This window comes from Benincasa hispida, chromosome 1, assembly GCF_027475165.1.
Source record: "Benincasa hispida cultivar pf3 chromosome 1, pf3_genome.v1.1, whole genome shotgun sequence".
Taxonomy (NCBI): Eukaryota; Viridiplantae; Streptophyta; class Magnoliopsida; order Cucurbitales; family Cucurbitaceae; genus Benincasa; species Benincasa hispida.
In genome coordinates, this window is record NC_143478.1 from 24941634 (window position 1) to 25013722 (window position 72089).

Genomic DNA, 72089 nt, shown 5'->3' on the forward strand with positions numbered 1-72089 from the left:
TGATCAATGTAAGGGGCAATTGTTTGGGCATTTTATTTTTGCAATAGAGTATGTAATTTTGGGTAGTTTGGGTAAGAAACGAAGCTATCCGTAGTCCAGTTTTTCAGAGAAAAACAGAGGATTTGCTTCTGTCTCTCGGTTCTGGTGTCTTAGCATGTGATGATGGCTTACTATGAGATGGCATGCGAACATGGCTTGCGGTGAGATGACATGCGATGATGGCTTGCGGAATGACGCATTACATGTGATGGGGTAATGGCCTTGCAAAGCATAAGAGCTTGAACGTAAGCGCATCAACGCATACCATGCGTCGACACTTACAAGGTTGAATGCAAACTCATGCAGCAGGTAGGATACCTTTGTGACGAGTTGATGCCCATGCGGTGAAGGGACTTAGGCGCAATGGATGCAATGCTCAAAGTCGCATGCGGAGGGACGATGCCCATGCGTTGAGCTTCATTATCCAACGCATGCGATACTCGAAAGGCATGTCTTGAACGAGGCACCATGCGTTGTGCACTTCGTCTGCCATGTGTGGAGTTCAACGAAAATCCCTTGTTCGTCTTGGTCTGTGCATCATGGAAGGTACCTGGCAGATAGCTGATCACAAGAGTCTCTTCCAACACAAGGATGTCAGCTTTCTTTTGTAATTTTAATTTTGTTGAAATTAGGGTGCCAATATTTTGTCTATCATAGCTTTTATATAGTTTTATATGCATGTGATGTATTATTTAATTGTATGTTTTATATGTTGCAGAATGTATGTCATATAGTTTTAAAATCCTACCTTAGGATAAACATGATCATACATCATATAAATGTTGCATGGTTACATGATTAATATAAACATGCTTATGCATTATAATACAATTGTTATATTATTTGCATGCATGTTTTGTGTAAGCATAATTCATGCATCATAAATATTATAATGTATGATGTAGAGAAATGAATATGTATGTTTATTTTTCATGAATGATAATTATAAGCATTATAATTAGATGAAAAATGAACTTTGCATTGAGCATGACATTACTTAGATCAATATAAACGTTTTATTTAATCAAAGTCGCCACAATGCAAATGGAAAATGATTTTGACAAATTCATTATTTTATAAAGGTTATAAGTTCAATGAAATTATAATTAAAATATATAATTAAGAGTTACATTCAAATATAAGTCAAAAATTAATTTTAAATGTTTTAAAATTAATTCACCTAGATTTATGTTAAACACGTTTCTAATAAGATCATAAATAAGTTAATCTTTTAATTCGTTTTAATAGGATCAACTCAAGTGAATTAGATTCACAAATAACTAATTAGTAGAGATATATTGCACATGTACATACCATGTTTATGATAATTAAATATATATTCATAAATTTTATTTAATGTACAAATAATTATTTAATTAATATGAAAATTAAATTAAATAAGTGTTATTTGATTGTGCTAATTAATTAAATAAATGTTATTTAATTAGTTGGACTAATTATTAAATAAGTATTAATTAATCAATTAATTGTAGAAAAGAGAAATAGTAGAATGATTAAGAAAAGGGTTTGGCCCTTCTCTATATAAAGACCTCCTTATGACCTCTTTGGAAAAACAAAAACTGACAATACACAACACACAAGTGTTATTGCGCAAAATTTTCCCTAAGCCACAAAGAAAATTCTCTCTACTCTCCAGAAGTCTTTTCTCCTCTCATTCTCCCAATAGTTGGATACCACCTATCCCTCTATTGGAATCCTAGAGAATAACGAGGTTACTCTCGTGGTAGTGTTCAAGATTGTTCAAGAAATCGTCATGATCAAGATCGCTGGAGGAGCTGTTCGGTGGAACTTCAAGAGGATTGTTCATGAAGTTTGGGAATCTACAAAAGTAAAAATGGTTCTAATCTTTTTCCAAAGCATGTTATTTTACATGTTTACATTCTATTTTAGTATAATGCATTTGTTTATGTAAAATTCAAATTGCGGGATGCAAGGTGTTCACAACGCTTCCACTGCGTGGTTCGATCCCTTCAAACATAAGTCTGACACACTTGAAAAGTTCAAAGAGTATAAGGCTAAAGTTGAAATTTTTTAGGTAAAAAGATTGAAACACTTCGATCAGATCGAGGTAGAGAATACATAGATATTGAATTTCAGAACTATATGATAGAACATGGAATCACATCTCAACTCTCAACACTTGGTACACCTTAACAAAACAATGTATCAGAAAGGAGAAATAGAATCTTGTTGGACATGATTCACTCTATGATGAGTTATGCTTCTATACTGTCTCGTTCTAGGGTTATACAGTGGAGACTGCAACTTACCTTTTAAACCAGGTTTCATCAAAGAGTATTACTAGAATACCTTTTGAATTGTGGAGATGTCGTAAAAGTAGTTTACGACGGCTCATAATTTGGGGATGTCCAGCACATGTGCTTGTGAAAAATCTAAAGAAATTTGAACCATGCTCAAGATTATGCCTATTTATAGGTTATTCCAAAGAAACGAGAGGTGGTTTGTTCTTCGATCTAAAATAAGATTAAGTATTTGTATCAACAAATGCTACTTTCTTAGAAGAAAACCACATTAGAAAACATAAGCCATTGAGCCAAATCGTATTAAATAAAATTTCTAGAGAAACTACTGAAACTTCAATAAGAGTTATTGAAGGGGCGAGCACTTCAACAAGAGTTGTTGATGTTGCTTCATCTAGTCAAACACATCCTTCTTAAGTGTTGAGAGAGCCTCGACGTAGAACACATCCTTCTCAAGTGTTGAGAGAGTCTCGATGTAGTAGGAGGATTGTAACTCAACCTACTCGTTATTTGGGTTTAACAGAAACTCAAACCGTCATATTAGATGATAAGGTCGGGGATCCATCATCTTACAAGAAGGCAATGGTTGATGTTGACAAAGATGAATGGATCAAAGCCATGAATCAAGAAATGAAGTCTATGCACTCTAATTCTGTATGGAAACTTGTAGATCAACCTGATGGAGTTAAACTCGTAGGTTGCAAATGGATCTACAAAAGGAAACTAGGTGCAGATGAAAAGGTGCAAACATTTAAGGCTAGACTAGTAGCAAAGGGTTATATCAAGGTTGAGGAAGTGGACTATGAATAAACTTTCTCACCTGTTGCTATGATTAAGTTTATCTGGATTCTCTTATCTATTGTCACATAGTATGACTATGAGATATAGAAAATGAATGTCAAGACTGCCTTTGTGAATGGTAATCTTGACGAAACCATCTACATGACCCAACCAGAGAAATTCATTGAACAAGGTCAAGAGTAAAAGGTTTGCAAGCGTAATCGATCCATTTATGGATTGAAACAAGTATCTCGATTTTAGAATATAAGGTTTGATGTTGCAGTCAAATCTTATAACTTTGGTCAAAATGTTGATGATCCTTGTGTCTACAAGAAGATCATCAACATTTCAGTAGCTTTTCTTGTATTGTATATGGATGATATCCTACTCATTGGGAATGATGTAGGTTACATGAATACCATTAAAGAATGACTAGCTGCTCAATTTCAAATGAAAGATTTGAGTAAAGCACAATTTATTATAGGGATCCAAATTATAAGGAATCAAAAGAATAAATCACTAGCCTTGTTTCAGGCATCATATATATACAAAGTGCTTGTCAGATGTTCGATGCAATATTCAAAAAAGGGTTTGTTACTTTCAGACATGGAATTATCTTGTCTAAGGAACAATGTCCTAAGACACCACAAGAGGTTAGGGAGATGAGACGAATTCCCTATGCATCTGCAGTGGGTAGCCTAATGTAACCCATGTTGTGTACTAGACCTGACATCTTGTCATGCAGTGGGAGTAGTCAGTAGATATCAATCCAATCTAGGAAATGATCACTGGACATCAGTTAAAGCTATTCTCAAGTATCTTAGAAGAATGAGGAACTTTATGCTTGTGTATGGGGCTAAGGATTTGATCCTTATAGGATACACTGACTATGATTTTCAGACTGATAAGGGTTAAAAAAAATCTACATCAGGATCAATGTTCACTCTGAATGGAAGAGCTGTAGTATGACGTAATATTAAGCAAGGTTATATTGTGGATTCCACCATGGAGACTGAGTATGCAGCTGCCTGTGAAGTTGCTAAGGAAGTCGTTTGACTCATAAAATTTCTCACAGATTTGGAAGTTGTTCCAAATATGTCCTTGCCCATCACACTTTATTTTAATAACAGTGGTGCTGCTGCAAACTCCAAAGAATCTCGTAGCCACGGACGTGGAAAGCATATAGAGCGCAAGTATCATCTTATCAGAGAGATTGTGCATCGAGGAGATGTAATCGTCACAAATATTGCCTCAGAGCACAATATTGCTGATCCATTTACAAAGGCTCTCATGGCTAAAGTTTTTTAGGGTCACTTGGAGGCTCTGGGTCTACGAGATATGAGTCATCTAAGCTAGGGAAAGTGGGAGATTTTATTGGTTGTATTATATGCCCTAGTTTATTGTATTGTATATTGATACTTTATCTTACTTTGTATTGATACTTTAATTTTTCACTCGTCTTTTATTGTATTTTGATACACTTCATTAGCTTTGGATAAGTGGGAGATTATTGGAATTGATGTCCTAAATCTAGTATATCTCTTAGGTTGTAGTTTTGTTAACACAAATTATTTATCTAATAAAATCAAAGTTATTTTATTTCACATTTGGACATCATTAGTTAAATCCAAAAATTAAGATCCAAGATTATATGATGTCACTTGAACAGTATATAAGTGGTTCATGTTCAAATAATAACCTAAAGGTCTACAATAAATAAATGAAGGTTGGGTGTCTTATCTTGGTAACACTGTAAATACGACCCACTTTGTAATTGTTACATGAGATATAAGTGTTACAAACAATATGAATCATATTGTTCATGTAAAGACATGTGAGTGGGGACATCTTGTATAAATGAGTTTATACATAGACTGGACCACGAAATAATTAGTTTCTCTTTATAACACCGTTACTTGAAGAAGCCAATATTTCACTAGGATAACCATAGGAGCTTGACCTTAATCCCGAGTGAGTTGTGAACTCCTATTTATGATGACAGTTCTTTGATCTGTATGGATGAGAGTGATCATGATAGCCGACTCAATAAGCCTACCATTTTGGGGATTTGTCTGATTAGGGAGCTGGGAACACAATTACCCAAGATAGAATTCACTTCTTCCCATTCCTTGGGAAAGTAGATAAATTGCTCCTCTAATAGTTATTTTCAGGTCATGAACAATGGAGTCCCAACCTCTTATTGACCCAAGAGGTGTTAGTTGATAGTTGCAATATAAACTATTTGTTCATTAGAGGAATTAGTGATACTTAAGGAGTTAGATGTAACTTCACAGGTAAAATGGTATTTTGACCCAACTATAGTTATGAGCATTTGTGAAGGGTCATCGCTCTGTTGATTGGTTATATCCATGGACACATAAATATATCTACAATGCGAAGAATGCAGCTATCGGTCTTTAGTGGAGTGATCGTTAGTTAACAAGTATTGATTAATTGGATTAAAAGAGTTTAATCAATTAATCTCATATCATTGTAGCTTCTAATATGTAGGGTCCATAAGGTCCCTTTGTTAGCTCATTAAAAGGATAATAATTAGAAATTATTTAAATTGTTCAAATCAAATGAGAAAATTTTATATTGATGAGATTAATATATAATGGTTAATTGTAGATATGATGTATAATCCAAATTATATAAGAGAGAGATATATGAATAAGATTCAAATATTAGATTCATATGAATTGGATTCATAAAGAGATGTATACATATAAATATGTGATATTTATATGTTAATTAACTCCATAATAAATATGATTTAATATAGTTATTAATTGATTGATTAAGAAATAATAATGGAGAGTGGATGTTAGTATAAATATATGATATTTATGATAATTAATTAAATGTATATTAAATGAAATTAAGTATATGATTATTTAATTAATGTGTCAATTAATTAAATAAGGATTAAGAAAAAAAATACCTTTTTGGTCCCCAAATTTTGAGGAATAGGTGCGTTTAGTCCCTCAAGTTTTAAACTGACCAATTTAGTCCGTGAGTTTTCAAGTATAGGTTTAAAAAGTCCCTCTATTAAAAAAAAATCATTAAATTTGAACACAAAATTGGTTAAATGCCGACGTGGTAAGATGAGTTGAAAAAAGATGGTTTTTTAATCTTTCTCTCTCCCTCTCTTAGTCCTCGCTCTTTCTCTCTCTCATTCTCTCCCCTCCCTCTCCTTTACTAAATTTTCATTAAAAAAAAATCTTTCATTCTCTCCTCTCTCATTTTCTCTTTTCTCCCTCACCATGTCCAACTCCTAAAAAAACTGGAAAAAGATGGTCGTCTCTCTCTCTCTCTCTCTCTCTCTCTCTCTCATTCCTAATGGTTTGAATGCTACAAACCCATTAGTTCCCTTCCCTTTCCACAGCTCCAAATGTGGTCGTCTTTTCCAACTGAATACTCATAGTTCTCAGTCAAATTTCACGTCAATGAGCGACTAATGTTGTGAGAAAATTGGTGGGAGAAAAGCGATCGTTAGAGCAAGTAGTTTGGGTGTTGGACTTTTTAAGAGGCTTTTAGTTTGGGTGCTAAATATCTCACTGAAATCTTTGAAGGGGAAAAAATCTTCCTTTTGCAAAGCATGTGAAGCAGTGGGTGAGTGAAACTTCAGGCAAAGCTAAAGAAAGAATAAGAGTTTCAAGCTTGGGCTTCTTTTCCCGATTCTCCATTTCAATCTCGTCCTCAACCTCCCATTTTGATTGATTTCCCTACAGCGAGAGATGAGAGAGTATATGTGAGAGAACGAATGGAAAGATTTTCTTCTTTCTTTTTTTAGTTTTCTATTTTCAGAGAGGGAGGAGAGAGAATAAAGAGAAGAGAATGAGAGAGAGAAAGAGAGTGGGGACGAAGAGGGGGAGAGAGAAAGATTAAAAAATAATTTTTTTTTAATCATCTTGCCATATCAATATTTAATCAACTTTTTGTTTAAATTTAATGGTTTTTTTTTTAATAGATGGACTTTTTAAACCTATTCTTGAAAACTTGAAAGATTAACCCACTTATTCTTTCAAACTCAAGGATCAAAAAAGTATTTTTTTTTCCTAAGGTTTAGTTAATTAGCACCAAGGATATAAAGAAAAATTCTTGGATAAAGAGTTAACCCTTCTTCATATAAATATATTATGGCCCAATTTAGGCACGAATTTTTTATTACACAAAACCTAGCCTCCAAGCCTCCACATTCTCTCTAACTTCTCCCTAAAAAATTCTCTATCATTTTTCTCTTTAACGGTCAAGATCGTCGATAACGATGGAAGAGGTAACTAGAATAATCAACAAAAATGAGTTTTGATTTCTTCTCTTCTTCCTCTTTTCTAACACGCTTATAATTTTCTTTGAATGTTCATCCTACAAATTCATGTTTTATTTTACTATTTTTGTTTCTATAAAAATCGAATATCTAAATGCAAGACGTTCACACGCTTCCGTAGGAATTCGATTCGTTCATCTCTATCGTTAGAGATGAAACTCTAATACCAAGTTAAAAATAAGAAAGAAACTCATGGAGAAGAAGTTAAAAATAAGAGATAAATTCATGGAGAAGATGAACCATCGGAGTGCAAGAGAAAACCTTAAATTTATTATTTAGTATGAGAGATCAACATCCCTGTAAGGGAAGCAGTAATGAAAAACTCTTGCAAAAAAGAAAAAAAATTCACTCATACATACTGGAATATTAAACTATGGCAACGGGAATATAGGATTTCTAGAAGAAGAATATTCAATCAAAAAATACATGAAAGAAAGCCCTTTTTTATTTGGGCTTTGAGCCTTTACAATGGAAAAGAAATTTTCACTTAATGGGTTGCCTTAACAAACTTAACTTCTTCTTATCCCCCACTTTAAGACAATTGAAATCCAATCCCAACAAGAAACTATCCCAAGACATTAAGAGTGAAAAGGATTTGTGAAATACAAGGTTGTAACAAGATTTACCAAGTGAGAAATTGGGAAATCGACAGCTATAAAGCAAAAACAACAGTAAAATTTGATAGCAGAATTTTAATCGTAATGCAGACTTGTGACACCAAGATATTTCAATATTGTTTTCATGCTTTTGTTGCTACCTTGAGTTATTTTTTAGCGTAACAATGTCCACATGTTGAATCAACAAATTCTCTCAATGAATTGGTAAATCTCAACCCCATATTAGCCCAAAAACAGTAATTATATGTCCCTTGTTAAAAAAAAAACATCAAATAAATCTCTACACTGTTTTCCCAATTCCTTTGAGCAATTTTGATCTTATTTGCAGCCAAACCATGCCCATTTCTTCCAACTTACCAAGACGAATCTCGAGTTTATTCCGCTTAAAAGCATCAACCAATTTTCTTCAAAATACAAAAATCCAGCTACTATCATCGTCAATTTCCCCAAATTCAAGCTGCTGTCAAAATTTCCAACTCCTATCGTGCCTCATTTCCTACTGAATTTCCTCACTCTTAACCCTCTCCTACAACTGTTATGATCATAAAAATAGAGGTAACTTAAAGAAATTTAGTCCATTCCTTAATTCCAAGACAGAAACTTGAGAGAAACTCACCAAATAGCAAGAACTTCTCAAAATTTTGGAATTTCTGTTGTCATCCCCTTTTTCTTCTTCCTTTCGCTCACACAAAATGTTTTAGTTCTTCTCCTTCAGCTTCTTCTTTTTTTTCCGATCTACAGCTCCCTCTCGTTGAGACTCCCTTTTTTCCTCTGTTTTTTTTCTTTCTTTCACCGACCCAACCACCTCTTGGCATAAGTATATATATAAAAGAAAAACATTGTTTCCACCGCCTCCAACTCCAACTCCTGCTTGTTACCAACCAAATATCTTCTTCTTTTCTTTTCTTTTTTTTTTTTTTTTTAAAAAAAAAAAAAAAAAAAAAAACTTCCCTTCCTTATCCCATAATATTTGTGGCTGCTACTTATTTCCTATTCGTTAATATTATTTTTCTTTACAATTTTTCATTCAAACTTGTCTTCCACAAAAATATTTCAAAACCAAGTAACCAATATGCCAATTGTAATCAAATGATAAAAAGTTGAAAAGTAGGTCTTACAACTAAGACTCCATTTTATGCTAGTCGACTACAACTTATTCGTTATGTTATTAAAGCTTTTGAGTTTATGGAGTCACTGTGTCTGTTTTGCCTATTAAAGTTGTTCAGGACTTTGATTGCTTACTTCGCTCCTATATTTGGTGAGAGGAGTTGGAAAGTGTTGGTGGGGCTAGGGCTGCTTAATCCGATGTTGAGCTTGTGTAATGAAAGTGGTCTTGGCATCCGTCATATTCTTTCTCGGGATGTTATTGTTGTCATTAAGCTATTGTGGCTTGTTTTGGTTCGCTATGGGTCCTTGTGGCTAGTATTGGTAAAGGCGTATAGCTTGTGGGGTCAAAGTTTTAGGATAGTCAGTGCATCTAAGTTTTTTGCTTGGTATTGGTGGCTATCCTCCGCATTAGGAATAGTTTGAAGTCCATAGTGTTGGATTCGGGAAGTAAGCAGCGGAAGCAAAAACAGGATCGTAAGCATTCTAATTCATTAATTTTGGCTCCAAAACAATATGCTCATAAAATAAAAGGAGGGTTTCTATTGGAATTGGTGTCTTAATTCTCCCGGAGTCTCGTAGTTTGTAATTTATACACATTGTTATGAATAAAATAAGATTTATTTTATCTAGCATTTACTCATATCGAATAAACAAAGCTCCATGGTTATCATATGTAAACTTAAGCATGTATATGAGATATACAAGTGGATCATGCCTTAAGTGATAACCTAAATAGGCTTGTAGTATAAGGATTAAGGATACCTGATCCTTGTGACACTACGAATACGACTGACTTTGTAGAGGTTTGCAAGTGTTGTGAACTACTATAGATGGTAGATCCTGACCATTCATGTGGTGACATGCTAGCGGAGGTGTCCTATACAAAGAGTTTGTATAAGACCAGACCACGAGATGATTCGTCTCTGTATATAACACCGTTGATACTAGAGACTTACATCTCACCTAAACGACCATAGGTGACATGACCTCAATCCTGAGTGTTTTGGGAACTCTTGCCTTTGAGAGCAGTCCTTTGATTAGTGTGCGGATACGAATATGTATGTTTTTGTTATGCTGTGTATGTTTTGTATCGCTTATGCACACTACTGACAGATGAATCATACAAGCTCATGTTGCCATAAACTTGTAACGAAAAAAAAATTGTTATTCTTTATCTTTATGGATATGGACAATGATGAATATGAATGTAATGCAAGTTCATACCCCCAACTATTGCGCTAATGAATGAATGAAAATGCTCTATATGCGCTCAAGTGCTTTGCGATAAAGATATTATGCGATACTACATTCTAAGTGTATGTGTTGATAGTGATATGCTCGTAGTATGCAATGAAGTAGTGCGTGTCACAAGTTTCCTTGCGCTGAAACCAAGTATAATTCCAGTGCAAGTTTCTCAGAATGATCCGAGGTCGAACACGGGGATTGTTGTCGTTAAATGCGATACTAATGTGATATATGCGACAAGTTATAATAAAGAATAAAGAATTTTGGTTTTGCATAAATATAAATTGCGCTGAAAGTAAAATGCGTTGATAAAGTAAATTCCTAAACTACTATGATACAATGGGTCGAGGACCAGCTGTGAAGTTGTACAAAAGAATCTATGAATGCGATGGAAAGTCTTATGAATGAGGCAGAAAGAGAATGAGTAAAGAGTAAAAATATCGCAAGTTCATCAATTGCGTTAAGGACGCAACTAAGGTTTCACTTTCCCTTGGCATACACCTTTCAGTGATCGGCCGCGTTCCCATACGTCTATGGTGAAACAGAGACGAACGTAATGAACGCAAAGTTGTTTCCATCTATGAAAATACTTCTCGCTTTAGTTAACGCATTCTTCCAACCTTCTCTCGATAGGCAGAATAACATCTTCACTTCTGCTCTCACAGGTGAAGATGTCGTCGAGCATGCTTTAGCTAAACTTAATTGATTACCTTAACACAGATTAACTCACTTGCTTAATTCTCCCTTTTTACCCAAGGGATTAAGAACACATCATGGAGAAAATGGACGATAAATGTATGAAAAGGGACAAAGAGATGATAATGATGACGATGATAACATTTAATTCTAAATATAAGCGTTTGATACATGATTGTGAATGAGGGATTAAAGAAGATGAACACAAAAGATGAATTAAAGAATAGAAACAAATACGGAAAGAGTGTCAACGTCTCGACACATATCCCAATCGGAGACTTGTGCTTGCCGGCGTATGGATGTAGTGGAAAGGAAAGCTTCCCTCTCAGGCTTGCTTTCTCGGTAGAATTGACCTTTTGCACAAAGCTTCAGCTTTGGGAATCGGAAGAATTCCTTGCTCGGAGGCTCACTTTTCAGCCTTGTCTCGCAGTTCTCCTGGATTTACTCTATAAAGTCTCTTCAGACCAGCCTCTGGACACCGATCCCGTATTCAAGGAAGCTATTTATAGACAAGACCTTGGCTCTTTGAATTTGGTCCCACTGTATAATTCTGATAATTCCTGCTATGGCATAATGGAAAATTCCTCTCTGCTCCACGATCAATCTGTCAGAATTGCACAACGGAAAGTTGTACACTTGTCAGAATCGTCCGCGAATACGTTACTCTTCACATCTTCGATCGATCGCCGCATGCGGTGTTGTTTTTTGATTACCGCATGCGGTTGAAATGTGTTGATCTCTAGAGTCCATGATCAATCGTCGCATGCGCCGTCATTGCATTGATCATTTCTTCGTTCTTGATCGATTGGCGCATGCGATGTAGATACGTTGTACATTTTATCTTCGAGCCATTAACACATATGGTGACTTATTTCCTGCAAAATAGAGACTGATACATTCTATTTCGTCATCGCAATGGGGTTAATGGATGCGTTTACGACATTTCATAATTTTCATATTTCTCAGCCAATTCTTATACTATCGACGCAACTTTCCTCTTTTTTTGTCGCAATATCTAAATAAAACAGCACAAATAACTTGTATTTCTACAAGTTATCACACCCCCAAATTTAGATATATGCTTGTCCTTAAGCATATCTTCAACTAAGGCAATTTCGCTCAATTCCTATCCTAACTTTGCGTCGATTGGCTGCTCTGAATGATCCACCTCTACAACATTACTTAACAATGCAATTTCCTTCTATCCTTTAAAAATTCATCAACATGCTCTACTTTATTCTTTTCTACAACAAATCTCTACCCAAAGATTCTCTTCTTGTTTTGAGAAAAGTGTGTTCTTCTTGTAAAAACAACTAGGTGTGTGTTTATGTGGTGACCTGGTTTGCGTCATTTTATTAGAGACTGTTGATCATGGTTACACCCTTCGGTTTGGCTTGCTCCCACAGGTGTCATACGAGCATCCAACTACGGTTGTGTACCAATCTCAACTTCAACTCTTGATTTTCAACCAAGTTTTACTTTTGCTGGTCAAAGGAGTTGTCTCTTCTATTCTTATTTTCTCTTTTCATATTACGTCGATCCTGCAAACCTACCTTCGTTTTGACTTGCTCCCATGGGTGACATGCGAATATCCAACTACGAACAAGTTTCTTTCACGACTTAACTCTTATCAGGTTGGGATTTTTCCTTGCGCTGACATTTGAGTTTTTATGATTTTTTTTTTGTTGATATAATGAACGCATTTTCCTAATAATGACCGCATTTGCTCAGACCTTCCCCACCCCTAAATTTAGAGATGCGCAAGGTCCTCATTGCGTTGTTTTGGACAGAAAAGACAAAACACTTAGTCAAAATTTTGAAAAGAAGGTTTGAGCAGAGTCTTAAAATAGAAAAGGTAAAGCAGTGCTATTGTTATAAATTATCTAAGTGTTAGTCAGAAAGTGCAAAGTATAAGAAATATTGCTAAGGGTATGCATATTACTCATCATGGCAGCCCAATTAATAACGCAAAATAAAAGACAAGGAATATCGCAATATTTGACAAAGGATGATAAGTAAAGAGGTTAACGCATATGGAAAGAATAGTACTCAATTGTATTAAAATTAACTAAGTATACAAAGAAGTATAATCATCGCAACACAAAATTTAAGCATGTATAAAAAATCAAGGTATAGCTTCTAAACATAAAAAAAATATTGAATGAATAAAAGAATGGCCGCAAACGAAAAATTGCAGATTTTTTTAGAAGGTGGCACACCCCCAAATTTAGAGTTGCGACGGGGGCTCTAGAGGAGGATTTTGTGGAGGAACTCGAGGAGCTTCTTCAAAATGCAGAGGTTGCTGTAAATGGGAGGCACCATGGGACCATGTAAATAGGCTGTCAAAAAGTTAAAGTATTCATGGTTGTGCTCCGCCATTTGTCTCTGGTTCAAGTGGATAGTGAAAATATTGCATTGAATATTGATCAACACCTGGCGCTTCATCGCAATACTGCATTGCACCTTTGCATGGCTCTCTTGTAACTTCGTTATTCTTTGGTAGAAGAAATCTTGTTGATGAGAGAGAAGAGAACGCATCTCTGCTAGGTCAGCAGCAAGGGTTGCGGTGGTGGGATGCACCTGCGATGTTTCACCATCAACGGTTTGAGGTTGAGCGGAAGTGCCTTCACTCAAACCGTGTGGGTCGTCAACATGCAGCGATGGAGGTGAAAAATGCGGTGGAGATGGATGGGGGGAAGATGCTGCTGGGGATGTGTTGGTTGAATCGGGAGCGAAGAGAAGATTGGTAAAGTGTCCCAGAAGTGGGGAAAGGGGTTCCATAGGTGGGCTTGGAGGGCGAATAATGAAAGGTAAGGGGTTCAAGGGTAATTGGTCTTGCGTAGATTGCTCTTGGACTTTTTCCTTGCCTTTGTCATCTTTGCACTGCTTCTTTGGCTTGGGCTGTTGCGACGCATTCAGATTGATAAGGGGTCGTTTGAGTGGAAGCTCCGGGTAGTGAAGAGAGTCCTTGAGAAGCATTCTCAAGATCTTTGTGTTGATGAGACCGTGGACTTCTGGCATTGACTCCTCTTCAATACCTACACCCATAGAGAGGTATAAGCTTGAAATCATCCAAGGAAAGAAATACTGGCCTCTCACACGCCCTACAAAACCTCGAATTTTCTTTGCAATCAGTTGGCCCACGTCAATCGGAATACCGTGCGCTATGCAATATGCGGCCAGTACTCGATCCTTTGAAACTGTTTTGTCATGCGATATAGGGATGAGTCACCTTTTCACAAGTAAACCCAAAGACGTGCTTCAGGAAGCAGTTTGTTGAACGCAAGGGACTTAATGCCTTTCAAAGATACCGACCACTGAGTGCCCGGTTGCGTTAATGTTCTCAGCGCATCCTCTATTTGTTCTTCTTCGGGATCATCAATAATTTTGTTACCCGACGCATCCGGGATGTCCTTCATTTTATATAATTCGTTGATGTCCCTTCCGCTGAATGGCACTGTCCACCCTTTCACGATCACCGCATCTTTAGTGCCATGAAGCCGTCCATTCTAAAAACCTCTCACTACCATTGGAATTATGACGGATGGGCATTGGCAGAATGTCTCCCAACCTTGCTCCAGTACAACACTTGTAATTAAATCAGGTAGTGGCATTGACGTGGGAAAGAACCCCATCTCCATCATCATGTCATCATTTTCCTTCTTCGTTGATGGACGTCTTTTGGTCAACGCAGGCTCACTGCTTCCAACTTTTGCTTTGCCCTTATCTTGAGCCAACACAAGGTGGGACTTTTGTATCTGTTTGCATTCCCGTTCCTTGCATTGATCTTCTTCTTCCTTTTTCCACTCCACAACTTTTTTTCTTTTAGTCTCTCTAATACGCTGCACATTTGCTTTTTCAAATTGCTCTGAGGCCAGCAATATGCACTGCTCATCCTCGAGCCTTTTTCTTTCTTCTTCTGCTGAAATTTCGTTGTTACGGCGTACTTCCTCATCGTGGAGTTTTCTTGCCAAATCGCCAGATGCGATGATTTGGCGCGCACGTAACATCTTTTCTTGTTTTTGCTCTTCTTCTTTTTTTCTCATTTTCTTATCTTCTGCTAGACTTTGCCAAAATTGTGGGCACTTGTTGACCCTTGTGACGCCGTATTAGAGGGGTAATGTCTGAATCCTCTCGGTCTTCAGTCGCAACCGTTCTGATATACGTTGATGCCTCTTGAGGTTGCGCTGATTCTTTTTCTTGTGGTGACACCCCCTCTTCCACCCTTGCGGTGGTGGATTCTCCGTCGACATCTGAGCTTTCCATCCTCTTCCTCTTTTCTTCCTTCTTCAGGCGCTTCTCTTCTCGCCTGCGCTCTCTCTTCTCACTCGACTTCTTTTCTTTATTCTTCTTCTTTGGTCGGGCCTTTTCATCTCCTTCTTCCTGCTTGCCTTTGCCTTTTCTTTTCTTTTTCCCTTCAGTCGTTTCCGGCAGCTTTTTCACTTCCACCTTCTCCAAAGAAACTCTGATGGGTCCCGCATAGGATTCTATTTGAACAGTTTCCTTAGGATCCGCAATGGCTAGGGTGCTTCTCCGCGAAGCTTCTACCATCTCCTCCTTCGAAGACAAGGGATGATTAACAACTCCGGCTTCGGGTAGCCCTCCTTTTTTCTCCATGTTGCTCAGGATACTCCCAAATACTTCTTTGTCATCTTTTCTTTTCTTCTCACTTTCTGATGACAGTGCTGGGAGTGGGGCACTCTCCGTGCTCGGCCCCTCTCGGATTGGGAGGGTTTGGCTATAGCAGGTATTCGCTGAGGCTTTTCGGCGATTCTTTGGATAGGCTTCGGTTGGCCAGTGAGGCGGCGGCTTGCTGCGAGGAATGCCGCCTCCCTTACGGTGACTTGGGTTGGGGAAGGTGATAAAGGTAGGGAAGATGAATGTGAAGATTGCTCGTCCATGGTTTTGGTGAGTGGAAGAGTTGGAAAATTTCTTTGGGACTTAGGAAGAAATTCCGAAGGTTTGGTATGCAGAGAATTTGCTTAGGGTTTCTTTTTGCTTGAGATTCAAATAAACTTTCTCAGACGAAGAAGGAGAGAATTTATAGGTTGGGCCTTGATGGGCCCAACGCAAATTCTGCGTGGCAGGCTTCGAGATACTCAAAAAGCCTGTCCGTCGCGCTCCTCGCATTTATGAATTAGCAGAAAAGGACGTCCTTTCATCTGTTAAGTCATCATTTCCTTGGAAACCTAAACGATTAGACTACTCTCTTGCAAAAATAATTTATCTTTTGTATTTTATTCGGACAGGCGCAAGGTTAAAGATTAACGCAATGCATCCGTTACCGCAAATGCATATTTGTGGAGGACGGACAACAACGCATGCATTAGCGCAACACACCCCTCAACTCAGCGCAGTTTTGGAGGACGAGTGCACGGTATTTCTATTGGCACAACACTACCTCAACATAATGCGTTTTCGCTAAGGACAGGCGCAGAATACATACGCGCGCAACACACCCCTCAGCGCAATGCATTTTTTTAAGATGGACGCAAAGTGTATCTTATCAGCACAAGATACACACGTCATCGCAATGCATACCGGATGTTTAAAGTTTATTATCATTATTATTATATTATTATTTTATTATTATTTTATTATTATTTTTTTTCATATTTTTAATTCATCAACAACGCAAGTCTATTAAGACTTTACGATGTTCATTTTCTTTTTAGTCAGTCATTCACAGAGATTTAAGAACAACACAAACTACAGCAGAAAAGTAAGTAAATTGAACAAGGCATGAAAATAACACAATTGAATTAAATTGACAGTAAATTCATAAAGCGGTAAAGGCTAATTTTAGTAAGTAGTAAATAATGCAATGCAGAAAACAGTAAAGGAAAGCTGTAAAGAAAGCATTAACGAAAGCAGTAAACATAGATTTTAGGGATGCTGATTGAAAGACAAATTCTTCTCGATTACCGCAATCCGCATCCCCGCAGGCGGTCAAGCTTGACTGCACAATGTCATCAAGGACATTGTTCCTTCCAATGAGATCCCGGGGCTTCTGAATTACTTGGCAGCGTTCCCGGTGTTCTGTTGCGAAGCTTGGCTGCCAATTGTCCGACATGGATCTCCAAGTTCCTTATTGAAGACGCCTGTGACTACATGACTGCGTCATTTTTCTCAATGTATTGTTTCAGCAAGGACTCCAATGATGATGAATTTACAGAGGTGTTGGAAGTGGACGATTGGTTATGTGGTTGCCTTTGATGACTCTGATTCTGATTCTGGTGAAAAGATGGAGGATTTCCTTGATTCCCCAAATTGTTGTTCTGATGATTCCTCTGGCCTCTTTGGTCAGTGTTACCTCCCCAACCAAAGGTAGGATGATTCTGCCAACTTGGATTGTAAGTGTTGCTGTAAGGGTTGTTTTGGATAGCAAACACTGATTGCGGGTTTGATGGGCACATCTCTACAGCATGGCCCCCTTCGCATTGGACACAACTTATTGCGGCCACTTGCGCTGAACTTTGAGAAAGGGCACCTTGGTTAATTACCATCGTTTGAAGGAAAGAGGTCACCGCGGCCATTTATGCGGCCAAGGTTGTCATTGTATCTGCTGGTACAATGGCGTTTTCAGTTCTTCTTCTCTTGGGGCCTCTTCACCTATACCCGTCATCCACCCAATCATTCGTGTTTCGCAAAATGCGATCAAGGATGACCTTGGCTTCCATGTAGGTCTTATCCATAGATCCTCTTGCTGCAGAGGCGTCAGCAATGGCTTGCATTGATCGATTCAGGCTGTTATAAAAAGCTTCCATCAGAACACAATCGGGAATCCCGATATGCAGACAATTCTTCACTAATCTTCTGAAACGCACCTAGGTGGTTCTTAGAGTCTCGTTATCCACTCGAAATTTAGCACATCCTTTCGTCTCCTTGCGTTGATGGCTGAAGGGAAGAATTTCTTCATGAACTGTTCCACCAACTAGTCCCATGACGTGATTTCATTTGGCTCCAAAAAATGAGCCCACCTTTTTGCCTCATCCCTCAGTGTGTACGAGAAGAGGTAAAGTCTAATCCCTTCAGGGGTGACGCCAGGGATGGAGAAAGTGTTGCACATCTTCATAAAGTTGGTCAGATGGGCGTGCGGGTCTTCACCTTGTAGACCTCCGAATTGCCCCGCGTTTTGTATCATCTAGAGCATGTCTGGCTTTATTTCAAATCGTGCATTCTCTTCAACCATTGGTCGTGAAATTTCGGGCGAAAAGTCGTAAAGATTCGACGCCGCATAGTTTCTCATGGGAATATTGCGATCAGCAGCAAAAAAGACAGGATCTTGTGTTGGCCGATTCGCCCCCTAATTTCCTTCAGGCCTCTCGTTGTTAACCATATTTACTCTTCTTCGCCTGATTCTGTTCTGGCGTGCACTTGCATGAAAAGTATGCTCGATCTCTGGGTCAGCTTCCAATTCTGGATCAGTTCCAGTACTCATAAACCATCAGCTTGCTCTTCGCAATAAACAGACGGTACAATAGAGATCTGTCCTGCAAAATATCACAAAAGTACTCAACACTAACTGTTACCAATCCTCAGAAACGGTGCCATAAACTTGTGCGCATACGAATATGTATGTTTTTGTTATGTTGTGTATGTTTTGTATCGCTTATGCACACTACTGACGGGTGAATCATACAAGCTCATGTTGCCATAAACTTGTAACTAAAAAAAATTGTTATTCTTTATCTTTATGGATATGAACAATGATGAATATGAATGTAATGCAAGTTCATGTCCCCAACTATTGCACTAATGAATGAATGAAAGTGCTCTATATGCGCTCAAGTGCTTTTCGATAAAGATATTATGAGATACTACGTTCTAAGTATATGCGTTGATAGTGATATGCTTGTAATGTGCGATAAAGTAGTGCGTGTCACAAGTTTCCTTGCGCTGAAACCAAGTATAATTCCAACGCAAGTTTCTCAGAATGATTCGAGATCGAACACGGGGATTGTTGTCGTTAAATGCGATACTAATGTGATATATGCGACCGATTATAATAAAGAATAAAGAATTTTGGTTTTGTAGAAATATAAATTTCACTGAAAGTAAAATGCGTTGATAAAGTAAATTCCTAAACTACTATGATACAGGGGGTCGAGGACCGGCTGTGAAGTTGTACAAAAGAATCTATGAATGCAATGGCAAGTCTTATGAATGAGGCAGAAAGAGAATGAGTAAAGAGTAAAAACATCGCAAGTTCATCAATCGCGTTAAGAACACATCATGGAGAAAATGGATGATAAATGTATGGAAAGGGACAGATAGACGATAATGATGAAAATGATAACATTGAATTCTAAATATATGCGTTTGATACATGATTGTGAATGAGGTATTAAAAAAGATGAACACAAAAGATGAATTAAAGAATAGAAACAAATACGGAAAGAGTGTCAACGTCTTGACACAGATCCTGATTGGAGACTTGTGCTAGCTGGCGTATGGATGTAGTGGAGAGGAAAGCTTCCATCTCAGGCTTGCTTTCACGGTAGAATGGAGCTTTTGCAAAGAGCTTCAGCTTTGGGAATCAGAAGAATTCCTTGCTCGAAGACTCACTTTTCAGCCTTGTCTCGTAGTTCTCCCGGATTTACTCTGTAAAGTCTCTTCAGACCAGCCTCTTGACACTGATCCTGTATTCAAGGAAGCTATTTATAGACAAGACCTTGGCTCTTTGAATTTGTGGCCCACTGTATAATTTTGATAATTCCTGCCATGGCGTAATGGAAAATTCATCTATGCTCCACGATCAATCTGTCAGAATTGCACAACGAAAAGCTGTACACTTGTCAGAATCGTCCGCGAATGCATTGCTCTTCACATCTTCGATTGATCACCGCATGCGGTGTTGTTTTTTGATTACCGCATGCAGTTGAAATGTGTTGATCTCTAGAGTCCATGATCGATCATCACATGCGTCGTCATTACGTTGATCATTTCTTCATTCTCGATCGATTGACGCATGCATTGTACATTTTGTTTTCGAGCCATTAACGTATGCAGTGACCTATTTCCTGTAAAACAGAGACTGTAACATTATATTTCGCCATCACAATGGGGTTAGTGGATGTGTTTACGATATTTCCTAATTTTCGTATTTCTCAGCCAATTCTTATACTATCGATGCAACTTTCCTCTCTTTTTGTCGTAATATCTAAATAAAACAGCACAAATAACTTGTATTTTTACAAGTTATCAATTAGTATGGGTGAGAGTGGCCAGATTTCCAACTCAACATGTCTACCTTTTTGGGGACTTGTCTGATTTAGAAGCTGGGAACTCGGTTACATGAGATGGAATTCACTCCTTCCCCGAAGCAGGGGTAAGTGGATAGATTGCTCCCTTAAGGGCTGATTCTGGGGCTTAAACATAGTGGCCACAATTTCTCTTTGGAAGAGAGGACTTAGTCATAGGAGGACTATGACTTATGTTCATTAGAGGGATCAGTGGTACTTAAGAAGTTAGATGTAACTACAGGGGCATAACGGTTATTGGCCCAACTGTACTTACGAGCGATATGTGAAGGGTTATCGCACTGTTGATTAGTTGATACGAACACATAATATATATGTAGTAAGGAGAATCCAGTTGTCGATCTTTAGTGGAGTATCTGGCAGTTAATAGATTGTGAATCTCGTGACTAAAGAGTTTAGTCAGTTATTCACGTACCATTGGAGCTTCGAGCTACATGTTCATAAGGTCCCCTTGGTAGCTCAATGGATTCAAGTTGAGAATCAGGTCTTGGTGTTGATTTGAAATGTTCAAATTGACAAGAGGTAATTCGATTATATATGATATGATCGGTGTGATGTATGAGGTACATCAAGTGGAGGATTAATGTAAATGAGATTTACATTAAGTACCATGAAATAATAATAAAAAAAAAACTACGGTTTATATGTTTCATGAGATGAAATATTAAAACTATAGGTTATAAATATACTATGGTAAGTTTGTTATCATATATATTTATAATAATATTAATTATTGGATAATTATCTTTTTTTTTTTCTCTAATAACCAATTGAGTGGGACGTTATTGGTGGTTTCATGATAACCGTGAGATAAAAGAAAAAATGTTTTCCTAAATTTAGTTTTTGATTGAGATTTCTATTCTCGGAAAGTTCTCACGGTGACTGTCAAATGAATGAGATTCACTAAATGACAGCTGAAGAGAGTCTAGACGATCGTGGAGTGACACTACACGATAATTCACTCAGCTGGCCTATTAGCTAAACGATCGCATATCATTTCTAAAAAATTAGGCATCGTCTAAACGATAGACCTTATCATCTCCCACTAGCTCAATCCTTTACATGATTGTTCTTCCTTCGGTCTCTTCCTCTAACCAAGTCCACACAGAGCCCACACTTCTGGATTCTCACACTAAGAATACCAAGGTAGCCATTGTGGTGGTGTCGTATTCAACTCGACATTGTTCGAGGTTTTTGGAGGTCGTTCGCTGTGTTCATGATCTTGGAGTTTGTTGTGTTCGCAATTGTTGTGATCGTGCTGTGTTGTGGTCGTAGTGTTCGAGCATTCGAGTTTGCAATCTTACTGATTGTTCGAGCGTTCGTGATCAAGGTTGTTGAAGATGAGTTTTCAAAGGTATGTTATTCTTTCCTTTGATCATATTAAAAGCATACTGTAATTTCGTATTGTGCATAGCCTGTATGTTTTCATTTCTCGATTGTAATTGTTAATGTTCAAATACAAATGAAATTTGGAACGATCATTCCGCTGCTCATGCTATTTGAACGGTATTTGTCAACATAAACACTTGATTTTCATTTTCTTGGAAAAATATACTACTTTTGGATTGCCTATAAATAGGCATGCTATTTGAACGGTATTCCAATACTTAAGGTCTCCACACCAACATATGTGCTGATCTATTCTCTAGATTTCTGAATTATGTAAACATCTTTTACGTCTCATAAACAACTTTTACGAGTTCTCCACATTTCATATGGAGTTTCAGAAAATACCTTTAAAATTAGAATGATGTTAAAAAACAATTAAGGTAACTAGGTGTAGAGAGTTTTCACCGAATTTCATGTTCTATCAAAATAGCTCTAAAAATCTCAAACTCTCTATTTATACTTTGACCCAATCGAAGTATTTCATATTTATTTTACCTAACAAGTTTTATACACCTTGAACCTTTCAAGTGTTCTAAACTTTTTACTTAAGTTGAAAAACTCTTTGCCTTATTCATTTGTAGCCGTTTAAATATCTAAATATTTGCAAATAACTTTTAATTTGGTTGATTTTAACAGAAGTTGCCTTATAGTAGAACAAATATAACTTTTGATAATGAACATTTCATTTATAACAAAGGTTTATATACAATATTTTTTTTACAAAAGATAAAAGAACTTTCATTACAGTAATAAAAGTAAACAAGTTTATCTTTTGTCAGCAACTGCATCTCCCACTGGTTGTTATGAGAAATACTCCCCTATTCAAAACTTAGAGTTTACAAGGAACTAGTTTTCTTGTCTTGCTTTCTTTGCTCTTTTCTCCGCAAGCTATCGTGGGCAGTTTCTTTTCCAGTGCCCTTCTTCATTGCAGTGGAAACATTTTCCTTTATCTGCAGCATTTGCTTTGCCCTTTTTACTAGTAGGTTTCTTCTTCCCTTTCCCCTTATTCTTCTTTACCATAATACACTTATTCTTTTAAGAATAAGCAATATCAGGCTTCTTAGAGGACGATTCTCTTTTCTCAGTAGTAGTAACATTTACTTCTGATTTCAGTCCTTTAGCCCTCATCTTGGTTTGGTAAGCCTGTAGCTCATTGAGAAGCGTAGTCAAGTTATACTCTATTTTATTCATCAATGCGTTGGTACAAAACTACAAGAAACTTTTCGGAAGAAATTCAAGAATAAACCAACTTGACTCTTCTCATCAACGACAACACCATTTACTTTTGCCACGTTGAAATGGACCATCATGTCCAGGACATGTTCTCTAACAGAGGCCCCTTCTTTCATACGACAGTTGTAAACGTATTTGATAGCATCATGCCTCAGGGAGAAGGACGGTTGTCCAAACATCCCACGTAGAGATTCCATGATCTCTCTGGCAGTACTCATGCTTTCATGTTTCTTGGCCAATACATCAGATATGCTGACAAGAATATAGGCACAGGCTTTCTTGTTACCCCCGATCCATCTATCGTATGCATCTCGAATATTTTGGTTTGTATGTAAGCTAGGAATGGGAGGACACTCTTTTGTTAAAATGAACCTCAAATCATCTATCACTAATATTTTATTTAAGTTCATTTCCACGTAGAATAGTTATCCCCGATAAGTTTATCAGAAGCCAATAGTTGTACTAAAGAACTCATTATTCTGAAAATATAAACAAATTTTATTAGAAGATTGCTTTTAAATCCAATCAAGTTTTAGAAAAGTAATAATGTACCCAAAATTTATTTATTTTTACAACAATACTATAGTGAGTTAGAATAAGTGATACCGAGGGGCAGTCAAATACTCCTTCACTAAAGAAAGACATTTTTGACTAAATACTATCTCCAGAATAACTCATATTTCAATAGTCATTTAGCTACCGATTTTGGTCAGAGCTTACTAATATTTTAGTAATCCTGTAAGTGCGACCCTCCATTTTTAGACCTCAGAGGTTGTCCCCAACGATGCTACCGAATTGGAAAATCAAGGTTGGAAAATGAACTAAGAAATTCTATCCATTTCTGAAGCTTGAGTTGTTCTGAATCCTATGTTACAACCCTTCGAGGGGATAACCGTCGTTAAACGACTAGCAAGGCCGACTTAAAGATGTCAAAAAGGCGCAACATAGGAATCTCACAGTCCAAACAAACGGTAGAGACCGCAGGACACGTTAACATATATCCTTTACCACTTACTATGAACTACTTCCCCTATTCACCTTGATATTGACCCATACAAACACTTTCCGAATAGAGATCACTCCCAGGGTGACACAAAACGTCATATGAATCTCACGGTGTGAACTTTTTAGAGACGTGAGAGTTGAAATCAATATATCGTATATTTGATTTTACATTGAACAACTTCTCATCATTCACCTTGATATTGACTCATGCAAACACTTTCCGAATAGAGGTCACTCCCAGGGTGACACAAAGCGTCGCATGAATCTCACCGTGTGAAACTCTTATGACGTGAGAATGAAAATAAAAATAACACTTTTGATTTTGTTGTGAACAACTTCCCCTATTCACCATAATCTCGATTCATGTACTCACTTTCTGAATGGAGTTCACTCCTAGGGTGACACGAAACGAAACATGAATCTCGATTGTGAACTCTTAGGGAAATAAGAGCTAAGAATGGCATATCGTATATATTATTAATCTCTCACTTAAGCATTCTTAGATTCCCACCGAAGTGTTCTAATAACATATCGTATATGTTATTAAACTTCTACTGAAGTGTCCTAACATTTGTTTGGATATATCTTTACTTAGGTTTGTTCTGGCTAATTAAACAACCTAAGTCTAGGTTTTTATCCAAGTATAACGTTTATATTTGGATTTGACCTACGATGTCTAGGTGATAAACCAGTTTTAAAACCTCTCACCGCTCACGTATTACTTATAAAACCGATCAACAACACTCAATTATTCGGCCATAATCCCCAGGTAGGAGGTGTTTCGAAGACGTCAACTTAAATACCCCTAGCCTTAGACAGAATTATATACCGGTTGAGTTTGTAACCATATTTTACAAGATGTCGACCTATTTTAACTATTAAACAGGTGATTAACCTACGTGAGCATGTAACTTATCTTTATGAATTTTAAATGTCTAGCCCAATTTTATAACAACTTACAAAATTTTAGACATGCTAAGCATCTATAACATACATCAAAGGCATTCAACATTTAATATAACATTTATATTAAAACATTTGAAACCTTATACATGCATACTATATATTGTAACATTTTATAGCATACTTTCAATGCATGTAACATGCTACCTATGGTGGGATTTTAAATCTACATGGCATACTTTATGCACATACAAGATTTATTTAATTATAACATACATCACATGCATAAACAATTAAACACAAACTAATATGGTTTTAGTTTTGACATTTTCAGGAGGTTGTTTGGCTGAGGAAATTCCTTATAGATTTGGAAGTTGTTCCAAATATGGATTTGTCGATCACTCTCTATTGTGATAACAGCGGGGCTGTGGCAAATTCGAAGGAACCTTGGAGTCATCGTCGGGGCAAGCACATAGAGCGAAAATACCACTTGATCAGGGAGATTATGCATCACGGTGATGTGATAGTTACGAAGATCGCATCGGAGCACAACGTTGCTGATCCATTGAAAAAGACTCTCACGACTAAAATGTTTGAGGGTCACCTGGAGATTCTGGGTCTGTAGGACATGCGACATCTTGTCTAGAGCAAGTGGGAGATGATACTGCGGTATGCCCTAGTTTATTGTATATTGTACATGTATTTATCTTGTATTGTACATTAGTCTCCCGAGGCATTAGGACACCACCACAACACTAACCTTTGAAGATACCCTTGAATCACGAATTCCAGCTGCAATCTCCCTTCCTATGGATGAGAACTTAATGCGTGTGTTTTATCTTCAATACCACCACAAGGTCTTCCCTACGATTAAGATTGGTGCCATAGATCTCCTAATTAACGATTAAGATAGGATAGCCCTAACCCTAATCTATCTACATGCTTCTACCTCTATTGGGTTCCTTAGCGGTCATATTGAAGATAAAACACGCGCATTAAGTTCCAGGATTCAATTGCGTCGATTAATTGTTAAGATAGCTACGCGCATTAAGTTCTAAGATTCAATTGTGTCGATTAATTGTTAAGATAGCTTACTCAATTAACCAAAATTTCTCCAAATCTAATAATTAGTGCGTCCTAGGATAGCCGTTGAACACACAATTACTATTGCCTCTTGGAGATCTTGGCTAGACATTTTATCGAACACATTAAAAGCAACATATTCAATTATGAGCGAATGTGACAAAACCAAGCATCTAGGCTAAACATGTCGAGATATAGATCATTCAACATGCTTCAAGAATTAAAATCAGATTCAAGAATGCTCAAATTCAGGTTGTTAATGATAAAGAAAAGTAGAAAACTCAAAAGAATTTGCAAGAACTCTTGAAATATAAACAATATTGAATTACTTCATAAATACATAGACAAATTCATGAAAAATTACAAGTTATTGATTACAAATAAAAAAAGAAATCAAAATCTAACCTAGGTAGGACACAAAATTAACATAGAGACTAATTGATACAGAGATAAATTCCAGCCTCCATAGAAATCGCGCTTCCTCTCCTTTTCAATAAAAATGAAAGAAAACTATCCTCTTCTATTCAACAAAAATGAAAGAAATCTATTAATAGTTACAGGGATAGCGTTGAGACGCATTATTGACGATTGGTTGCGCAAGACGCATGCACGAGATGAATCGCGTCAAAAAGAACATCGAGTTTTCTATAGTTAAAAAGTGAGTTTTCTGTTTCATACTCGATCTTCGATACACGATGGTCAATATTTGATGCTCAATTACTCGATTGAATTTGATGATATTTGATGATTCGATAGTTGATTACTCGATGGTCATTATTCGATTATACATGATAGTATTCAACTAAATACTCGATGGTATTTTGGCATTTACTCGATTCTCTTCAATTTGTTGATTTTCTTGGTTATTTTTTTTTAAAATCTTTTTGGCCCAATTTTCTCTTAATGACTCCTAAACGCCTCAGGGACCGTTTTACCTATAAAATTAATATTTAAAGCAAGTAATCAACACAATTTTGGGGAAATTATCATGAAAATATATATCCTTGAAAGACCTAACAGTCATTGTTTTGAAATAGTTAGACTTAAACAATAAACAACATTATAAGTAAGAGTGACTTATTTCTTGGTCCGATCTTACGCAAACTCATTGCATAAGATGCCCCAACTCCTCATGTCACTACATGTACGAATAAGGATCACTTCGTCTGTAGCACTTTACAACTCCTTCTAATAACTACAAAGTGGGCCGCATCCGATAGTGTTACCAGAATAAGACAACCAATCTTATTCATATACTATAGATCATTTAGAGTGTTTACTTGAATCTGATCCACTCTTATGTCTCCACATAAAGTTCAAGTACTCATGTAATAGCCATGAATCTTTTAGTTTATCAGATTTATTTCTAAAACAAAGTAAACAATTCATATATTCAATAACAACTTTACTAAATTTCAAAATAAGTTTATTGTTTACAAACCACGAGTTTTAGAACATAAAACCCAACAAATAGTTCGACATTCTATTGGCTAGGGATATCGTTGTTCAATTTAGTTTGACCCTTGACTATAAAGGGGTCCTATCTCCCAACAATTTAGCATTATAATTATTTTGGATGCATATAGTTCCCTTCATATGCTAAGGTGAGTGATTTTTTGCACCTTAGTGAGACTTTAGATTGACCTTCTAATTCTAGAGAGTTGGTTGATCTATTTGATAGTGCCACAGGTTAGTTGGGAAGATAGTGTAACCTGGCTTTCTTGTCGATTCGGTGTGTTTTCGATCGATAATGCTTGGGAGTCCTTATGTCCTAGGAACCCAAACAATCTCCATTTTTGAGACCCTTTCCCTTGAGTCATGAGTATTTTGTATTATTCCATTTGATTAGTTTTTGTCTTTATTTATTTATTTTTGTTTTTATTATGTCTATTTGTATCTTCTCCAACTATCATGTATCTTTGCAGGGAAAAAAAAAAAGTGAAAAAAACCGAATTGGGTAGTTTAATCCGACACCGTCCCGCCCCGAAGTTCACTTCAAAATTCGCATGTGTGAAGAAGCATCCGTTTCAACAAACATTCCATCATAGCAGCGACTGGAGAAAGGGGTTCGCGCCTTTCTCCAAGAAAAAATGGAATTTGGAGCTGAAGATGATGACTGGAACTTGACCCCTGAAGAACTCGATTCCCTCGAGAGAGACGCTGTTCAGAAGATCGCTCAACTTCAAAGTTCCGCTGCTGCTTCTTCTTCTTCTTCTTCTTCTTCTTCTTCGTACAATGCCTTTGCTCCTTGTTCTGCTTCTAATCAATACCACCGTCACTCTTTTCAATCCAACACCCACCTTGATTCGAGTGTCAACAAGGCCAAAATCAGCAACCCAAACGCCCTTGACTCTGCATTTCAATCTTCCCAACTCAATCCGGTATTGGGTTCTCGTTCTCGCGGGGTTTGTACTTAATCCGTGCTTTGATTGTGGTTTCTGTAGTTTTTTTAGGGGTTCCGTTTCTGTCACTGTGGTGTTGTGTTTTGTGTTCATGGCGTTCTTTGTGTTTTACGCTTTTACCAAGTTTCTTAATCTTATTATCATTCGTGACTATTCAGGTGGAAAGCGCTGCCTCGGCCGGAGTATTACCTCCATCAGCTGTGTCAAAAGAACATGTTGGTAAGCTTCGTAGTTTTGTTCTCTCTTTCCAATTTGATGCATGATCGTCTCTTTAACTATAGTTAGTTTTTCAGAGGGCTTAGGAAATGATTATATCCCTGCATCAATTTGAACTGTTTGTTCTTTAGCCTATCGACCCACACTCACTTTGATACCTTCATATGACATTCGAATGCATTTTGGGTTTTTGTTTGGCTCCATCTAATCTATACGGGCTCTTTTTGATAGCCTGGTCGTTTACTTTTGTGAAATGAAAGGTGGGCTCTTATAAAAGAAAAGACAATTTCATATCTCATGTATCGAAATTTGCCCTTATATTGCTCCAACAAGATAATGAGCGGTTAAAAATAATTTCATATCTGCATATGCTTTGGCTGTCTGTGTAAGGAGATGTAGCTGCAAAGGAACTACCTAAGCTTTCTGTCAAATTTTTTCTTCACAGCAGCGGAAACATTGGTGCTAAATTTTCATATGATCAGGTGCATTTTCTAGCTGCCTACTATGATTTTGTTTTTAGCCCCTGCTGATCGAATAAGCCTTTACTTGTATATTACTTCGTGTATTTTCCAGGCACTGGTAGAAGCTTTCCGAAAGATCCCTAAAGCCACTTGGAATGGAAAGGAAAGGTTTCCTCCGCTCCTTTCTCTCTCTTTCTCGTGATGATTGTACTTGTTTGTTACCATATGTATCTCTTGAACTTTTGAATTTGCAGATTATGGATGTTTCCTATATCTAGCATGTCAGCGGCAGAAAGTGTCCTACGTGATGTAGTTGGTTTTAAAGTTGAGGTGGTAACTTGTGCCTCATTAACTTTTGCTACAATCAATTGATACAAATAAGATTTAGAACTTATGAGAAGACTCCGCTGTGGCATAATATATATTCTAATGATGTAGCTTATTTTTTTCACAGGTGGAGAACTTAGATAACCTGGTGCATCGTGCTATCATGGCGGCTTCTCTACTTCCTGATCTACGAGGTAGACCTTGAACGTGGTTAGAAACTCAATGTTGTTATCATAGCTTGTTTGACATCTTTTGTGCCTTCAGTATTAATTACTTTCGATATTTTATATTTTAAGTTTTAGTGTGGTGAAGGCTTACTGACATTGTGTCTTTGGACCATAAACATGTGGTACATAAGCATCTGCTTTAAATTCGTACATATTGAATGCAAATGCTGATAAAATAGTTTAGATGATTTTCTTTCAATTCTTGCGGGACCAACAAGTTCATAGGTCTTATATTTGGGCTTATAATGCTGAAGTATTTGCTCTTTTCTCTCTCTCTCTCTTTTTTTCTCGTATTAATTAGATTGAGATTTTTTTCCCCTGACAACTCAGGTCTTGGGTTCACCCTAGTTACCCCTTGTGAATTATTTTCTTATTTGGGGGCTGTGTGTGTATCCTGTATCAATATATACACACACTAAATGTTTTGATGTTTTCTATAATTTTGCATAGACAAATATAACAAGTTACCTGTCGACATTGAATCAATGCTTTTGCCATTTCAGCGGGAAGGTGTTAGGTATGACATATTGGAGAATCCTGTCAGTTGTCATTGTGTTATGTCAAGTTCAAGTTTTAAATTTGTTATGTTGTGATTTTCTTATCCGTCTCTGTCAATTGGTTCCTTTCAGGTTTATTTTACAGCATGGAGGTCGTGCTATTTTAGCAGATGAAATGGGCTTAGGGAAAACTTTGCAGGCAAATGATTCTTTAACTGAACTTTGTAATTGTGTTATGTTATATTTGAACTTATTTTTTGTCTCATGTTTAGCTTTTCCAATAATAGATTTAAGTGGATGATTTAACCATTCTATGGAAAAAAGTGCTGCTATTTTTTATGTAATTGTTGGGTTTTGTCTTGGACTGTGTACCTTTATCAATCCCATGGGATGATATGATATTTAATTCATAGGTAGATAATCAATTAGTTTGAACTCGTGAATTCAAATACAACTAGGTTACAGTTGGGGTTTTGACAATTGGGCCAATCCATTCTTCTTAAAAGATCCTACTAGGATAGTTTTTATCTAGAATTTGTAGGGGTGAGCATCAAAGACCGAAAACCCAGCTGACAGATCAAAACAAACCGAACTGACTTTGGACGAAGAGTATAATTGGTAGAGGCCGATTTGCACATAGCAAAACCGACTGATTGGTCAATCGACAAACCTAATAGGGGCTCAAATCATTCAAACCGTCCATTAAAAAAACCATTTACTACCAATGTATATTTATTTATTATTTTATTATTAGAAAATAATTTCACTGATATATGAAATACAAAAGACAGGCTGTGCTTGAAACCAAAGGAGTTACACGATATTTCTCCAATTGGTCAAAAGAGATGAAAAATTGTAAGGGCGGTTAAAAGTTGTAGTACATGTACTCCAAGTCATAGCAAGAAAGATAATATGTTCAAAGTAGCTATCTAAAGTGCTTCCCTTATTATTGAAGAGTCAATTGTATCGCTCCATCGAAGTGATCCATAGGAATGTACAAATAATCCATATAACAAGTGACTCTGAGTCTCATGGCCAGTCGTACAAAGTACACAACAACGTGGAGAGAGAGCCATGTAAGGACAGCATTGTTGCAATTTGTCAAAAGTATTGATGTCGTTGTGTCTAAGCTCTCAAAGAAAAAAAATTAATTTTCTTGGGATGAAAATTCACCCAAATAAGGGAAAGGATGGAGCAGTCGAATCCAAATGGCGAACCCAAGTCAAGAGAGAGAGATTTTGTGAAAAAGGTACCATTTTTTCCAAGCTTCCATAGCCAGCGATCTATCGTGGGCAAAAGATAGACCCCATTAAAAAGATCCATAAACTGATCCGTTCATCAACATCTTTATCCATGAGGTTTCTTCTAAGATGAAGCGGCACCCATGTTGGTCATTCCAAGCATCATGAACAGTCGTGTTTATTTAAAAAGAACATTTTTGTTGTAATTCTTTTTCTGTTCATTTTTTCCTTCTTTATCCATTTCTCAATCTCACATCCTCTCTCCTCTTCTCTCCTTTCTTTCTTCTCCCTTTTCTTCTCCCTCTAGTATTTTTTTTCTCTTTCAGTTCGTCAGACTTACAAAACCAACTGAACCGTGATGTGGTTGGTTGGTTGGTTGGTTGGAGTACCCAAGCTGTTCAAAATCAACCAAAACCAACCTGTTGGTGGTTGGCATCAGTGTAATCCCAAAACCAATGACGGCAGACTGATGACCACTCCTAGAATTTGGTATAATGGTCTGTCTTTTTTGTGGTGTTAGTTCAGTTTCTCTCATGTTATTCCTACGGTTGATGGAAAGTACACTTGATCCAACTAGAGGGATCCTTACATTTGCACTAAAATAGATAGGTTTCTTTTTGCAAGCCGGCTGGATTTTTTCAAGGAAGACAGGATTGTTATAATTCCAACGACGACCTCTCACCATTTTTCTTTTGTTCTCAATTCCCATGGATCTCCATCTCTCCAAACTGCGGCATCTTGTGTAAAAAGGATGCTGAAACCCAAAATCATCTCGTTATTTGGTGTGAACTGGCCAGAACCTTTGGGAATCTACACTTGAAACCTTTGCTTTGCAGACTGCTTTTCCTTTGGACACTTGGGTCCTCTTGCCCTTTTTGCTCGTTGGCATCCTTTCAAGAAGGAAAAGAAGATTCTTTGGCTGAATTCTATCCAGGAATTTTTGTGATCTATCTAGCTAAAGTGCAACTCTTGTATATTCAAAGAAAAGGAAGGAGACCCTCAATCTTTACTCACATCCATCATATACTTGTCTCTTAGTTGGTGTAAATTGAGTTCACCTTTTTGAAATTATAGCTTATCAAATCTCACAACCAACTGGAAACCTTTTTGTAATTAATTGGATAAACTTTTTTTCTGTAATTTCATCGTATCAATGAAATGTCTATGTTTCCTATAAAAATCCTGTAAAAAAATGTCAGTTGTATGAATTGAGAATGAGTTAGGCCTTTAAAGATTTGAAAATTTGTGATTTTATTTTATAATTCTGTGCGTATGTGTGTGGGGGCATGTGGTGGGATAATGTTCAAGTTTGAAGGTGGGCTTATAGTTGCCTTTGCCAATTAGATGGAATCAAGAGTCTCCAGGAACATCACTAAGGAGAAAAACAAACTAATTTGTGATTTTGCCATTAGAAGAGCAACTGGTGAAAGATGAACAGACAAATAGTCCATGGAGTCCACGTGGATTATGCTTCCCTAAATGACACACCTTTTCAACTTTGACTTCTATCTCTTATACATTGCTTTATCTCGACGTCATTAGTTTGCTCATACGTACTGCAGGCTATTGCTGTGGCTGCATGCATTCGTGAATCGTGGCCCGTTCTCATACTCACACCATCTTCCTTACGATTGCACTGGGCTACAGTAAATATTTTGTCAACTTCACCTCCTTTTAAAAAGATTTTTTTTTTCCTTAATCAAAAAGATAATTTTTACTTACGTCTTACATTCCCTTCTGGTTCTTCAGATGATTCAGCAATGGCTAAAAATTCCTTCATCGGACATACATGTATTATTCATCACATCCATGTTTCTGTATTTTATTTATTTATTTTTTGTATCATTATTGATTTTTTTTTAGTTATGAACTGGAATTTGTTATCTTGTACAATATGTGGTGATGGGGTTTAAAAAGGATGCATGAGTTGCGGCTGTAGATGTTTATTTTTATTAATTCTCCAATCAGGTTGTTTTGTCCCAAAATTGCGGGTCAAATAAAGGTGGATTCACAATACTCTCCTCAAGCAGCAAGAGCAGCCTTCATCTTGATGGTCTTTTCAACATTATCTCCTATGATGTGGTCCAGAAGTTACAGAATATTCTAATGGCATCGGAGTTTAAGGTACCTGTACGTATATTTTTATATAATTTCTTGATTTTGGTTTGTTATATCATTCCATGCAGCAAGGAAACCATTTCTTATCTTAAAAAAGAAGTACCTGTGGACTACTTCTGTTTTCTCTTGCTTTTGTCCTTTATTTTCTTTGTAACTTTTTTGAGCTCCTTTATAATATTTTCACGTATTACAGGCCAGATCCTTGGTTTTGTTGGTTGCAATATTATGAACTCTGTTTTATTTGCAGTAGCGTGGTTGCTGAAGTTATTTATTGATATTTTTGTCTCAGGACAATAAACAATGTACTTTATACAATTGTACACAGTGCCTTTACATCTCGACTACTATGCTTCAAAAGAATTGAGTTATTGTAACTATTAAATGCCAATGGAATTGAGATATCAACCTAGTCTTTGACTGTGTCAGCAATATTTCAATGGGTTTGCTTATTATCAACTTTTGAATGTTTATACTCTTAGAACTAATCTAGCTACTTATCAGGTTGTGATTGCAGACGAGTCACATTTCATGAAAAATGCTCAAGCAAAGAGGACAGTTGCTTGTGTGCCCGTTATACAGGTTATCTTGTCTTCTTAATGCAGTCCACACACATCCAGGGAATTTTTATGGCAAGTTTACTTATAGGGGTTTAACACGAGTAAAGAGGCAGGCTTTCAACTTATGAGTTAGATCGAATGTGTCTATCATGCTAGTGCATTTGTTTTGACTGAGTTGATTGAGAACATGTTTCTAATAAGTCACATTCTATCAATTTCAATGGATGCATTTTTGCCAAAAATGGGCGCAGTTTGGAAATTGATTGTAGCTCTACTCCAGAATGTGTGCTCCAATGCACATGGGTTTTATGCTTAGGCAATCCTTTTCCACTAAACCCTTACACATTTTGAATTCTTATTTTCAGAAAGCTCAGTATGCCATTTTGCTCAGTGGAACTCCAGCATTGTCTCGACCAATCGAACTCCTCAAGCAGGTAGAGCTTATATGTTCTACTGGCTTACTGTTACGACCTTATAACCCCTGTGATGTTTAATACCGTGTCTAATGTCTAAGAATTTTGTTTTACGCCAGTTGAATTTGCTTTGAACTTTGCAGCTGGAAGCGTTATATCCAAATGTATATAAAAATGTTCACGAGTATGGCAACAGATACTGCAAGGGTGTAAGGAACAATAGCTTCAATCATCAAAAGCTTGTTACATATAATCGTAGTCTTGTTTGAATCACTTAGAAACATCATCACTTTCAGGGAACTTTTGGATTATATCAAGGTGCAAGCAACCATGAAGAATTACACAATCTGATGAAAGCAACATTGATGATCCGCAGGCTTAAAAAGGATGTTCTTTCTGAGCTCCCTCTGAAGCGTAGGCAACAGGTATGTAGTGTGTGTGTGTCTGATGTGTGGGTGTGGGTGTGTGGGTGGGGGGTGGGGCGCTTGAAGAAGATCCTATGACACGTCCTTTCGTTTTCTCAGGTGTTCCTAGATTTGGCTGAGAAGGACATAAGGCAAATTAGGGCTTTATTTTGTGAGGTAACTTCAAATTTCCATTGACTTTTATAATCGTTCTTAAGTAGCTTCTTTAAGAATTTACTGGACATTTATATTACCCTTTGGCTTTGTGTAGCAATGCTTCTGTCTTACAGGAAGGTTAAATTGTTCTGCCTAATGTTAAATAATAAAAAAATAGATGAAAATAGGGAGGGAAAAATAAAGAACTACAAAGACATAAGAAGATAAAAACATCCTCTGGTTGCAAGCCAACTGTAGTAGATTAACCTATCCAGAATACAAGACATACATGCCAATGTTTCAAATTTCTTTTAAACTAATTTTTGTTTTGTAATATAGAATACTTATTTTGGAACTATCACGGGTTGGTTTAGTGGTCAATAACGGTTGATATAAATAATAAAGGGCTTTGGCAATGAGTTCAACTTTCTAGTAATGGTGGTCACTCACCTCAAATTCAGTATCTTATGAGTTTCCTAGCCAACTATATGTAGTAAGACAACTTGTGAGAACAGTTGAGGTGCTTGCAGATTGGCTTCAGTCACGAATATGATAAAAAGAAAAATAGATAACCTATTTGGATGATAGTTTCTGAGAGTGGTTTTGGGTTGATTTTTTTTTCAAAATAGCTTGTAACTCGAAGAGATCCTTCAAAAATCATGGCAAACAGTGGAAAAAAACGGATAATCAATAGTAGGAATAACTAATAAGTACACAATAATCAGCCAATATAGTTTATTCTATTTTTTAAACACAACTTTCAATTAAAGATAACTATGAAGAAACTTCTCTGAACTAACAGCTTAAGATTTTACGTTCTTACACTAACGAACTAACCATAACTGTTCAAACTTGATCAAAGCCTTCAATCTTATATTAATTAGCTTTTTTTCCCGATCAAATAGCCAAGGCAGAGATCTAACGTCTGAAGTAGCTTTTTTCCCTTTATACTTTAGCCCAAACTTCGAATTGCAACTTACTGCTTATTCTTTGTGGGTGCGGTGGGGGGTTAAGAGCATTTTCGCTGTACTAATCTGACATGTTTATAGTTGGAGGTTGTTAAAGGAAAAATCAAAGCCTGCAGATCAGAGGAGGAGGTCGAGTCACTGAAGTTTCAACAAAAACATCTTATCAACAAGGTAACTGTCAATGCTATTTATTTTTTTGCATGTTAAGTGTTTACATGATAAGTTGATAACTATGATTCCCAAGTTTGATTTTTAGTAATAACTAATAAGTTCGGCATGGAGGTTTGTAGAGATAATTCAGTATTCCATATTGAATAACCTTGAAAGTTTTCCCTTACTTTAAAAGTCTCCAACTTCGTAATGGAACCAGATATACACTGATTCCGCTGAAGCCAAGATTCCAGCAGTTCTTAATTATCTAGAGACTGTGATTGAGGTATCTTTTTCCCTCCCATTGTATAATTTATCTTTTTCTTAGTTCTCTTTCCGCCAATGTGTACTCTGTACTGAACGAGCTTGCTAAATATCTTTTGTTATGTGGATATTTGTCAATGTACATTCAAGTGGGTCGATTTTGTTAAGAGTGCAATTTGGTCTCTGGTTGCACATGCAGACAATTTTTAGTGTGATTTAAGCTAGTTATGTGGATGACATAAGCTATACACTGGGAAATTGTAGAATTGTCCCAAAGCCTGTATATCTTACCGTTGTTGCACCAATCCTGGATAATCTTTTGATTTTTGATTTTTAAGAATGATCTCTAAGAGGAAGTTGTAGCCTTAACCATCAATCTAATGGTCAAGTTGGCATATCCCTGGATTACTGTACAACTAATTAAACTATTTTCTTCCAGCCCGTGGATTTGTGAAATGTACTCATGGCTCATGGGTGTTTTTTTTTTTTTTTGGTTTTTTTTTTGTCATTTTTCTTTTATTGATTTCTAATTTTTGGACTTCAGTGTGCATGTTACTCCTACAAAGTTCATTGGTGATTATACCCTTAACAAAATAATTCCCACAGGCAGGTTGCAAGTTTCTGGTTTTTGCTCATCATCAGCCCATGATTGATGCTATATACCAGTTCTTTCAAGTAAGGCACTGTATATCTCCTTAAATTTATGAATCAAGTTTGAGGTTGCTTGCGATCTGTCCATTTTCTTAAACTCCTAATTTCCAGAAAAAGAAAGTGAATTGCATTCGAATCGACGGCGGCACTCCTTCAGCAATGAGACAAGCTCTGGTTTCAGACTTTCAGCAGAAAGAGTCTATTATGGCAGCAGTGGTACCTTTTCCTTTTTGCCAAAATATTCAACAGTTTCTGAATATTAGTTTTGAATGAAAACTAAAATGGTGATTGAAATTTAACACTTCTGCAGTTATCTATTAGAGCTGGAGGCGTTGGACTAACGTTAACCGCTGCGAGCACAGTTATTTTTGCCGAGCTTTCTTGGACTCCAGGTGATCTGATTCAAGCTGAAGATCGGGCTCATAGAATTGGACAGGTATGTTCATGCAATATGTTCTGTAAGTTTCAAGTCCAATAACAATAACAATCCTTACTGGGTGATTAGTGGTTACTCATTCAACATAGTTGCATTGTTCATGTAGGTGTCTTCTGTTAACATACATTATCTACTAGCAAATGACACAGTCGATGATATTATATGGTAAGATCCATTAAGCATTGGTTTAACGATATCTGGGGTCAAAGTAATCCATTTAGTTTCTTTTTACAGGGATGTTGTACAGAGCAAGTTAGAGAATTTAGGACAGGTAATTCAATTTTCAATCCTGAATTTTCTACAAATAAAAATTTGAAGGTTTAAAAATAACTATTGCATTCAATGTCAGACTCTGAACTATTAAGTTTCTAATATTCTATTTTAATCCTTACACTTGTGCAAAAAAAAAAAAAAAAAGTTAAAGTATCATTTTGCTCCTTGGAAGATAAAGTAGGGATGAAAGTTTAATAATTTAACCAAAACTCTAAACTTATCAGGTTCCATGCAAAGTTTCATATAATGTTTGAAAGATTAAGAATCAAAACGAACGCAATCATTATGACCGTTTAAAGTCTCGAAATAGGATTTAAATCTGTTCTAATTCTTGATTTTGTAGTTAGAATTCATAATTAGTGTTTGAACTGGTGAAATTCAGATGCTGGATGGGGAAGAGAACACATTGGAAGTGGCAGTGAAACAACAGCCAATTACAAGTAGCAGTCCGAATTCAAAGCAAAAGACTTTAGATTCTTTTATTAAACGTTGCAACAATGCAAGTGCAGATACCCACTCCAAGTTGAAACTTCCCAGGCACTAAATCCATTTAAATTTTGTGCTGGGGCTAAGAAGGAAGATCTTTAGATATGTTGTTTGCTGAGATGAGCTTAGTTAGATTTGTATAAAAGCCAAAAGTAACCTTTTAAATTATGTATAGTTAGATTTTTGATGTTAACATCTCCATTTTGTTATGGGAAACTAGGAGAAGGGTTGAAAACCCCAATCAACTTAATGTCAATTATATTGATATTTTGACAAAATACATCTTTGATCTTTCAGGTTTGATTTTTTATTTTTTATTTTTTAAATGGTCCTTAATTCATTTGATTATTAGTCAACTAATTGAAAGATGTGACATGGTTGAGGTGACACTTAAAAGTGACGTAGTAATTTTTATTAATTTTCATATTAATCAATTTAAGTTTATGACATTTTTGTTTTATTTTATTTTACTTTTCAAGGACCATAAATATTGTTTTCAAAATTTAGAGATAAAAAGTACTCATTTTGAAAATTTATGCCTTTGGATATCTTTGTTAATTCTGTTTTATGCAATAATTCTATTTTCATCATTAGCTAAGCAACTTCTAGAAAAAAGATCGAAGTCTTCATTGTATATGTTTTCAGTCTTAAATCTTATCTTAAAGTAACGGTTTAAAAGATTATAATCCAGAAAGAATATTTAATATTACTAAATAATCACACTCCATAGTGATTTTATATTGCATACAGATGAATTTATTAACTATACTATTAAAATATAAAATTAGGGATGTTTGTGGATGAGACCTAAAGACTAAATGGACATATTATCTAAACCCCTACAACTAAATACTAGAACCAAATTGCCACATACAATACATGGGTATACTTATCTAGCGTCATCCCATAAGCAAAAACAATTGCAAAATAAATACACTTGCTACAAGTGTTTCTCACAATCCATTGAAAATGATATCCTTAACACGACGTGTTCTTATCTAATGTTCCTAATGTGATTTGCTTTTTTGATAAGGTTTCACAGGTTGTGACACCCCCAAAATTTGGCTTAACACATGGGTTATGCTATCAAAACTATGCTTTTACACTTCAATCAAAGGCTGCATTTACATCCTTAAAACAATATCCCAACTAATCAAATTAAAAAAATTACTAAAATCAAATACGACTAATAGTCCATCTTTTCATGTATTCTCTTTGGCATCACTAAGAACATAGGACTTTATCATCACCAACAAAATATGTTGGTGAGTTAGCATATAAGACGTACTGGTAAGTGCATAACACATACTGGTAAGTAGCTCGTACTGCAAAGACTCAACTCATGAATCATACAGCATGGTCTGCAAGAGAACTCTACACATGAACTACGCAACATACTTTGCAAGAAAACTCAACACACGAATTATGCACCATGCCATGCAACACATGGGTTCACGATAATTCATGAATAAACATTATGCTTTCTAGACTATGCTTTATGACAAAAAACTATAACACGCTCACAACATATATGTTTTGCTTCTTTTCATACAATCACACTGCACAACATGCTTAAGCTTCCCTAACAATATATTGAGCTCAATAGGCCAACATGCTTATCACACATAACAAGTCACAACATCTCGACATACTATACAACTATCACAATAAGCATTCAGACGTGCTCAATCATATCAAAACATTAACGTATAATCATAATGAGCATCCACACATGTTTAGCCATATTGGAACACAAGGATATCAGAATAAGTTCGTATAAGTCATATATATACACAACATAAATGAAACACATGTCATGCTAGCGCACAAGTAATTAGACTACAAGTAATAACGACTGACTTAACGTTCTAAAATGCTGCCAAGCTATTCGAAGGAGTTTGAAAAGGTTACCTAAAACTCAAGGTTTCAAGTTGAATTTTTAGTGGAACCTTGGATCTATTGTTACAACATTTACAAAGAGTTTGAAAAGGCTACCTAAAACACACCAAAACAAACTTAGGATCTTGCTGAAAACTGTTCAAATAAGTACGATAACAACCCAAAGCTACAAACATAATAGCTCTAAAGGTTAAAAACCAAACTACTGCACGTAAAATGAGTCCAAAAAGGTTCAAAGAGCGTTATTACTGAACTTCACCAAATGAGCTTAAGCGATTGCTGGACTGTGTTCAAATATGCTAAAACCTGTAGATTTGAAGTCATTAAGAATACAAACTTGATAGCAAGTTAATTATGCCTAAAAACGTAGGGCCCTTACAAATTAACTTTGAAATGTAAAAGAAAGCATTAAAACAGAGACAATCATCCCAAACCATCTACAAACACACTTAACACTTAAATGCATTGTAGAAAACACTTAAACCCACCAAGATTGTAAAAGAAGTTCAATACAACAATGGAATTTGGAATATCAGAACAACCTGGCTCTGATACCAATTGAAGAAACTCTAAATAGAGATCTAGTGAGCGGAAGCGGATCGCTCCGAAGTCCATTGAGAAAGAACACAAACAATTACAGTTCAACAGAAGAGATTATGCATAAACAATAAATTACAAACATGCTTCTTTAATTGAACAAGGGATAGAGTATGCAACCCTTTGAATAACTCTTTCTTCAAGTATCCCTCGATCGTTCAGCAACTCGTTCAACAACTCGTTCAACAACTCGTTCAACAACTCGTTCAACAACTCGTTCAACAACACGAACTCGAACGCAACGATCAGAACAGCAAAAAAAAACACGAACTGCAGAATCCTCGATCACTATTGAGTGTAACTTGATCCTCGACCCTCGAATGGAACAAGAACACCACCACAAGAGTTACCTTGGTATTCTCGGTGTGAGAGTCCAGGAGTTGTAGGCTCTGTGTGACTTTGGATAGAGGAATGAAGGTGGTAGACGATCAAGTAGACGATCGAGTAAGTGGAGATGGAAGAAGTCTATCGTATAGACTAGATACTCGATCGTTTAGTAAGAAAAAGCCTATTGTATAGACTTACTACTCGATCGTTTAGTAAGAAGAAGCCTATCGTGTAGATTTTCTGCTCGATCGTTTAGTATGATCCTTCACAAATCGCTCGTAAGTACAGTTGGGCCAATTTACCGTTTTTCCTTTATAGTTACATCTAACTCCTTAAGTACCACTGATTCCTCTAATGAACAGTAAGTCATAGTCCCACTATAACTGAGTCCTCTCTTCCCAAGAGAGGGTGTGACCACTATGTTCAAGACCCAAAATTAGCCCTTAATGGAGAAATTTATCTACTTACCCCTGCTTCGGGGAAGGAGTGAATTCTGTCTTGTGTAGCTGAGTTCCTAGCACCCCAATAAGACGAATCCCCAAAATGGTAGGCTTGTTGAGTTGGCAATCTGGCCATTTTCACCCATACAAATCAAAGGATCGCCCTCATAGACAATAGTTCCCAACTCACTCAGGATTAAGGTCATGTCACCTATGGTCATCCTAGTGAAATGTAAGTCTCAATTATCAACGATGTTATATAAAGAGACTAATCATTTCGTGGTCCGATCTTATACAAACTCTTTGTATAGAATACCCTCGTTCGCATGTCTCTACATGAATGATTAGTATTAGACCATTTGTAGCACTTTACAACACTTGTAACATCTACAAAGCGGGTCGCATCCGTAGTATCACCAGGATAAGGTAACCCTCATTTATCCATATACTACAGACCATTTAGGTTATCACTTAAGGCATGATCCACTTGTATGTCTCCACATACATGTTTAAGTTACATAAAATAACCTCAGATCTTAGTTTATTGGATTGAGTAAATGCTTATAAAATAACACTTATTTTATTAATAACAATATGTTTACAGAGTTTACAAACTACGAGACTACTAGGAGATTTAGGACCCCATTCCCAACATAATTGACATCCCAAACTAATTAGGAAACTTTTTCCTCACTAGCTCTACTCATTATAATTTTCTTGGAACCCCTATGATACTTAACTTTGTAGATTATTTAGCTTCCCATGACTCCAACATACAATATGTTTTGTCATGTTTTTATCTAGACACATCATATGTTATGTAAATGATTACAATAAGTTATCGCTACAAAATTTATTCATGAACACTTCATGAAATGGCAAAAAATATTTTGAGAACATTTCCTAAATTAAAAGATAAAATTCCACTATGTATTGATAAAAATTTCAATGTAATATATTCATCAAAATTAATCAATCATTGATTCAACTAACATAAAACTACGAGGCTTTAGGACATACACCCCAACATATACATCCGAACACTTTAGGACCAACGAAGAAAATTATCCCTATTAAGTCGAATGGTGGTTATCTGGACAGTGGGATAGTTGGAATGGATGCGATTGTCGACGACTTTAGCAATAAGTGTCTTAATGTCTAACATATTTGCTGAAGAAACAAAGACCCAAAGAAAAAAAATTCTAGAAAAAAATTGCTACACAGTGGCTAAACAAACTGTAAAATAAATCAAAACGGCAATTTTTTCTCAAAGCCTTAGTTTTTCTGTTATTTTTACAAACACCTCGTAAGCTGACCTTCCTAAATCTATAAAGGGAGCTCTCAGCACACTTGTAACAACAGAGAAAAAATACAACCTAAACTAGCAAAAAACTAAGGTTGTACTCATATGAAATTTTCCTTAAAGAAAGTTGTCTTCCCGTGGATGTAGGCTCTTCATAGCCGAACCACGTAAAACTCTTCTTCTTCTTCTTCTTTTCCTTCTTCTTTTCTTCTCTTTGTCTTCATCTCACACACACAAAAACCATACAAAGCAATCAGCAAGAAAGAGTTCTTCCTTCATCAAAGAGAATAAAATCGAGGTCTGAAAGAGAGAGGAAAGTGAGAGGCAATCACCTTGGATTAGATCTGATCCCTGAGTGTGTTGTTGCATGTCATCTCAGCTATCCATCTGTGAAGAGATTAGCCTGTGATCGGGGCAACTCGTTGTTCACAACTTCCACCAACCTCAGCTGATGAGGAGCGAGTCTTAGTCCTTGGTGGGTTGAAGTTCGAGATTTTGTAGTAGGGTCATTTTGGGCCTGAAAGTTGGGTCCTCCACCTGCAATAAACCCAACAAAAGTGGTATCAAAGCTTCTTGTAAGCAAGAAAGTAAATCTTGAAAATCAAGATTGGGATCTCTCACCTGATATGATAGTAGCTAAAGTGGAAATTGAAAAATTTGATGGCAGGGGTGACTTTGCTCTGTGGAAAGTAAAGATCAGAGCCTTACTTAGTTAGCAGAAGGCTCTTAAAGCCCTTTTAGATCCATCAAAGCTCCCAGAAACAATGACTGCACAAGAAAAAGAAGATATGGAGTCAATTGCCTATGGAACCTTCATCTTGAACCTGAGTGACAGTATTCTGAGGCAAGTTATCGAAGAGGAGACATCATACAAAATATGGACAAAGTTTGAAGACTTATATTCTAAATAAAATGTTTCTAAGGGAAAGTTTTTTTACCCACAAAATGGATCAATTCAAGCCCTTGTCAGATAATATAGACGATTACAAAAGGCTTGTCTCTGAATTCAGGTGCCTTGGTGAAAAACCTAATGAAGAAAGTAAGGCTTTTGTTCTTTTGAACTCTCTACCTGAGGCTTATAGAGAGGTTGAGAACGCAATAAAATATGGCAGGGACTCAGTTACTACAGACACTATTATCTCAGCCATTAAAACAAAAAAATGGAATTACAGTCTTCTAAAAAGGAATAACCCAGTGGAGAAGGTCTGTTTGTTAAAAACAAACATCAGTCAAATCAATGGAAGAATGGAAGACAACAGCAGAATGATGAAAAGAAAGCTAAATAGAAGTTGAAATGTAAGTACTGCAAGAAAAATGGCCATGTTATTCAGGATTGTTTTATCTTAAAAAGAAAAAATCAAGAGAAAGAAAAAGATGCCAAGGCAAGACAACTTGAAGCATCCATAGTTGAAGATTATTTTGTCTATTCAGATGCTTTTGCCTCTATTCAAGACCAGGCCAACTTAGTAAGTCCCTTGGGGAAACAAGATTAGGTGCTAGACTCTGGATGCACTTACCACATGACACCTTTCAGGCCCTGGTTCAACACCTATAAAGAAGTTAAAGAAGAGTCTGTGTACATAGAAAATAATGAGGCTTGTCAGATCAGTGGGATAGGATCTATTTCATTAAAACTAAGGAATGAATCTGTGATACTCCTTAGAAATGTGAGGCATGTTCCAAATCTCAAAAGAAATTTAATTTCCCTTGGTATGCTAGATTCCCTAGGGTGTGAATACAGGGGGCAAAGGTGGCAACCTTGAAGTCCTAAAAGACTCTAAAGTTGTTCTAGTAGGAGAAAAGGTTAATGACCTATTCATCGTTAGAGGAGTTGAGATGATCAATGAAGCAAATGCAGTGACCTCTTCTGTTTTGTCAGAGGCAGATCTGTGGCACAAAAGGCCGTCACATATAAGTTTTAAAGGCCTTGAAGCATTGTCTAAATAGGGAATTCTGCCTAGAAAGGTCAGCTGCAAGCTGTCTTTTTGTGAGCATTGTGTGTTAGGGAAAGCCAAAAGACACTCTTTCATTAAAGCTCAGCATACAACTAAAGGCATCCTAGACTATATCCACTCAGATTTATGGAGGCTAGCCTCAACTCCAAGCCTAAGTGGCTCAAGGTATATTTTATCTTTCACTGATGATTTTTCTAGAAAAAGTTGGCTATATTTTCTTAAAACTAAAGATCAAGTATTTGGAAAATTTAAGGAATGGAAGTTAATGATTGAAAAACAAACAAACAGAGAAATTAAATATCTTAGAACAGACAATGGTTTGGAGTTTTGTGGGGAGGATTTTAACCTGTTTTGCAGAGAACATGGAATATCAAGACATAGAACTGTAAGGCATACTCCCCAACAGAATGGGGTAGAAGAAAGATTAAATAGGACAATAATAGAAAGAGTTAGATGTTTATTATCAGATGCTATCCTTGATGAGAAGTTCTAGGCAGAAACAACTGCCTATTCTGTCTATACAATGAATAGAAGCCCTCACACCTCTTTAAATTACCTAACACCTAAAGAAAAATGGTCCAAATACCCCCTAATCTAAATGATCTTAGGGTGTTTGGTTGTGTTGGGTATGCACACTAAAGTCAGGGAAAACTCAAGACAAGAACCATTAAGTGTATATTTGCAGGCTTTGTTGAAGGGGTGAAAGGGTATAAACTTTGGCATCCCACTGAGAAGAAATTCATAATCAGTAGGGATGTAACTTTCAAAGAGAATGAAATGTTTATGCAGAAAAAGCAAAATTCAGAAGAAGAATCAGTCACTTTAACTTCCAATTTTGAAGTGGAGAATGCTAAGGAAAAACCTATGATTGAAGACTCTGTCAATGAGGCAGAAGATATAGAGAGCACATTAGGTGAATGTGTTGAAGAAGTAGAGGTTCAACCTGATATGAGATAGTACACTTTTGCAAGGGATAGACAGAGAAGACAGATAGTTCCTCCAGCTAGATATGTTGACACCAATTACATGAATATGGTTGAATGCCACTATGGCTCCAAATGATCAAGAACCTACCACTTTTGAAGAAGATGTTGGTGGTTCAGAGGCCAGACAGTAGATTGAAGCAATGAATAAGGAAATTGACTCTCTAAAGGTCAATAATACCTGGACTCTAGCTCCTATACCAAAGGGGTGTAAACCTATTGCCTCTAAGTTGATATACAAGCTAAAAGAAGGGATCTCCACAGATCAAAAACCTAAATACAAGTCAAGGCTTGTTGCTAAAGGTTTCACTCAGAGATAGGGTATTGACTACTCTGAAATTTTCTCACTGGTTGTAAAACACACTACAATCAAACTTCTCCTATCCCTAATGGTGGAAGATAACCTAAAATTACACCAATTGGATGTTAAAACTGTTTTTCTACATGGTCATCTAGAAGAAACTATCTACATGAGGCAATCCCAATGGTATGAAGAAAGAGGTAAATAAGACTTATATTGTCTCTTGAATAAATCAATCTATGGCTTAAAGCAGTCACCGAGGTGTTGATACAAAAGGTTTAATGACCACATATCCAACTTGGGGTTCCAAAGAAGCTCTCACGAGATGTGTGCCTATGTAAACACCTCAACTTACAAGAGAAAAGTCTACTTACTGTTGTATGTGGATAATATGCTCCTTGCAGGAAACTCTAAAGCAGACCTAGTCCAAGTTAAGAAACTTCTAAATGAAGAATTTGATATGAAAGACCTAGAAGAATTAAAGAGAATTCTAGGGACAGGGAACAATCAGTCTTAAACATTAATCAAGCAGCCTATTGTGAGAACTTATAAAAGATTTAATCTAAGGGGAGCCAGACCTGTCAATGTGCCTATAGCTCAACACTTCAAACTTTTTTCTGCTAATTCTCCTAATGAAAGTGACAGAGAACATAAAACACAAATGGAGAAAATTCCTTACAGTCAAGCTGTGGGGAGTCTTATGTACTTAATGGTCTCAACAAGGCCAGACTCGTCCTATGCAGCTAGTTTGGTGAGCAGATATATGTCTTCCTGGTAGGAGGCACTGGGAGGCTACAAAATGGACACTAAGGTATCTTATTTGGTTAAAGGATGCTAAAATATCCTACCAGAAGTCATCAGAAACAGAGTTACACCTAGTCGGGTATGTGGACTCATATTTTACAGGGGATAATGACAAAAGAAGGTCTTTAACTGGGTATATATTCCTCTTTGGGGGTAACCTAATCAGTTGGAAAGCTTCCTTACAATCTATAGTGGCACTTTTGACAACAGAAGCTGAGTACATTGCACTAACAGAGGCAATAAAAGAAGCATTGTGGCTCAAAGGTCCAATGAATGATCTTGGATTAAATCAAACAATAGTGAGCATCTACTATAATAATCAAAGTACCATTCACCTGTCTAATAACCCTCAATACCATAATAGAACTAAGCATATTGATGTTAAATACCACTTCATTCAAGAAAAAAATTGAAAGAGGGGAAATCAAAATTTTAAAGGTACATACCATTGATAGTCCTACAGACATGCTCACCAAACCGGTCGCGAAGCTTAAACTCCATAAGTACTTCAAACTTCTAGGCTTCGATCAACCTGAAAAAGGATGAAGTGATTAAAACAAAGTTGGAAGACTCTAGAAGAAAAACAACCCTTTGGATTTAAGGTGGAGATTTGTAAAATAAATCCAAACGACTATTTTTTCTTAAAGCCTTATCTAAATAGTTTTTCTGTTATTTTTACAAATCTGTAAGCTGACCTTCCTAAATCTATAAAGGGAGCTCTTGGCACACTTGTAACAACAGAGAAAAAATATAGCCTAAACTTGCAAAAAACTAAGGTTGTACTCATTTGAAATTTTCCTTCAAGAAAGTTGTCTTCCCGTGGATGTAGGCTCTTCATAGCCGAACCACGTAAAACTCTTCTTCTTCTTCTTTTCCTTCTTCTTTTATACTCTTTGTCTTCATCTCACACATATAAAAACCATTCAAAGCAATCAAGAAGAAAGTGTTCTTCCTTCATCAAAGAGAATAAAATCAAGGTCTGAACGAGAGAGGAAAGTGAGAGGCAATCACATTGGGTCAGATCTGATCCTTGAGTGTGTTGTTGCATCATCTCAGCCATCCATCTGTGAAGAGATCAGCCTGTGATCGTGGCAACTCGTTGTTCACAACTTCCACCAACCTCAGCTGATCAAGGAGCAAGTCTTGGTCCTTGGTGAGCTGAAGTTCGAGATCTTGCAATAGGGTCATCTTGGGCTTAAAAGTTAGGTCCTCCACCTACAATAAGCCCAACACAAACCATGATACTTCTCTCCCATTTTGAGAGAGAATCATTTCATTCAAGAATTAGTCTTTTGAATGATAGTTAATTTCACATCTTGTAACTAATTTCCTCTATAAATATGATACCTCTCTCCCATTTTAAGAGAGAATCATTTCATTCAAGAATTAGTCTTTTGGTATTGCATCGTAAACCAACACAATAAAAAACCTTCTTGTGCACCAATTATCCAAATACCTTTCTATTCAAAATTTTTCCTTTATTTGAACAAATTTTGTGTAAAAAAAAAAAAAAAAAAATACCCATGCTACCAACACTAAAAGGATGTCTTGCATTTTTCGCACAAACCTAGAAAATTCTCTTCCTCAATCCAACACTTTAATAAAAAATTATCTTCTAGTAACTTGTTTTCCTTGTCCTTCCATACATAACAACTTAACCCAACAAATCAAAAACATCGTCCATTCGAGCTTATGGAGCAATACTATCCAACTTCTCTGGAGCACCAATTATCAAAATATTGTTTTTCCCTTTATTTTTTTTTAAAAAAAATCAAATTTGAACAAACTATGTGTCCAAATAAAAACTCCAACTACCATAACCAAATGGTTGTCTTATATTCAAGATTTTTCCTCTATTTGAACAAACTTTATGTTCAAATAAAACCCCAACTACCATTACCAAATGGATGTCTTGCGTTTTCCACACAAACCTAGAAAATTCTATTCGTCAACCTAACACTTTAATAAAAAAAAATTCTCTTATACTAACTTATTTTCCTTTGTCCTTCCACACATAACAATTTAACCCAACAAATTAAAAAAAAAAAAATATCGTCCATATGAGCTTATAGACCAATACAATCCAACTTCTCTAGAGCCCCAATTATCAAATTTCCTTTCTATTCAAGTGTTTCCTTTATTCGAACAAACCGAATTTGAACAAACTTAGTATCCAAATAAAGACTCTAACTACCAAAACCAAATAGATGTCTTACCTTTTCAACACAAACCTAGGAAAATTATCATATCCAATCTAATCCCTTAATCCAAATTCTCTTATCTAAACTTTTTTCCATCTTCTTTACATACACAACCAATTTACTCAACAAAGCAAAAAAAAAAAAAAAAAAAAAAAATCGTCAGTCCGAGCTTATATAAACCAACACAATCTAAAACCTTTCTTGTGCATCAATTATCCAAATACCTTTCTATTTAAGTTTTTTCTTTATTTGAATAAACTTTGTGTCAAAAAAAAATATCCACACTACCAACGGTCCAACACCAAACGGATGTCTTGTATTTTCTGCATAAACCTAGAAAATTCTCTTCCCCAATCCAACACTTTAAATCCAAAATTCTCTTATACTAACTAATTTTCCTTGCCCTTCCATACAAAACAACTTAACCCAACAAATAAAAAACATTGTCCATTGGAGCTTATATAGCTATACCATCCAACTTCTCTAGGGCACCAATTATCAAAATACCATTCTATTCAAATGTTCCCTTTATTTGAACAAACTATGTGTCCAAATAAAAACTCCAACTACCAAGACCAAATTGATGTCTTACGTTTTCCACACAAACATAAAAAGTTTTCATATCCAATCTCACATTTTAATCCAAAATTTCTTATCCAAATTTATTTTTCTTCTTCCTTACATATCCAACAACTTAACTCAACAAATAAAAAAAATTACCCATCCGAGCTTATAAACCAATACAATCCACATTTCTCAATCACTAATTATCCAAATACCTTTGTATTCAAGTTCTTCCTTTATTTGAACAAACTTTGTGTCCAAATAAAAACCCCAAATACCAAAACCAAATGGATGTCTTGCGTTTTATGCACAAACCTAGAAAATTCTCTTTCCCGATCCAACACTTTAATCCAAAGTTTTCATATACTAACATATATTCCTTCGTCCTTCCATACATAACAACTTAACCCAAAAAATAAAAAACTTCGTCTATCTAAGCTTATAGATAAAATCCTACTTCACTATTGCACTAATTATCAAAATACCTTTCTATTCAAGTGTTTCCTTTATTTGAACAAACTTTGGGGGCGTTTGGGGCAAAGGTTATCATCAAAATATAATAATCACCTCTTGCTATAGTAAAAACTATATATATATATTTTAAAAGGTATTGTAATTAAAGTGTGGGGTGAGGAAAATTGAACCTCAAACCACGAGGTTGATAGTATGAACATTATGCCAATTGAAGTACACTCTTGTTGGCAATAGTAAAAACTATTTCAAAACCTCCAATTAGCTACAATCAACACTATTTAAAACCTCAATTTGCTACAGTATTTACTATTTATTACAGTTTTTTACTATTTGACATTCATCATTTTTTTTATTATTTGCTACAATGTTTACTATTTCTTTCTCAAACTAAAATAGTTTAAATCTCAAACATATACTATTATAACTAGACTAAAATAATCTACACCACAAACACAAACTATCATAACTCAACTATAATAACCTAAGATTATAATAACTAACTCATTGCCCCAAATGCCCTCTTTGTATCCAAATAAAAACTCCAACTACCAAAACCAAATGGTTGTCTTACCTTTTCCATACAAACCTAGAAAATTCTCATATCCAATCTCACACTTTGATCAAAATTTTCTCTGTTTTTTTAATCAAAATTCTGATATCTGAACTTATTTTTGATCTTCCTTACATACATAACCACATTTTACTCAACAGAGAAAAATATCCGAGCTTAATAGATCAATAAAATCCAACACTTCTCAATCACCAATTATTCATATATCTTTCTATTCAAGTGTTTCCTTTATTTGAACAAATTGAATTTGAACAAACTTTGTGTCCAAATATAAACTCCACTACCAAAACCAAATAGATGTGTTATCTTTTCCACGAAAACCTAGAAAATTCTCATATCTAATCTCACACTTTAATCCAAATTTATTTTCCTTCTTCCTTACATACATAACCTCAACAAATCAAAAAAAAAAAAAAAAAAAAAAAAAAAAAAAAAAAAAAAAAAAAAAAAAAAATCCTACGTCCAAACTTATAGACCAATACAATTTAACCTTTCTCGTGCACCACCAATTATCTAAATAACTTTCTATTCAAGTTTTTCCTTATTTGAACAAACTTTATGTTCAAATAAAACCCCATCTACCATTACCAAAAGGATTTCTTGCGTTTTCTGCACAAACCTAGAAACTTTTATTCGCCAACCTAACACTTTAATAAAAAAAAAAAAATCTCTTATACTAATTTATTTTCCTTCGTCCTTCCACACATAACAATTTAATCCAACAAATAAAAAAAATATCGTCCATTCGAACTTATAGACCAATACAATCCAACTTCTCTAGAGTACTAGTTATCAAATTTCCTTTCTATTCAAGTGTTTCCTTTATTTGAATAAATTGAATTTGAACCCTTCTCGTGCACCACCAATTATCCAAATAACTTTCTATTCAAAATTTTCCTTTATTTGAACAAACTTTGTGGCCAAATAAAACCCCAACAATCATTACCAAATGGATGTCTTGTGTTTCCTACACAAACCTAAAAAATTCTATTCGCCAACCCAACACTTCAATTAAAAATTCTCTTATATAAACTTATTTTCTTTCGTCCTTCCATACATAACAATTTAACCCAACAAATAAAAGAATATCGTCCACCGATCTTATAGACCAATACAATCCAACTTCTCTAGAGCACCAATTATCAAAATTCCTTTCTATTCAAATGTTTCCTTTATTTGAATAAATTAAATTTGAACAAACTTTATGTCCAAATAAAAACTCCGACTACCAAAACCAAATGGATGTCTTAACTTTTCCATGCAAACTTAAAAAATCTCATATCCACTCTCATACTCCAATTCTCTTATCCAAACTTATTTTCCTTCTTCCATACAACCATATCCACTTAACTCAAAAAAAAAGTTGTGCATCCGAGCTTATAGACCAATACAATCCAACTCTTCTCGACACCAATTATCAAAATACCTTTCTATTCAAGTGTTCCCTTTTATTTGAACAAACTAGATGTCCAAATAAAAACTTCAATTACCGAAAGCAAATGGATGTCTTACGTTTTCCAAACAAAGCTAGAAAATTTTCATCCAATCTCACACTTTAATCCAAATTCTCTAATCTAAATAACTTTCTATTCAAGTTTTTCCTTTATTTGAACAAACTTTGTGTACAAATAAAAATATCAACTACCATTACAAAATGGATGTCTTGCATTTATGGCACAAACCTAGAAAGTTTTATTCGCCAACCCAACACTTTAATAAAAAATTCTCTTATACTAACTTATTTTCCTTCATCCTTTCATGCATAACAACTTAACTCAACAATAAAAAAATATCAGCCATCTGAGCTTATAGACCAATACTTCTCCAGAGCACCAATTATCAAAATACCTTCTATTCAAGTGTTTCCTTTATTTGAACAAAACAATTTGAACAAACTTTGTATCCAAAAAAAAACTCCAATTACAAAAACCAAATGGATGACTTAACTTTTCAACACAAACAAAGAAAATTATCATATTCAATCTCACAATTTAATCCAAATTCTCTTATCCCAACTTATTTTCCATAATCATTTGGAAAACTCTATTAACCCAACCCAAATAAATAAAAATTATCTTCTAAAATAAATAAATAAATAAAAATTGTATGAATTGTATTAATACATGGGTTCACCTAAAGTTAATTTAAGTTGAAGTAAACCAACTCGAACATATTACTAAGTCGTAAAGCATATATTTTATAATTTTTTTGGATTATTTGTACTATTAGAATTTTAAAGCATCTATTTTCTTTTGTTTTTTAACATAATTTTTCATAATAGAAATCGAAATTGCAAATAAGAGTTTTTCATATATATATTGCCTATCTTGCTTTGAGAATGCTTAGTACTATTATTGTCTTATGTTCATTCTCAATCAATATAGTTTTATTTTTTTTACTAAGTAACAAAATAACAAATAGAGATTCAAAATTTTCCAAATCCTTTTTTTTCCCTCTCATGTTAGTTTCGTCGTTGAATTTTGCAGAATGAGACATGTAGAAGAGTTAAAGATGCATTGAATTATTTTTTATTTCATGCCGACTTGAAAATATGGAGGCATTCTCAAATCCTCGTTCTAACCAAATATGTCAGTTTAGTCCTACTTCATCCAACAAATTATTCGAAGTAATTAATTTATTTTACTTCACTAATTTTGATCGAATGCTCCAAATGATTCTTCCAAAAAACTCATTTCTTCTTCCAAAGTGGCTACCAAAGGTTCTTAGGAAGAAATTTTCATGTTTAACCTCATGTTCAATTAAGATAATTTTTTTTAGCTCAAAAATTGCGAATATGGTGACCAAATATTGAACTATCAATCTTGGAATTGGTGATTAGTGCAAATCAATGGAGCATAATTCACTAGTGATGTATGTACACAAAACAAATATAAATTAAATAGTTGAAAAAATTTGGGATGAGCAATTGATTGGTGCATGTTATTGTGATCAAAATGTAGCATTAGCATTGATTGGTGCATGTTATTGTGATGAAAATGTAGCATTAGCAATGTAAAACATATGTAGTTAGAGGATACCTTTTAAAAGAATGTCTACCAAACTCCCTCTAATACTTGAATGGGTTATAATTCTTTGTGTTTGATAGAGTTTTGATGCATTAATGTCTACAAAATACCCACCAATGCTTGGCCTGTGTTTCTTTGGGAGGATTGGACTTTGGCCTAGCCCAATCATAAGGAGGCTTTAGGTATACAACTTAACTTACACATAATGAAAGTTCCCGGTACTTGTTGCAAGAACAGATTTTTCCCCAAAAAAATATTTGTTTGAATCTTCTTTCCATCTCTAATATTTTAAAAAGTAAACTATTTTGGTCAATACTAAAATTTACCATGTCGGTCGCAGACCAACCATAAACCATACACTACATTGTTGGTTTTTATTCTTGGTCAATATTTGTGTTCCATCGTTAAAATGGTACATAATTTGAAAATTGAATGATATCCATAACAATATTTTACCATATGAAAAAAAAATGATATCAAGCTATTTATATCTCAATATAATAATTAAAAAATAAATAAATTAGTATTCAGAAGACTCTAATTTCAATATTTTTGAACAAATGCAAACAAATAACATAAAATGAAAGTTTCCAATTTTTCTCAAGTATTTGCCTGAATCTTATTTCCATCTTTAATATTATAAAAAGCAAACTTTTTTTGGTCAATACTAAAACTTACAATGTCGGTCGCAGACCAACAATAAACCATAACTACAATGTTGGTTTCTTTCCTAGTCAATATAGTTGATCAATCCTTAAATCGTTAAAATAGTACATAGTTTAAAAGTCGAAAATGAGATCTTTAACAATTTTCATAATATGAAGGAGAAAAAAACATCAAGCTGTTCATATCTCAATATAATATTTAAAACATAAGTAAATTAGTATTCACAAGACTCTTAATTTCAATATTTTTTATCAAAGGACCCAACTCAAATTTCATGATTGAGTTGAGATTGAAATTGTCTAGCTCCAATGGATGGAAAAATTTAAAATCCTAAAAGTTGGTTTCAGTCCAAAAACTTCCTCATCCCAACCCAACTCAGTATAACTCAAAATAGAAGATGATTAACTTTTTACAAATTCATCAAAAAAGCTGCACTAAATTTTACTTCTATGATGTGTATCAATCAGATTTTGCAGGTGCAAACCTGGATTGTTGCTGCCCCCTTTCTTGTCCTAGATATTCAGCTACAATTCTACCAACATCCTCCACTCCAACTCCAATGCACAGAGGATTTTGTATGTCAAGAGCACCAGAAACTCTTACATTTGGTCCATCTCTACATTTTCCCATGCATTTACACCCACAAACAGCACCATCAGCCCCCATCACCCTCCCAAATTCCTCCATCAATGCTGCTGCTCCTGCCTTCTTGCACTTGTTTCCCATACACACTTCAATCCTCCCTACAGATGTCGATACACCGACATTTCCGGATTTTGAATTGAGAAGTTGGGTTTGCAACGGAGGAGGCAATGTTGATCCTTGAATGGCATTGGTTTGGTATTGATCTGGGAATGGCTGCGAAAGCGCCTTCCTTATTCGGTAGCTTTTGTTGATCATATGGGCTTCATTGTCACTGGATTCAGAGGATGAAAATGATGAGTCGTGAATGGTTTGTGCTCGAGCTGCTTTTAGCTTGGCCTTCTCTAATTTCTTCTTCCTTTTCTGTTCCTTCTCCTCTGATTTTAGCTGTTGGAGTTGTCTTGTCAATGCCTCTCTTGTTTCCTCAATCTGCAATCAAAGGAACAACAATCCGATCAATGAATGTTATAAGCCAATCTATGCAGCCAAAACAAACACCACAAAGAAATCATTAATGGAGATCGAGTTCTAGTGCCATTCTCTCGACGATCGAGCAGAAACAGAAGAATTTCACGGCGAATAAATGTAAAGAAATTTCAAGTCCAAATTGAACTCAACATGAATGATAAATACTAGTCTTAATTCGGATAAAGAGAAGGGAAACATCCTAATTATTCAACCGGTACATAGCAAGTGGCGCGAGCAAACAGGAACTGAATCAATAGATTCTAAAAACGATTGAGACAACGATAGATTCCAGAATAGTTCAACTTACAGAGAAGCGATCCGCCTGAAATTCGCCGATCGAGCCATGATCGAGATGAAACAATAAGCTCGATTCATAATCCGTAGCGGACAATCCTTTCAACAATTTCAATTTCTTCTTCACCGCCTCCTTCTCCTTCTTCAACCTCCCGCCATGGCACGTCGGTCCAACATAATATCGTAAATGACCGTCATCGCAAAACCTAGAAGAATCCATATTCCAACGACTGGCGAGCCCTAAAGTGCGAGTTCCAGTACCGACAGAACCACCGGAAATAGACAGGCTACAGGAGGCCCGCCGAGCATCGGCACGGGAGAGCTCGATGGATTGATCAAAATCATGGCGGAAGAAGGCGGAGAGATGCCGGGAAACGGCGCCGGAGACCTCCATGGATTTGGGGAAAAAGGGTTCGACACAAGTGATCGATTGAAGATTTGTCGAGAAAAAGGGAAGCGAGGAGTCGAATTTGAAACTAAACCGAGATTCGTTGTCAACAAAGGGTGAAATAGTGATGATGTGGCGTATTTTGATTGAAGAGATTGAAGACCTCGTGGCAACGCTCGTGGAGCACGAGCTTTTTGCATTCCCGCCCGAGCGCGGCGTTAACTTCTGCCGTTGGATGAATGTTACCTGGATCGGATGGCTGGTAGATAAACTATGTGGAAACACGTAGGATGCTGACCTGGTGGGCTTTGAGTTTTGGGGCTTTCTCTAGCAGAGTACAGATATAAATGTGGTTTTTTCCTTTGACATAAATAAAACGTGGCTTTAATTTATTTAGATGATTGTTTTTTGTTAAGAAAAAATTACTAACTCTTTCAAAACGTGGTTGAATTTTATCTTTTTTTAAAAGAATAAATAAATTAATTAATTAAACCAAGAACAAACTATATAAAACAAATATCTTAAATAAAACAAAGAACACTATGTTGGAACCAATTACCCCAAAATATATTCTTCAAACCCCTCACAAGGGAATAAGAACTACAAAAGAAATCACAAGGAAACAAGACCTCAGAAGACTTAAGGGCATGAGCAACCCCATTGTAAGCCTTTTTTCTTTTCTTCTTCCTCCTTCTAGCCCTCACGATCCCCTTCACAGTGCTTTTTCCACCGCCGCCTCCTCACGACGAGGCGCGTTCACGTCTCAGCCCAGCGCGCCTCGTCGTCATCAGTCACCGCCGCCCTCCAAGGTTTTTTTTTTCTCTTCTTTTTCGGCCAACCTCTTGCTTCAAGTGTGCTCGTCTTCGTTGTTGACCAAGCCCGCGCCTGCCGAAGGCACTGAAGTCGCAATCCTGCTATGCTCTCACCGGTCCGTCGACCCGAAACGACGATCGAACAACCGAAGTCACGACTCAGAGCCACGTCTCTCTCTCTCTGACGCGCCGTCCTCTTCGTCCACCAGCCACCGGTCTAAACCCAAGCACCATCCGTCAATCTTGGCGTGGTCGGTTCTGGTTACCGTTAAATCGCGGTGGTTCCATCCGATCTGTTTGTTAGGGTAAGTTTCGATTCTCTTTTTGGTAGCCCATCGTCATTTGGAATTCTTGGGCCTAAGCTAATCTTCACCCATGGAATTTGTGGTTGGTTTCAGAAACGCGTGGCAGTGAAAGAAGTTTTCGAGCGGAGTAAGGGTTTGTTTTGGGATAGTTCGTTATCCCGAGGAAAGTGGTATATTGCCGGTATTGCCCTAAGATCTTGATAAGTCTGCTAGTCAGAAGGAAAATTCTTATGTCATTGTATGTATGAGTAAAATGTGCTAAAGTTTGATGAATGGGTAACTGTGATTAAGTTTGATGTATGGGTAACTGTGCTGAAGTTTGATGTATGGGTAACTGTGATAAAGTTTGATGCTGATTCATGGCCTTGATTGCATGCTTATGTCTGTCTGACATTTTAATGACTGTTAGTGTTAAGATTCATAGTCTTGATTGCATGCTTATGTCCATTTGAAATTTTAGCAATTGGTGTCACTACTTATGAAAGTGTGCCTTCAGGTTCGCCCCTTATGCCTATGCCTATGTCTACGCTTATAATGCCCTTGTGCATTTAGTCCAATGGAAAGACTAACAGATCATTGAGTGGGCCCAGTAGTGGGTCGCTTACTGAATATACTTTTATACTCACCCTTTTCTTTTCCTATTTTTTCAGGTAAGGGTAATGATAGACCGGTGCATGACAAGAGAGATTCGTGACCCGACCATTAGGACGACTTACTGCTTTCGCACTTAGTGTCATGTTTTGGAGTCTGGTTTAGGAGTTAAGCGTTAGTTGGGTTAGGGGTAACCCGAACGGTAAATTTTATTTTATTTTATTTTTGTTTTAGTTTATTTATTTATATTTTCTTACCTTTGCTCATTTGAGCATTATTAAATAAAATTCCGGCTCTTTTATTTATTTGATTAGAAAAAAAATGTACGTTAAGCCTATGCATGCATGAAATAGCGTCCTAGAAATAGGTAGGAAAGTAGGGTCGTTACAGTTGGTATTAGAGCCTAAGTTTTAGGTTTTGTAGACTGACTTACATCGTGAGTCCAATCTGTTTCTTATGGCCATAAATGGATCTTTCGTCATCGCCAGGTATGTTGTTTAAAGTCCTTTAGGGAAATATATATGAAATCTTACCTGTTGTATAGTCGTTTGATGGTTTGCCTTACTAGTGTGTATTAAAGCATTGCGTGTGGTCACCGGGTATGGCGCCACGAACTAGAGGAAGGGGCAGCCGAGGTAAGAAAGAAGTTGGGGAGCGGGACCCTGACCTACAAGAACTCGAGGTGCAGAGCCAAGAGGTGCGAAACCCGCTACCTCGGCCTTCTGTTTTAAGTCAACTTGGAAGAAGGTTAGACTAAGAAGCGGGCCTCGAGCTTCGACTGTGCCCTCGCCATGACCGTCATCATCAGATATTCTAGTAGAATATACGGATATGGCTGCAGCCATTGGGAATGTCGTCACGCAGGTCGTAATAGGACAGTTAAGGGGTATGGTGGCTGAGTAGGTAGCTCGCCCAGTCATAGCAGGCGCCGTCCTCGTCAGTCCCGTTACTACCAGTTCAGAATCAGGATAGGACCACGAATCGGTCCGTGGCAGGCCCTTCCTTGGAGGCCGGATACCTATGAGATTTCAAGAAGTATGATCCCCCAATGTTTAACGGGTCCCTGAAAGACCCCACAAATGCAGAATTGTGGTTGTCACTATTGAGGGGATTTTTCAGTACATGAGGTGTCCAGAGGAGCAAAAGCTGCAGTGTGCCGCTTTCGTTCTCATCGATAATGCCAACCGCTGGTGGCACTTGGCTGAGAGAATGATAGAAGCCAGTGGAGGCCAAGCCACGTGGAACCAGTTCAAGAAGCAGTTTTACAATAAGTACTTCTCAACTCACGTGAGGTACAACAAGCAGGCTAAGTTCGTGAATCTGAAGTAGGGAACCATGACAGTAGAGGAGTATGGAGAGGAGTTCGACAAGTTGTCTTACTTCGTTCCTGATCTGGTGTCTACTGAAGCAAAGATGGCTGAAAGGTTTGTGCAAGGACTCCGGGACAGGGTGCGAGGTATTGTGCAAGCTCTAGAACATTCCATCTACGTCGCAACTTTCCGAGTGGCAGCACGAGTGGCCTGTCCTTCAGGGATAGAGTTCCTGAAGTCCTTGACGGAGGAACCGGCCCTCGACTAGAAGAGGAAAGTTAAGTAGAAAACTTCGGGACCTTCTGCGAAGTTTGAAGGGAAAGACCCACCGGCCCTCGACTAGAGTACAAGTAGGTCGGTAGGCACACCCAACGGCAGGCTTGCTTCAGGAGAAGTTTGAAGGGAAAGACCGGTGTGCAAGTCGTGCGGGAAGCGTCATTGGGGACATTGTCTGATTGGCACAGGGACTTGTTTCAGATGTAAGCAGATAGGGCATACGGTGGATCAATGCCCTTGTAGTGGTTCCAGAAGTGTAGGGGGTCAGCCCCCGAGTTCGTATCAGGGTAGTTCAAACCGACAGCAGCAACAGGGTCGAGTCTATGCCACCAGTCGTCGGAAAGCTGAGCACCCAGGAACAATGGTGACAGGTACGCTCCCAATCTTGGGGTACTATGTCTTAGCATTGTTTGACTCTGGCTCATTTCACTCTTTCATTTCTTCATTGTTCGTAAAGCATGTTATATTAGTTTTGGAACCCTTGGGTTATGTTTTATCAGTGTCTACACCGTCAGGAGAGATTATGATAGCAAGGGAAAAGATAAAAGCGTGTCAGTTAAAAATAGCGAACCGCACCCTTGATGTGACTTTGATAGTGTTAGACATGCATGATTTCGACGTAATTCTGGGCATGGATTGGTTGGCTGCCAACCATGCTAGCATAGACTGTTCTCGTAAGGAGGTGAACTTTAACCCCCCTAGGGAAGCCAATTTTAAGTTCAAAGGGGCCAGGCGGTAGTTTTACCCAAAGTGATTTCAGCGGTAAAGGCCAAGAGATTGATTAACTAAGGTGTCTGGAGTATCTTGGCTAGCATAGTTGACACAAAAGAAACCGAGATTGCATTAACCTCTGAGCCAGTTGTGAGAGATTATCCCCATGTATTTCCGGAAGAACTTCCAGGATTGCCTCCATCAATGGAGATTGATTTTACGATCGAACTGGAGCCAGGCACTATTCCTATATCCAAAGCTCCGTACAGAATGGCTCCGGCAGAATTGAAAGAACTGAAGGTTCAATTGCAGGAACTGCTTGATAAAGGGTTCATACGACTCAGTGTTTCTCCGTAGGGTGCACCAGTGTTGTTTGTGAAGTTAAAGGATGGGTCATTTCGTCTATGCATAGACTATAGGGAGTTGAATAAGGTGACCATCAAGAACAAGTACACGCTTCCTAGAATCGATGACCTGTTTGACCAGATACAGGGTTCTACTGTATTTTTCAAGATTTACCTACGGTCAGGTTACCATCAGCTGAGGATCAAAGATAGTGATATTCTGAAGACTGCATTCCGATTCAGATACGGGTATTACGAGTTCATTGTAATGTCTTTAATCTGACCAATGCTCTAGCAGTATTCATGGATTTGATGAACCGGGTTTTCAGGGACTTCTTGGACACCTTTGTAATCGTTTTTATTGATGACATTTTGGTCTACTCCAATATAGAGGCGGAACACGAGAAACATCTTAGGAAGGTCCTAGGAACGCTGAGGGAAAACAAACTGTATGCAAAGTTTTTTAAGTGCGAGTTTTGGCTACGGAAGGTGTCCTTCCTTGGGCACGTGGTGTTGAAAGACGAGGTTTCAGTGGATCCAGCTAAGTTTGAGGCTATTACCAATTGGCCCCACCCTACAACGGTCAGTGAGGTGCGCAGTTTCCTGGGATTGGTTGGGTACTATCGTAGGTTTGTAGAGAATTTCTCTTGCATGGTCGCATTGCTGACTCAACTAACTAGGAAGGGAGCTTCGTTTATTTGGAGCAAAACTTGTGAGGATAGTTTTCAGGACCTCATGCAAAGGTTGGTTTCAACACCAGTTCTCACCATACCAGATGACTCCAGGAACTTCGTGATCTGCAGTGATGCTTCTAAGAAGGGTTTGGGTTGTGTGTTTATGCAATATGGTAGAGTGGTCGCCTATGCCTCCCGCCAGTTGAAAAACCATGAACGAAACTATCCTACCCACGACTTAGAATTGGCAGCGGTGGTGTTTACCCTGAAGATCTGGAAGCACTACTTGTACGGGGTAAAGATCCAAGTTTTCATCGACCATAAGAGTCTAAAATACTTCTTCACCCAGAAAGAGTTAAACATGAGGCAGCACAGGTGGCTCGAGTTAGTAAAGGATTAAGACTGCGAGATCCTCTACCACCCAAATAAGGCGAATGTGGTAGCCGATGCCCTCAATCGAAAGGTCGCTCATTCGGTCACCTTAATCACTAAGCAGGTTTAGTTGTGTAAGGATCTGGAGCAAGCAGAGAACGTGGTGGCAGTGGGGGATGTCACTTCGCAGCTAGCTTAGTTGACAGTTGAACCAACCTTGAGGCAGAGGATTATTGTTGCACAGCAGGGTGATCCGAACTTGGTTCAGAAATGTTGTTAGGTAGGGTCGGGCTAGGCAAGTGAATTTTCTGTGTCGGTGGACAAGGGTCTTTTGTATCAAGGACGAATGTGCGTCCCAGCAGATAATGGCTTGAAAGGGGAACTGTTGATAGAAGCTCACAACTCTCCATTCTCGATGCTTCCAGGTAGTACCAAATTATACCAAGATGTGAAGCGGTATTGCTGGTGGCTCAATATGAAAAGGGAGATAGCTGACTATGTCAACAGATGTTTAGTCTGTTAGCAGGTGAAGGCCCTGAGGCAGAAGATAGCAGGCTTGCTACAGCCATTGGATGTGCTAGAATGGAAATGGGAGAGCGTGGATATGGATTTTATCATGGGTTTGCCTAGGATAGCAAAAGGTCTCAGTGATTTGTGATAGACAAACTCACCAAGGTGACACATTTTATTTCAGGAAAGCCTACATACGCGGTGAGTAAATGGGCTCAGCTATATATGAAGGAGATAGTAAGATTGCATGGTGTGTCAATATCAATTGTGTCTGACAGGGACCCTCGTTTCACCTCCAGTTTTTGGAAGAGCCTCAAGGCAGCTTTAAGGTTGTGGTTGAACTTCAGTACAGCTTTTCACCCCTAAACTGATGGGTAAACAGAACGTTTAAATTAGACATTGGAGGACATGTTGCGCGCTTGTGCGTTGGAATTCTCAGGGGGTTGGGACTCCCTCTTGCATTTGGCAGAGTTTGCTTATAATAATAGCTATCAGGCTACCATTGGCATGTCGACATTTGAAGCTCTTTACGGCAGAGGTTGCAGGTCTTCTGTTTGCTGGGGTGAGATTAGGGAGAGGAAACTGGTGAGAATTGAGTTAATGGAGTTGACGAATGAAGGCATGCAGAAGATTAGGGCTAGAATACTAGCAGGGCAAAGTAGACAGAAAAGTTACGCCGATGTTAGGCGTAAAGATCTGGAGTTCGAGGTAGGTGACAAAATGTTCCTGAAAGTGGCACTGATGAAGGGTGTCCTAAGATTCGGGAAAAAGGGTAAGCTAAGTCCGCGTTTTATAGGGCCCTTCGAGATCTTGGAGCGAGTCGGCTCTGTGGCTTACCATTTGGCCTTGCCATCGTCTCTCTCCGCGATCCATAATGTATGTCTCTATGCTGAGAAAGTATTTAACGGACCCCTCTCATGTGGTAGACTTTGAGCCCTTGCAGCTGAATGAAAACTTGAGTTACGAGGAGAAGCCTGCGCAAATTGTGACTAGGGAGGTGAAAGTTTTGCGCAGCAAGGAGGTGCCACTGGTGAAGGTTCTGTGGCAGAAGCATCAATTTAAGGAAGCAACTTGGGAGCGAGAGGACGAGATGAGAGCACTGCATCCAGAGCTCTTTCAGGATTAGAACTTTCGAGGACGAAAGTTTATTAAGGGGAGAAGAGTGTGACGCCCCAAAGATTTATGCATATATATGTTTATAAAAAAAAAAGGTTAATAGTTAAATTAAAGAAAATAGAAGGGAAAGTAGGGTTATAAATGAGGGTTTAGGGAACCTCGGTTTGCGTGCAAGAAAGAAAAAAATCCTTTTTTCTTTTTTTATTTTTTTCTTCCTTCTTCTAGCCCTCACGATCCCCTTCACAGTGCTTTTTCCGCCGCCCCCTTCTTATGCCTCAGCCCAGCGCGCCTCATCGTCGTCAGTCGTCGCCGCCCTCTAGGGTTTTCTTTTTCTCTTCTTTTCCGGCCAACCTCCTGCTTCCAGCTGTACGAGGAGCTGTGCTCATCTTCGCCGTCGACCAAGCCCGCGCCTGCCGAATCCGCCAAAGTCGCGATCCTACTGTGCTCTCACCGGTCTATCAACCTAAAACGACGATCGAATAGCCGAAGTCGTGACTCAGAGCCACCTCTCTCTCTCTCTCTCTGTTGCGCCGTCCTCTTTGTTCGCCAGCCGCCGATCTAAACCCAAGCGCTGTCCGTCAGTCTTGGCGCGGTCGGTTCTAGTTACTGTTGAATCGTGGTGGTTCCATCCGATCTGTCTGTTAAGGTAAGTTTTGATTCCCTTTCTGGTAGCACATCGTCGTTTGGAATTTTTGGGCCTAAACTAATCTTCACCCATGGAATTTGTGGTTGGTTTCAGGAATGTGTGGCGGTGAAGGAAGTTTTCAAGTTTTCAAGTAGAGTAAGGATTTGTTTTGGGACGGTTCGTTATCCCGAGGTAAGTGGTTTACTGCCGGTATTGCTCTAAGATCTTGATAGGCCGGCTAGTCAGAAGGAAAATTTTTATGTCACTGTATGTATGAGTAAAATGTGCTAAAGTTTGATGTATGGGTAACTGTGATAAAGTTTGATGTATGGGTAACTGTGATAAAGTTTGATGTTGATTTATGGCCTTGATTGCATGCTTATGTCCATTTGAGATTTTAGTGACTGTTAGTATTGCCATTGGGCTATGCACATCGCATGTTGTGAGCCTTCGGGCCCACACCCTAAGCTTATGTGCGGTGTCCTTTTGGGACTACCACTTATGTTTATGCATGTGACCTTTGGTGTCACTACTTATGAAAACGTGCCTTCGGGTTCGCCCCTTATGCCTATGCCTATGTCTACGCCTATGATGCCCTTGTGTACTTTGGTCCAATGGAAAGACTAACAGATCATTGAGTGGGCCCAGTAGTGGGCCGTTTACTGAGTATACTTTTATACTCACCCTTTTCTTTTCCTATTTTTTCAAGTAAGGGTAATGATAGACCGGTGCATGACCCGACCATTAGGACGACTTACTGCTTTCACACTTAGTGTCATGTTTTGGAGTCTGGTTTAGGAATTAGGCATTTTAAACTCTCATGCAATATTCATTAATTTTATTATTTGACTATTTAATTGTTTTCCATTTTAAAGTTGAGTTAGGGGTACTCAAACGGTAAATTTTATTTTATTATTATTTATTTATATTTTCTTACCTTTGCTAATTTGAGCATTATTAAATAAAATTTTGACTCTTTTATTTATTTAATTAAAAAAAAAAAGAAATGTACGTTAAGCCTATGTATGCATAAAGTAGCGTCCTAGAAATAGGTAGGAAAGCAGGGTCGTTACAGAAAACCTTAGGACATGTACTTGACGGACGAGAAAAAAATATCCTTAATAACATTTGGTTTCTTAGATAAGTCCACACAATCTTTGTTAAGGATTTTGATGATCTACAAAAATCTGACTCTACATCCAAAGGGGTTATAAATCTTCAAATATGCATCTTACGACTTAAAAAATCGTCAGACCCTTAAGAGTTTTGATCATCCAACTTCTATGAACAACCTTAAAACCTGCCCCAACTAGAGCCCCCATAAATCACAGATAATCCAATTGAGTCCCTTCTACCCTTTGATTCTCTCCAAGACGTATCACAATTGAGCTTTCAACATCTGATCGCAGGGGGAAGTTATTACTTCAAACTCTCGCAAGCCTAGAGTTAGTTAAAAAGCAAGGTGGCAGCTAAGCGATTTTGATGAACTTCCAACGCCTTTTAGCACTATGTAGATGATAGCTTGAAGATCAATTGTAGTCTCATCTTGACAATAGGACCAAAGCTCTGTCACATGATAATAATGTCTTTGTCCCTCTTTTTTCTATTCAACTTTTTTATCATAAGTTGTGAATAATCCTCAAGACTAACATTAAACCTATTCAACATCGAAGATGCCAATAAGGAATGAAGAAAAAAAATACATATAGAGGAAGAAGACTTATAAGACCACCATATAACATGGCTAAAAGACTCCTCAAGTCTCCTACAAACAAATGTGGTAATTCAAATACTCACTCTATGGGAATATTGGATTCCCCAGAAACAAACAATCCATTTGATTTAAGGTTTTATAGATGTCTGGAAATAAAGGATGTCGGAGAATAAAATGTCTGGAAATCAAAGATGACTGTGTTTGGTTATGTATGAAAATAGGTAAAAATGGGATGAGGATGCCTGGGAATATATATTTATGCAATTATATAATATAAAATTAATCAAAATTAATTTCAATAATTAATTTTTGTTTGTTGATTTATTTTTATTATATTAAGTTATTCTATCAATTTTAAGCCATTAAAATTTAATTAAATTTACCCATTCATCCTCCAGTTTAATATATTTATTATCAATTAAATTTTTTATATTGCACATTTATATTATCAATTTTTATTAAAAAATATTTATAATTTTTAAATATCTATTTTCTTTCTTTTTTTCCTGTAGTTTTGATAATTGAATAGTTAATTAGCTAATTGTTTAAAGTCAATTATAAGTCTTATATATACAAAAGAAATTGATATAAACTAATTGATTTTAAATCGTCAAACAACATTTTTAATTTTTAAAAATAACTATAATTATAGATTAAATTTAGAAGTACAAGTTACAAGATTATTTAATTAAAAAAATTAGTTTATTTTATTATTAATTAATTAATATTTTTTAAAGAAAAAATCCCAAAAATATTTACACTTTACAGCAAAAAGTTCCAAATTGTACTTTTGGAACTTTTTGTTATGAAGTGTAACTATTTTTAAATATATATTTTTATATTTTAAAAGACCCCTTTTTTTAAAGACTAATTGATAATTTTAATAAATAATTTACGATGTTAGTATATATTACCAATAAAAAAAAGATTTAATCAAATATAATTATGGTTATTCATATTTTTTAAAAAAATTATATTAATTCACGATAATATAATAAATTATTACATTAACATTATTATCATTAAAATTAATTATATATGTCAATTATAATTTAATTTAAACATATTTATAAAAATTAAATAAATTAGTCAATATCAACATACAAGGAAAACAAATGAAATGAAAAGCTAAAAAGTAAGAGATAGAAAAACCATTGGAAATTGAGAAAATACACCTATTTAGATGGCTATGAAAAATCTCCATGGATGAAAAAAAAAATGACTTGTAATAATATAATTCTTCAGGTTGAAAACTTGTACCAAACATGGTGATAAAATATGTTTTCCCATTTCCACTTCTTATTCTCATTAACCAAATAGACCATTAAGGGTTTTTTTAAAACTTTTGTACTCAACAATTTTTTTTCTTTGCCTTTTTTTCCCTAGTTTCTTAAGCTTTCAAGTGTTTTTTTCCTCCAAACTTGCATTCATGGTTTAAAATTTTCATTGGAATCTCGAGATTTTAAAGAGCTTGAAATTCTTTTCCCTCCAATTTCGACGAAATTTTAAGATTCAAATTTTGAGAGATTTTGAGAATATTCCGATTCCTATGATTTCGACGAAATTTCGAAATTTCGAGAAAATTTTGATATTTTGAGAAAAATTCTTTCTTTTTTTTTTTTTTTTCATTAACTACACTAGCCCAATTCAAGTTTTTCAATTTTATGGTCTTGATTACAATTTTATAGTTTCACATAACGATGTAATTTTCATCGGGATAAGTCTTTTTATGTATTATTTTTTTAAATTTCCAACTTATCTTAATTTTTAGCTTTATTTTTAGTCCAAAACTTTCATTTCTAAATAAATTGAATTTAGAAAAAACTATAAAAACAACCTATGTTTGTTTTTAACCTTATTTGAATTATTTTCATTAAATTTTCAGATCATTCACCTCAATTGACACAAGTTCTTTTTTCTTTTACCGTTCAAAACTTTCATAATTTTCACATCATTTCATCCCAAAATATTCCTAAATTTTATATTATTTTGTAATTATTTTTTCATTTCTTTTTTTAATTTTTGCTCTCGTATCAATATTTATACATATATTTACAATAGGCATCTAAATGTTGTCTTACTTTATAGAAATTGTGGTTAAAAATGGTCAATTATAGTCTAATTAGGCCACAATGAAAGTTTGATTAACTAATTATAACAATTTCCATCAACTTCCATCATTTTCCATAATTTTTCTCGAAATTTCCATCGATATCGATATTTCTATAAAATTTGAATTTCAATATGTCTATTGACATTGATATTTCAAACTTTTCTTGCATCCTTGATTTAGAACTACTTTAACTCAATTAGATTGCTTCAAAAACTTATGAAAAAATATTTTCCAGGCAAATTTATTTGATTGTTTAGTTATTTAAATTTAAATTGATTAACTAATTAATTAGTCAGTCATGTTAGACATATTTAAATAATAATATATTTAATTAAAGTATGGGTTGTGTATGCAGATTAATAATTTATCATATTTTATTAGATTGTGTATTATGTGATCTAATTAATTAGCGCTCTAGATTCCTAATTGAATATGGACTTAATGAATAGAAACTCATTTATAATTAATTAGGGCTATGGTCCCCGATATACCAAAACAAGCACTCAATCTTTCTTAAATGAAAGATCTCATTTAAGACATTCAGAGCTTTGGTTGGAAGACAATAGTCGCTTGTCGTCAATTTTGCAATGAAATCTAATATGTTATTCTTGACAATTTAGCATTAATGATCCTAGTGTTATATCTATTTAATAAAGATTTAAAGTATTTATGATAACAAGTGGTATCAAAGCATGAATTTCAGGTTGAATTGTCGGTTTATATTCGTTTTCCACTGGGATTTTGATTCCATTTTGGTTTCGGTTAAAGAATTAAAGAGAGTTTAAAGAATTAAAGAAAAAAAGAAGAAGAAGAAGAACCATGTGCAGTCGAACCGCGACTTTAGGCCTCGCCGGCGGAGGGACATCACCGGCCATATTCTTTGGTTAAGTACCGATTGAAGGTCACCGGCCATATATTTTGGCTAACTGCCGTCTAAAATCTTGTCAGGCCTTTACTGATTTTAGATTGATAACTTTATAAATTTAAAACTTGTTCTTTCTTTAATTGATATTTTCAGTGTATTTTAATTTAAGTGTTTTTTAATGGGATAAATTTGGCGAATTTAAAGTTAAAATCGATTGTTCATAATTAATAAACTTTATTTACAACTAATCAATCCAATTTTGCCAATTTAACCTCTACTGGGAATAAATCAATTAGTTTGATTTTGCCGATGTTTCTTATCTGATTTTGCCGGTGATTCTTAGTCTTGATTGTTGATAATTGAGTGAATTTAAATCTAGCTTTTAAATGAATAACTTTGTGAATTTGAATTTAAAGTTTGATTGATGATTCAAATTTAAATTTGATTAATCATGTTGGGGATTCAAATTTAATTGATCATGGATTTATATTTAAATCCAGTTGTTAATTTAGGTGATTTCCTCCCATTATGGACAAGAATATATTTAATATTATTATATTATTGTGTCTTATATTTTGGATTGAATTGGTCAAAATAATATTTTACCAAAGTAGCCTCAGTTATCTAGATTAATTTAATTATAAAATATAAGAATGAATTTATGGGGATAATCATCGGTCCAAAGAAAGATAATTATTTGGCTAAATTGTGAGTATGCATGTGGTAATGAGTATGTGACAATTATAAGGATTGCTCATGTGAAAAATAGTGGCCCAAAGAAAGACTATTTACTTTGATTACTACTACCATTTATAGTTGGCCTTTTTACCCAAAGGCTGAACATCAATGTTGTGCTAGGTTTCTTGTTAAAAGGGTCCACCACATATGTGAAATTATGTTGTTATATTTTAGTTGTGAGTATATGTTTCATTGTTTATTATTCCAGTTGGTCTTACTCAATTATCTAGAAATTTGAGTTCAATCCCTAAGTTGAATGGATCGAACTTCAAGATTTGGAAGGAAAGCCTAGAGATACTTCCCGGGTGTATGAATTTGGACCTTGTATTAAGGACTAATAAACCTACTTATACTTGAGGAACAACAAAATACGACTAATATAGAGAAGTGGGAATGGTCAAATCGCATGTGTCTGATGATCATTAAGCACTTTTGGAGTTTTTTCGGGGCTCTGTCACGGAAAGTGAAAATGTCGATAAGTTCCTTGCCAAATTGAGAAATATTTTGCTAAAAATGAAAAAGGGGAAGCAAGTAGTTTTTTTTACTTCTTTAACTTCTATGAGGTATAAAGGCAATGGAAATATAAGAGAGTACATTATGGAAATGTTCAATCTCGTAGGTAAATTAAAGGCACTTGATATCAAGATAAATGAAAATTTACTCGTACATATGATACTTATCTATCTTCCTGCACAATTCACTCAGTTTAAGATAAGCTATAATACTCAAAAGAATAAATGGAGTGTTAATAAGCTTATCTCACAATGTGTGCAAGAAAAAGATAGGATTAAGAGAGAAATGATAGAAAGTACTCATTTGGCAACTGACTCTTGTGATAAGAAGAAAAGAAAATCTACGGGTGCTACAGAAGGGACATCTCAGCAGAATAAGAGCAAGAAACAGGCTACTAAAAGTCCTTGTTTTTTTCTACAAAAAGAAAGGTCACTTCAAGAAAGATTGTCTCAAGTACGCCAAGTGGCGTGTAAAGAAGGGTGAACTTCTTACTTTGGTTTGTTCTGAAGTTAAATTAGCTTCTGTACCTATAGATACTTGGTGGGTAGATTCTGGTGCTACTACTCACATAAGTATATCGATGCAGGGTTGTCTGTGGAATCGACCGTCAAGTGATGCTGAAAGATTCATCTATGTGGGCGATGGCAAAGCAGTGTTCCAGTTGAAGCTATTGAGAATTTTAGATTACTTTTAAAAACTGGTTGTTATTTGGATCTGAATGAGATTTTTCTTGTACTGTCATTTAGATGAAATTTAATTTCTATTTTCAGTTTGGACAAATTTAGTTTTTCTCGTTCTTTTGGAAATAATAAGTTAGTCTTTTTCAAGATTCCAAGCTTATTAGTACCAGTTCTTTAATTGATAATTTATATATGCTTGATTCTTTTACTTCATTTAACAAGATCTTGTTATCTAATTCATGTGGTACAAAGCCTAAATTAAATGAGACTTTCTTCATGTTATGACACAAACGTTTAGGTCACATCTCTAAATAGAGAATTCGGAGACTCGTATTAGATGAAATTCTTGATTCCCTTGATTTAAGTAACTTCGACATTTGTGTAGAATGTATTAAGGGAAAGACAAACATAAGAAAATTAGGTGTCAAAAGATGCTCAGACATCTTAGAACTAATACATACAGACATTTGTGGTCCATTCGTTATGGCTTCTTGGAATGGACAACAATATTTTATTACGTTCATAGATGACTATTCAAGATATGGGTTCCTATATCTAATTCATGAGAAGACTCAATCTTTGGACGTATTCAAGTCTTTCAAAGTTCAAGTTGAACTTCAACTTGGAAAGAAAATTAAGGCTGTCAAATCTGATCGTGGTGGTGAATACTACAGTAGATATGATGGACCAGGTTAACAACGTCCAAGGCCCTTTGCCAAATACCTAGAGGAATGTGGAATTGTCCCGTAATACAGACAAACCTAACATGAATGGTGTAGCGGAAAGACGAAACAGAACACTTAAGGATATGATAAGAAGTATGATTAGTCATTCTTCTTTGCCAGAATCCCTCTTGGGTGAGGCACTAAAGACTGCAACATATATCCTTAATAGGGTACCTAGTAAAGCATTAGCTAAAACCCCTTATGAGTTATGGACAGGAAAGAAGTCTAGTATTAGGCATTTTCACATCTGGGGTTGTCCAACTGAGACTAGGCCTTACAGGCCTAATGAAAGAAAATTGGACTCAAGAACTATTAGCTGCTATTTTGTTGGGTATTCTGAGCGCTCTTGGGGTTTTAAGCTTTTTTATGTCACTTCTAAATAATTGTTTGAGACGAGAAATGCTAGATTCCTCGAGGATGTTGAGTTTGAGAGAGAAAATAATATAAGAAAAGTTGTCTTTGAAGAGGAACTAGTTCATTTTCCTTATGTGGTTATAAATGATGTTCAGCTTCAATTCCTAATTTCACTATTGAACCAATTATAGAACAAGACAACATTGAAGTCCCCGTTATTGAACCTAAAGTTCAAACTCAACAACCTCAAGTACTGCCACTAAAGAGATCTACTAGAGAGAAAAGAAGTGCAATTCCAGATGATTATATTGCGTTTCTTCAAGAACATTAGAATGATGTAGGCATAATGAAAGATGATCCAACTAACTTCCAACAAACTCTGCAAAGTTCTAACTCTCAAAAGTGGATAAATGCTATGGAAGAGGAAATAAAATCCATGAAAGACAATGACGTTTGTGATCTTGTCGAATTGCCATCAAGAGTGAAATCCATAGGTTGTAAATGGATATTTAAAACCAAAAGGGATTCACATGGCAATTAAAAGATATAAAGCTCGTCTTGTTGTAAAGGATTTTACTCAAAAGGAAGGCAATTATTACAAATAGACTTTCTCTCCAGT

The 72089-nt window shown here is 36.2% G+C and overlaps 2 protein-coding genes and 2 long non-coding RNA genes across 19 annotated transcripts; 2 read left to right on the forward strand and 2 right to left on the reverse strand.

The window, feature by feature from the left end:
* Nucleotides 1-8154: 8154 nt before the first annotated feature.
* Nucleotides 8155-8904, reverse strand: LOC120087977 (uncharacterized). The gene is made up of 2 exons (XR_005484760.2): nt 8665-8904; nt 8155-8580 (listed from the first exon to the last, which is right to left on the reverse strand). It is a non-coding gene; the product is annotated as an uncharacterized LOC120087977 (long non-coding RNA).
* An 18961-nt stretch (nt 8905-27865) lies between these two features.
* CHR18 (chromatin remodeling factor18) lies at nt 27866-38497 on the forward strand. Of its 7 annotated transcripts, none has more exons than XM_039020405.2 (24): nt 27866-28377; nt 28533-28593; nt 28981-29072; nt 29164-29219; nt 29306-29381; nt 29506-29572; nt 30056-30122; nt 30235-30301; nt 32906-32989; nt 33093-33134; nt 33312-33467; nt 33963-34040; nt 34384-34452; nt 34575-34640; nt 34728-34856; nt 34956-35012; nt 36041-36130; nt 36330-36395; nt 36980-37048; nt 37136-37240; nt 37335-37460; nt 37567-37625; nt 37695-37731; nt 38116-38497. In XM_039020405.2, the coding sequence occupies exons 1-24, from the start codon at nt 28063-28065 to the stop codon at nt 38275-38277; spliced, it is 2196 nt and encodes a 731-aa protein (XP_038876333.1). In that variant the 5' UTR covers nt 27866-28062; the 3' UTR covers nt 38278-38497. The 7 variants fall into 7 exon arrangements, with proteins under 7 accessions (XP_038876333.1, XP_038876341.1, XP_038876346.1 ...); XM_039020413.2 differs by having other exon boundaries at nt 28984-29072; XM_039020418.2 differs by having other exon boundaries at nt 28990-29072.
* A 1457-nt stretch (nt 38498-39954) lies between these two features.
* DGAT3 (diacylglycerol acyltransferase) lies at nt 39955-56273 on the reverse strand. 10 transcript variants are annotated; one of them, XR_016530532.1, is made up of 6 exons: nt 55748-56257; nt 54815-55401; nt 47275-47360; nt 43407-43553; nt 43118-43322; nt 42707-43003 (listed from the first exon to the last, which is right to left on the reverse strand). XR_016530532.1 is itself a non-coding variant. In XM_090315318.1 (3 exons), exons 1-3 carry the CDS (start codon nt 56126-56128, stop codon nt 43532-43534), a joined length of 990 nt encoding a protein of 329 aa, XP_090171444.1. In that variant the 5' UTR covers nt 56129-56273; the 3' UTR covers nt 42707-43531. The 10 variants fall into 10 exon arrangements, 2 of the variants coding, with proteins under 2 accessions (XP_090171444.1, XP_038900889.1); XR_016530531.1 differs by having other exon boundaries at nt 42707-43322; XR_016530535.1 differs by lacking the exons at nt 42707-43003; nt 43118-43322; nt 43407-43553 and adding an exon at nt 39955-40424.
* A 6770-nt stretch (nt 56274-63043) lies between these two features.
* On the forward strand, nt 63044-64144 carry LOC120087946 (uncharacterized). The gene is made up of 2 exons (XR_005484734.2): nt 63044-63789; nt 63883-64144. It is a non-coding gene; the product is annotated as an uncharacterized LOC120087946 (long non-coding RNA).
* The last annotated feature ends 7945 nt before the right edge of the window (nt 64145-72089 follow it).

What these genes read in the sequence shown, in the direction of transcription:
- CHR18 (XM_039020405.2), top strand. Translation starts at nt 28,063, where the DNA reads ATGGAATTTGGAGCTGAAGATGATGACTGGAACTTGACCCCTGAAGAA. An exon ending in TGTGTCAAAAGAACATGTTG is followed by an intron (nt 28,594 to 28,980) that starts GTAAGCTTCGTA and finishes TGTCTGTGTAAG; the next exon opens with GAGATGTAGCTGCAAAGGAA. An exon ending in AAAAACATCTTATCAACAAG is followed by an intron (nt 36,131 to 36,329) that starts GTAACTGTCAAT and finishes TAATGGAACCAG; the next exon opens with ATATACACTGATTCCGCTGA.
- DGAT3 (XM_039044961.2), bottom strand. Translation starts at nt 56,128, where the DNA reads ATGGAGGTCTCCGGCGCCGTTTCCCGGCATCTCTCCGCCTTCTTCCGC. An exon ending in TTCAGGCGGATCGCTTCTCT is followed by an intron (nt 55,402 to 55,747) that starts GTAAGTTGAACT and finishes CTTTGATTGCAG; the next exon opens with ATTGAGGAAACAAGAGAGGC.